The 72,089-nt window shown below is 34.8% G+C and overlaps 1 pseudogene across 1 annotated transcript; it reads left to right on the forward strand.

Annotated features, from left to right (window-relative positions):
* The first annotated feature begins 5,665 nt into the window (after positions 1–5,665).
* Positions 5,666–59,686, forward strand: LOC308617899 (large ribosomal subunit protein uL1m-like; annotated as a pseudogene). Its single transcript has 2 exons — positions 5,666–5,802; positions 58,947–59,686. The product of its transcript is annotated as a large ribosomal subunit protein uL1m-like (transcript).
* Positions 59,687–72,089: the final 12,403 nt, after the last annotated feature.

Here is a 72,089-nt window from a genome sequence, read left to right on the forward strand (position 1 = left end):
GTCCACAAGAGTCCTCAAAGCTCCACATAATATCAAATGGCGAAAATCTCCCAGAGATCTCCATCTCAACACCAGCACCCAGCTTCACTCAAGGACCAGCAAGCTACAGTGCTGGTGACCCTATGCTAAGCAACTAGCAAGACAAGAACACAACCCCCCTATAAGCAGAGAGGCTGCCTAAAAACATAATAAGGCCACAGACACCCCAAACACAGCACCAGACATGGACCTGTCCACCAGAAAGATAAAATCGAGCCTCATCCACCAGAACACAGGCACTAGTCCCCTCTACCAGGAAGTCTACACAACCCACTAAAACAACCTTAGACAATGGGGACAGATACCAAAAACAACGGGAACTACGAACCTGCAGCCTGCAAAAAGAAGACACAAAACACAGTAAGATAAGCAAAATGAGAAGACAGAGAAACACACAGCAGGTGAAGGAGCAAGATTAAAACCCAACAGACCTAACAAATGAGGAGGAAATAGGCAGTCTACCTGAAAAAGAATTCAGAAAAATGATAGTAAAGTTGATCCAAAGTCTTGGAAATAGAATAGACAAAATGCAAGACACAGTTAACAAAGACCTAGATGAAATAAAGCTGAATCAAGCAATGATAAGAAACACCATAAATGAAATTAAAAATACTCTACATGGGATCAATAGCAGAATAACTGAGGCAGAAAAACAGATAAGTGACGTGGAAGATAAAATAGTGGAAATAACTACTGCAGAGCAGAATAAAGAAAAAAGAATGAAAAGAACTAAGGACAGTCTCACAGACTTCTAGGACACCATTAAACACACCAACATTTGAATTATAGGGGTTCCAGAAGAAGAAGAGTAAAAGAAAGGGACTGAAAATATTTGAAGAGATTATAGTTGAAAACTTCCCGAATATGGGAAAGGAAATAGTTAATCAAGTCCAGGAGGCACAGAGAGTCCCATACAGATTAAATCCAAGGAGAAATACACCAAGACGCATATTAATCAAATGGTCAAAAATTAAACACAAAGAAAACATATTAAAAGCAGCAAGGGAAAAACAACAAATAAAACACAAGGGAATGCCCATAAGGTTAACAGCTGATCTTTCAGCAGAAACTCTGCAAGCCAGAAGGGAGTGGCAGGATATATTTAAAGTGATGAAAGAAGAAAAAAAACCTACAACTAAGTTTACTCTACGTAGCAAAGATCTCATTCAGATTCAAAGGAGAACCTACAGCCTTTACAGACAAGCAAAAGCTAAGAAATTCAGCACCACAAAATCAGCATTACAACAAATGCTAAAGGAACTACTCTAGGAAAGAAACACAACAGAATGAAAATACCTACAACAACGAACACCAAACAATTAAGAAAATGGGAATAGGAACATATATATCAATAATTACCTTAAATGTAAATAGACTAAATGCTCCCACAAAAAGACACAGATTGGCTGAATGGGTACAAAAGCAAGACCCATATATATGCTGTCTACAAGAGACCCACTTCAGACCTAGAGACACATACAGATTGAAAGTAAGGGGATGGAAAAAGATATTCCATGCAAATGGAAATCAAAAGAAAGCTAGAGTAGCAATTCTCATATCAGACAAAATAGACTGTAAAATAAAGACTACTAGAAGAGACAAAGAAGCACACTACATAATGATCAAGGGATCAATCCAAGAAGAAGATATAACAATTGTAAATATTTATGCACCCAATATAGGAGCACCTCAATACATAAGGCAAATACTAACAGCCATAAAAGGGGAAATCGACAGTAACACAGTCATAGTAAGGGACTTTAACACCCCACTTTCACCAATGGACAGATCATCCAAAATGAAAATAAATAAGGAAACACAAGCTTTAAATGATACATTAAACAAGATGGGATAAATTGATATTTATAGGACATTCCATCCAAAAACAACAGAATACACATTTCTCTCAAGAGCTCATGGAACATTCTCCAGGATAGATCATACCTTGGGTCACAAATCAAGCCTTGGTAAATTTAAGAAAACTGAAATTGTATCAAGTATCTTTTTAGACAACAATGCTATGAGACTAGATATCAATTACAGGAAAAGATCTGTAAAAAATAAAAACACATGGAAGCTAAAGAGAACACTACTTAGTAAACAAGAGATCACTGAAAAAATCAAAGACGAAATCAAAAATAGACCTAAAAACAAAAGACAGTGGAGACACGACGACCCAAAACCTATGGGACGCAGCAAAAGCAGTTCTAAGGGGCAAGTTTAGAGCAGTACAATCCCACCTTAAGAAACAGGAAACATCTCGAGTAAACAAACTGACCCTGCACCTAAAGCAATTAGAGAAAGAAGAACAAAAAAACCCCAAAGTTAACAGAAAGAAGAAAATCATAAAGATCAGATCAGAAATAAATGAAAAAGAAATGAAGGAAATGATAGCAAAGATCAATAAAAATAAAAGCTGTTTCTTTGAGAAGATAAACAAAATTGATAAACCATTATCCAGACACATCAAGAAAAAAAAGGGAGAAGATTCATATCAATAGGATTAGAAATGAAAAAGGAGAAGTAACAACTGACACTGCAGAAATACAAAAGATCATGAGAGATTACAGCAAGCAACTCTGTGCCAATAAAATGGACAACCTGGGAGAAATGGACAAATTCTTAGAAATGCACAACCTGCCAAGACTGAATCAGGAAGAAATAGAAACTATGAATAGACCAATCACAAGCACTGAAATTGAAACTGTGATTAAAATTCTTCTAACAAACAAAAGCCCAGTACCAGAAGGCTTCACAGGTGAATTCTATCAAACGTTTAGAGAAGAGCTAACACTTATCCTTCTCAAACTCTTCCAAAATATAGCAGACAGAGGAACACACCCAAACTCATTCTACATGGCCACCATCACCTTGATACAAAAACAAGGCAAGGATGTCACAAAGAAAGAAAACTACAGACTAATATCACTGATGAACATAGATGCAAAAATCCTCAACAAAATACTAGCAAACAGAATCCAACAGCATATTAAAAGGATCATACACCATGATCCAGTGGGGTTTATTCCAGGAATGCAAGGATTCTTCAATATATGAAAATCAATCAACGTGATACACCATATTACCAAATTCAAGGAGAAAAACCATACGATCATCTCAATAGATGCAGAGAAAGCTTTCGACAATATTCAACACCCATTTATGATAAAAACCCTGCAGAAAGTAGGCATAGAGGGAACTTTCCTCAACATAGTAAAGGCCATATCTGACAAACCCACAGCCAACATCGTCCTCAATGGTGAAAAAATGAAACCATTTCCACTGAGATCAGGAACAAGACAAGGCTGCCCACTCTCACCACTCTTATTCAGCATAGTTTTGGAAGTTTTAGCCACAGCAATCAGAGAAGAAAAGGAAATAAAAGAAATCCAAGTTGGAAAAAAAGAAGTAAAGCTGTCACTGTTTGCAGATGACATGATACTATACATAGAGAATCCTAAAGATGCTACCAGAAAACTACTAGAGCTAATCAATGAATTTGGTAAAGTAGCAGGATACAAAATTAATGCACAGAAATCTCTGGCATTCCTGTACACTAATGAAGAAAAATCTGAAAGTGAAATCAAGAAAACACTCCCATTTACCATTGCAACAAAAAATAAAATATCTAGGAATAAACCTACCTAAGGAGACAAAAGACCTGTATGCAGAAAATTATAAGTCACTGATGAAAGAAATTAAAGATGATACAAATACATGGAGAGATATACCATGTTCCTGGATTGGAAGAATCAATATTGTGAAAATGACTCTACTACCCAAAACAATCTACAGATTCAATGCAATCCATATCAAACTACCACTGACATTTTTCACAGAACTAGAAAAAAAAATTCAAAATTTCTTTGGAAAAACAAAAGACCCCGAATAGCCAAAGCAATCTGGAGAATGAAAAACGGAGCTGGAGGAATCAGGCTCCCTGACTTCAGACTATACTACAAAGCTACAGTAATCAAGACAGTGTGGTACTGGCACAAGGAGAGAAATATAGATAAATGTAACAGGATAGAAAGCCCAGAGGTAAACCCACACACATATGGTCACCTTATCTTTGATAAAGGATGCAAAAATATACAATGGAGAAAAGACAGCCTCTTCAATAAGTGTTGCTAAGAAAACTGGACAGGAACATGTGAAAGTATGAGATTAGATCACTCCCTAACACCATACACAAAAATAAGCTCAAAATGAATTAAAGACCTAAATGTAAGGCCAGAAACTATCAAACTCTTAGAGGAAAACATAAGCAGAACACTCTATGACATAAATCACAGCAAGATCCTTTTTGACCCAACTCCAAGAGAAATGGAAATAAAAACAAAAATAAACACATGAGACCTAATGAAACTTCAAAGCTTTTGCACAGCAAAGGAAACCATAAACAAGATGAAAAGACAACCCTCAGAATGGGAGAAAATATTTGCAAATAAAGCAACTGACAAAGGATTAATCTCCAAAATTTATAAGCAGCTCATGTAGCTGAATAGCAAAAAAATAGAAAACTAGCAAAAAAAAAAATACCAAAAATGGGCAGAAGCCCTAAATAGACATTTCTCCAAAGAAGATATACAGACTGCCAACAAACACATGAAACAATGCTCAACATCATTACTCATTAGAGAAATGCAAATCAAAACTACAGTGAGATACCATCGCACACCAGTCAGAATGGCCATCATCAAGAAATCTAGAAACAATAAATGCTGGAGAGGGTGTGGAGAAAAGGGGAACACTCTTGCACTGTTGGTGGGAATGTAAATGGGTACCGCCACTAAGGAGAACAGTATGGAGGTTCCTTAAAAAATTACAAATGGAACTACCATATGACCCAGCAATCCCACTACTAGGCATATACCCTGAGAAAACCATAATTCAAAAAGAGACATGTACCAAAATGTTCATTGCATCTCTATTCTCAATAGCTCAGAGATGGAAACAACCCAAGTGTCCATCATCAGATGAATGGATAAAGAAGATGTGGCATATATATACAGTGGAATATTACTCAGCCATAAAAAGAAATGAAAATGAGCTATTTGTAATGAGATGCATAGACCTAGATTCAGTGATACAGAGTGAAGTAAGTCAAAAAGAGAAAGACAAATACCATATGCTAACATATGTATATATGGAATTTAAGAAAAAAATATGTCATGAAGAACCTAGTGGTAAAACTGGAATAAAGACACAGACCTACTTGAGAATGTTCTTGAGGATATGGGGAGCTGGAAGGGTAAGCTGTGACAAAGCGAAAGAGAGGCATGGACATATATACACTACCAAACGTAAGGTAGATAGATAGTGGGAAGCAGCCGCATAGCACAGGGAGATCAGCTCAGTGCTTTGTGACCGCCTAGTGGGGTGGGATAGGGAGGGTGGGAAGGAGGGAGATGCAAGAGGGAAGGGATATGGGAACAGATGTTTATGTATAACTGATTCACTTTGTTATAAAGCAGAACCTAGTTAAAAAAAAAAAAAAAAAAAAAAAAAAAACTCCAACCATGAACACTGGGCCCATGCCCTCCCGAGAGCTCCATGAGCTGTGTTTGTAAAAGTTTAGGAGAGAGAAGTGGAGGACTAGGGGCTGTTGCAGGAACATACTGACATGGCCGGCAGCCCCCTGGTCATAGCAGAGGCAGCAGCACCTTTGACAGTCGGCTTCGACCGTGTGGTTTTGGAATCATTCCTGGGAGCTCAGCCCCGAATCTGTTTGAATCTGTTTTCCACCCTGCCAGTGAGTCTGTGAGCTACCTACACCACTAAATAAATCCTTTTGTGTTTAAGTGACAAAAAAAATATTGTTTCGTTTTGAAACAACTGATTATTTAATATTGTTATAAATGATAAGTGTTAAATGCTGAATAGCAGACTTATATACTTAAGGTCCCCTGAGATGAACCATCACTTACCATCATTTTGATGGTTATTTGTGATTACCCTAAGACCCCATCCTTTGCTGTAAGAATGAATTCAAGGAGATTTATTTGTTGAGTACTTAAATATATTTATCAAGATAAGCATCAATAAAAAATGAAGAAGTTTTATAAAAACATACTTCATCACAAGGTAAAAGTGAAATTCACTAACGAATTTGTTGATGAAAAGGTGATCTCACTTGTTCGGTTTAATGAAATCTGTAGACTATGTTAATAAAAGTAATGCATGTAAATTATAGCAATACTATGAATAAAAAAATATCTACCACTAGTGCAACTGAATGAAAAAAACTCATGAATATTATTGCTCAAAAAGAGTGGTGAATGGTTTGCCACTATGGGCTCCCGAGGCTATAAATCTGGAATTGAAATCAACTGAAACAATCTATTAGAAATCAACTACTCACTACCCGTATTGTGTTTTGCAATTCCAGCCTAACACTGCATTTAAAATAGGCAATCTAAACCTGTTCCTAGTGGATAAGAATAAGCCCCAGAGAACTACTTTTTAAAAAGTGTATTTCTTCTCAGTAACTGGGCTTCAAAAATATTCTGAAAACACCATAAACTTTCAAACTTCAGTGTCCTCAGAAGCCTCACATGGCTCCCACTGACATCAATCAGAATTTTATGTGGATGGACTGAGGGCAAAGAATAACCATTGATATGATCAACAATACATTTGATGACAAAAAATAATGTCTGAAATTCATTGTGCTAACTTTATACTCTGTGAGGACACAATGTCAAATGCTCACCAGCTGTCTATATATGGGGGGCAATACTTGTTTAATTTCAAAATTTAAAAACTTGAATGGAATTTTTTATTTGCAATTTGAAGGTCATAGCAAAATTAACTGAAACATCATAAATATTGATGGGACTTAATGTGGTGTGAATTTTTTTCTAAACAGATATTTCTATACAAAGCACTGTCTTATTAATATCATAATCCATATGCACACAAGCAAATATTGCATTATTTTTCCATTGAAGTAAGTATCAGTAATGAACAAGAGGAAATTTTCATCTAGTAAATAGGAAAAAACAATATTTCATTGTAATTACATTGACCAAATAAAATATCACGATGTATTTAAACTAATATCTCAAGTCCTATTAGCTGATTATACCTGGGATTAAACTTCATGTAGTTTGAATATCTTTAGCTCTCTGTGTTGTAGGTTTATGCTTATTCATTAGAAACTGTAAACTTCACAGGTTGATTTTTGTCTTCAATAAGAAATATTTTAGTGCTCTTCTATTCCCTTAAATAGTGTGGAGTTCAATACTTTCACATCAAATGATTATAGATAACTATAGAGCAGGTATCTTCTCAACTTTGCACTGTTGATATTTTGGGTTGGACAACTCCTCCTTGTGGGGATCCTGTACAGTGCATTGTAGGATGTTTAGTAGGGTCCCTTGACTCTAACCCCTAACTACACGTAGTATCCCCACCCGCATTTTGACAACCAAATATTTCTCCAGACATTGTCAAATGTGGTACTGCTGTAGAGGAATTAATATTCAGCATTGTCTTCATTGTTCATCTTGGATAAAATTCCATTTTCAGTAATTATTCAAAGGGCTTTTCAACCTTAAAGAATCTCTTCAAATGCAAGTATGATTGGGAAAAGCAAAACTGTGTTATTACCAGCTAACTCTTTAGTGAAAATTAATAGATCACAATGCTTTTTAACAAAATAATAGGGTATAATATAAGAAAAAGAACATAATACAAGACCAGGGGAATCAGGAAACTAATTGTGGGGAAAAGTTGGGAAAAGTGAAATAAGAGTCCATCAGATTTAAACTTCAGCTACCCACACTATCTGGGCCCTTTCTGTTATACCCAGTGTTACAGTTTATTATAGTACAAGGATACAGATTAAACTCAGCAAAGGTAAAATGTATGTAGAAGAGGTCCTAGAGAAAATAGTGGCAAGCTTCAATTTTCCTTTCCCAGTGGAGTTGTAAGGAAAGCACTTTCTGCCAACAACTCTGTGTCACAATCAGGGAAATTCACCAGGGTCTTGGTGTCCAGAGTTTTTATTAGGAGTTGGCATGTATGAAATGAGTGATCACATAACTAACCTCAGTTACTCAGTCTCCAGTTCCTCTCTAGGTCAAATCATACCACATAACCCAAGACCCCCATCATAAAACACATGGTTATCCTAGACTATTTGGCATGGCTCAAGGTCCGAGGTAAATGAAGACATTCTTCTCAGGGAGGATATTCCAAGAACTTAGAGGTTATCTCCCAAAAGCTGGTCAAGAGCCAAACCATTCTTTGGCATGTGTAGGCATTGGACAATGGAGGCCTGCTGAATAATCCTTTACTGTACATATATGTTTCCTCACACCATCCACCAGATCAGTGATACACAATCATAGGAATGCTAGGGAATTCACTAGCCCTTCAAGATTAGCTTTTTTTTTTCAATGTCATTATGTGTACATATATTACTATTAATTTAAATGATTATTATGTATGTTCACCTACATGTGTGATGCAAATAGGAAAAGCATCTTATATTGCACTAAAAAAGAAACTCAATGAGAACTAATAGATATTGTTTTCTGTGTGGCAAACAGTTTATGTAGTTAAATAATTTAAGTAGCTAAATAACTTAATTCTCACAACAACTCTATTCAGTGTTGTGTTGAGGGCTCTGCTACCTGTTTGCAAGGGCCAACTGTTAAATTTTCAGAAATTTTGTGAACATATTGACATCATATTGATAGCTTGATATTTGTCATGGTGGTAATATTTACATCATAGAAATTGGAAAATAGTACACATCAGTATTCTCCCCACCCCTCAAAATCCAAGAGTTATTTATTTATTTATTTTTTCATACAGACCTCTCACTGTTGTGGCCTCTCCAGTTGTGGAACACAGGCTCCGGACGCGAAGGTTCAGCGGCCATGGATCATGGGCCAAGCCACTCCATGGCATGTGGGATCTTCCCAGACCAGGGCATGAACCCATGTCCCCAGCATCAGCAGGCGGACTCTCAACCTCTGTGCCATCAGGGAAGCCACAAGAGTTAAATATTTTAACTAGCATATCACTGACTGTATTATTATATTATTTTACTTATAATATTTTTATGTCAAGTATTATTTTTAATGCAGAAAACAATTTTAGCAATAACAGTTTTTAAAGGATACATTTTTATCAACTGATGTAAAATAAGTATTTTGTCCTTTAGCAAATTGCCATAAGCATTGGTTCATTTCTATTTTGATCCATTGATCTCTTATTCCATTTCCATTGCTAGTTTGCCATACACTGTAGGTTTTCTTCTTTTTTTTTAAGAATTACCAGAGGGGAAGAGGAGCTTCAAGATGGCGGAAGAGTAAGATGTGGTGATCACCTTCTTCCCCACAAATACATCAGAAATACATCTACATGTGGAACAACTCCTACGGAACACCTATTGAAGGCTGGCAGAAGACCTCAGACCTCCCAAAAGGCAAGAAGTTCCCCACATACCTGGGTAGGGCAAAAGAAAAAAGAAAAAAAAACAGAGACAAAAGAATAGGGATGGGACCTGCACCTCTGTGAGGAGGCTGTGAAGGAGGAAAGGTATCCACACACTAGGAAGCCCTTTCGCAGGAAGAGACTGCGGGTGGCGGAGGGGGGAAGCTTCGGAGCCATGGAGGAGAGCGCAACAACAGGGGTGCAGAGGGCAAAACAGAGAGATTCCCGCACAGAGGTTTGGTGCCAACCAGCAGTCAACAGCCTGAGAGGCTTGTCTGCTCACCCGCCGGGACGGGTGGGGGCTGGGATCTGAGGCTCTGGCTTCGGTTGGATCACAGGGAGAGGACTGGGGTTGGCGGTGTGAACACAGCCTGAAGGGAACTAGTGCACCATGGCTACCTGGGAGGGAGTCCGGGAAAATGTCTGGAGCTGCCGAAGTGGCAAAAGACATTTTCTTGCCTCTTTGTTTCCTGGTGTGCAAGGAGAGGGGATTAAGAGCACCACTTAGGGCTTCCCTGGTGGCGCAGTGGTTGAGAGTCCGCCTGCTGATACAGGGGACACGGGTTCATGCCCAGGTCTGGGAAGATCCCACATGCTGCAGAATGGCTAGGCCCGTGAGCCATGCCGCTGAGCCTGCATGTCCGGAGACTGTGCTCTGCAATGGGAGAGACCACAACAGTGAGAGGCCCGCGTACCGCAAAAAAAAAAAAAAAAAAAAAAAGAGCACCACTTAGAGGAGCTACAGAGATGGGCGTGAGCCGCAGCTATCAGCGTGGAACCTAGAGACAACCATGAGATGTTAAGACTGCTGCGGCCACCACCAAGAAGCCTGTGTGTGAGCACAGGTCACTCTCCACACCTCCCTTCCAGGGAGCCTGTGCAGCCCGCCACTGCCAGGGTGCTGTGATCCAGGGATAACTTCCACGGGAGAATGCACGGCACACCTCAGGCTGGTGCAACGTCATGCTGGATTCTGCTGTCGCAGTCTCACCCCGCATCTGTCCCCTCCCTCCCCACCGGCCTGAGTGAGCCAGAGCCCCCGAATCAGCGTCTCCTTTAACCCCGTCCTGTCTGAGCGAAGAACAGATGCCCTCAGGCGACCTAAACACAGAAGCGACTCTAAATCCAAAGCTGAACCCCAGGAGCTGTGAAAGCAAGGAAGAGAAAGGGAAATTCCTCCCAGGAGTCTCAGAAGCAGTGGATTAAATCAACACAGTCAAGTGACGTACCCTGAATCTGTGGGATACCTGAAGAAACAACAAATCATCCCAACTTGAGGAGGTGGACTTTGGGAGAAATTATATATATATATATATTTTTGTTTGTTTGTTTCCATTTTTCTATTTTTGTGATTGTGTATGTGTATGATTCTGTGTGTGATTTTTTCTGTACAGCTTTGCTTTTACAATTTGGCCTAGGCTTCTTTCTGTCTTTTTTTTTTAACTACTTAATTTTTTTTCTTAATAATTACATTTTATTTTAATAACTTTATTTTATTTTATTTCATTTTATTTTATTTTATCTTCTTCTTTCATTCTTTCTATCTTTTCTCCGTTTTATTCTGAGCCATGTGGAGGACAGGCTCTTGGTGCTCCAGCCAGGTGTCAGAGCTGTACCACTGTGGTGGGAGAGACAAGTTCAGGACACTGGTCCACAAGAGACCTCCCAGCTCCATGTGATATCAAATGGTGAAAATCTCCCATAGATCTCCATCTCAATGCCAAAACCCAGCTCCACTCAATGACCAGCAAGCTAAAGTGCAGAATGTGCAATGCCAAACAACTAGGAAGACAGGAACACAACCCCATCCATTAGCACAGAGGCTGCCTAAAATCATAATAAGGTCACAGAAACCCCAAAACACACCGCCAGATGTGCACCTGCCCACCAGAAAGAAAAGATCCAGTCTCATCCACCAGAACACAGGCACCAGTACCCTCCACCAGGAAGGCTACACAACCCACTGAACCAACCATAGCCATTGGTGACAGACACCAAAAACAGTGGAAACTACAAACCTGCAGCCTGCAAAAAGGAGACCCCAAACACAATAAGTTAAGAAAAATGGGAAGACAGAGAAACACAGATCAGATGAAGGAACAAGGGAAATAAAAAAACCCAGACCTAAAAAATGAAGAGGAAATAGTCAGTCTACCTGAAAAAGAATTCAGAATAATGATAGTAAAGGTGATACAAAATCTTGGACATAGAATGGAGAAAATACAAGAAATGTTTAACAAGGACCTAGAAGAACTAAAGAGCAAACAAACAGTGATGAACAACACAAAAAATGAAATTGAAAATTCTCTAGAAGGAATCAATAGCAGAAAAACTGAGGCAGAAGAATGGATAAGTAACCTGGAGGATAAAATAGTGGAAATAACTACTGCAGAGCAGAATAAAGAAAAAACAATGAAAATAATTGAGGACAGTCTCAGAGACCTCTGGGACAATATTAAATGCACAAATATTTGAATTATAGGTGTCCCAGAAGAAGAAGAGGAACAGAAAGGGACTGATAAAATACTTGAAGAGATTATAGATGAAAACTTCTCTAATATGGGTAAGGAAATAGTTAATCAGGTCCAGGAAGCACAGAGAGTCCCATACAGGATAAATCCAAGGAGAAACACGCCAAGACACATATTAATCAAACTATAAAAAATTAAATACACAGAACAAATATTAAAAGCAGCAAGGGAAAAACAACTTTTAACACATAAGGGAATCCCCATAAGGTTAACAGCTGAACTTTCAGCAGAAACTCTGCAATCCAGAAGGTATTGGCTGGACATATTTAAAGTGAAGAAGGAGAAAAACTACAACATTGATTACTCTACCTAGCAAGGATCTCATTCAGATTTGGCAGATAAATTAAAAGCTATACAGAGAGGCAAAAGCTAATAGAATTCAGCACCACCAAACCAGCTTTATAACAAATGCTAAAGGAACTTCTCTAGGCAGGAAACACAAGAGAAGGAAAAGACCTACAAAAATAAACCCAAAACAATTAAGAAAATAGTAATAGGAACATACATATCCATAATTACCTTAAGTGTAAATGGATTAAATTCTCCAACCAAAAGACATAGACTGACTGAAAGGATACAAAAACAAAACATGTATATATGCTGTCTACAAGAGACCCACTTCAGATCTAGGGTCACATACAGACTTCAGGTGAGGGATGGAAAAAGATTTCCATGCAAATGGAACTCAGAAGAGAGCTGGATACTAATTCTCATATCAGACAAAATAGACTTTAAAACAAAGACTATTACAAGAGACAATGATGGACACTACATAATGATCAAGGGATCAACCCAAGAAGAAGATATAACAATTGTAAATATTTATGCACCCAATATAGGAGCACCTCAATACATAAGGAAAATACTAACAGCCATAAATGGGCAATTGACAGTGACACAATCATAGTATATGACTTTAAGACCCCACTTTCACCAATGGACAGATCATTCAAAATGAAAATAAACAAGGAAACACAAGCTTTAAATTATATATTAAACAAAATGGACTTAATTGATATTTATAGGACATTCCATCCAAAAATAAGAGAATACACATTCTTCTCAAGTGCTCATGGAACATTCTCCAGGATAGATCATATCTTGGGTCACAAATCAAGCTATGGTAAATTTAAGAAAATTGAAATCATATCAGGTATCTTTTCTGACCACAGTGTTATGAGATTAGATATCAATTCCAGGAAATAATCTATGAGAAATAAAAACACATGGAGGCTAAACAACACACTACTTAATGACCAAGAGATCACTGAAGAAATCAAAGAGGAAATAAAAAAATACCTGGAAACAAATGACAATGAAAACACAATGACCCAAAACCCATTGGATGCAGAAAAAGCCATTCTAAGAGGGAAATTTATAACTATACAAGCCTACCTTAAGAAACAAGAAACATCTCAAATAAACAACTTAACATTACACCTAAAGCACTTAGAAAAAGAACAGAAAAGAAACCTAAAGTTAGCAGAAGGAAAGAGATAATAAAGATCAGACCTGAAATAAATGAAAAAGAAATGAAAGAAATGATAACAAAGATCAATAAAACTAAAAGCTGGTTCTTTGAGAAGATAAACAAAATTGATAAACCATTAGCCAGACTTATAAAGAAAAAAAGGAAGAAGACTTAAATCAATAGAAGTAGAAATGAAAAAGGAGAAGTAACAACTTGCACTGCAGAAATACAAAGGATGATGAGTGATTACTACAAGGAACTATATGCCAATAAAATGGACAACTTGAAAGAAATGTACACATTCTTAGAAATGCACAACCTTTTGAGACTGAACCAGGAAGAAATAGCAAATATGAACAGGCCAATCACAAGCACTGAAATTGAAACTGTGATAAAAAATCTTCCAAAAAACAAAAGTCCATGACCAGATGGCTGCATAGGCAAATTCTATCAAATGATTAGAGAAGAGTTAACACCTATCCTTCTCACACTCTTCCAAAATATAGCAGAGGGAAGATCACTCCCAAACTCATTCTACGAGGCCACCATCACTCTGATACCAAAACCAGACAGGGATGTCACAAAGAAAGGAAACTACAGGCCAATATCACTGATGAACATAGATGCAAAAATCCTCAACAACATACTAGCAAACAGAATCCAAAAGCACATTAAAAGGATCATACACTATGATCAAGTGGGGTTTATCCCAGGAATGCAAGGATTCTTCAATATACACAAATCAATGAGCCTGATACACCATATTAATGAACTGAAGTAGGGAAACCATACGATCACCTCAAAAGGTTCAGAGAAATCTTTCGACAAAATTCAACACCGATTTATAATAAAAATGTTGCAGAAAGTAGGCATAGAGGGAACTTTCCTCAACATAATAAAAGCCATATATGACAAAGCCACAGCCAACATCATCCTCAATGGTGAAAAACTGAAACCATTTCCACTAAGATCAGGAACAACACAATGCTGTCCACTCTCACAATTATTATTAAACATAGTTTTGGAAGTTTTAGCCACAGCAATCAGATAAGAAGAAAAAACAAAAACATAAAAGTATCCAATTTGGAAAAGAAGAAGTAAAGCTGTCACTGTTTGCAGATGACATGATACTATACATAGAGTATCTTAAAGATGTTACCAGAAAACTACTAGAGCTAATCAATGAATTTGGTAAAGTAACAGGATACAAAATTAATGCACAGAAATCTTTTGTATTCCTATACAATAATGATGAAAAATCTGAAAGTGAAATTAGGAAAACACTCCCATTTACCATTGCAACAAAAAGACTAAAATATCTGGGAATAAATCTACCTAAGGGTACAAAAGACCTGTATGCAGAAAATTAAAAGACACTGATGAGAGAAATTAAAGATAATACAAATAGATGGAGAGATATACCATGTTCTTTGATTGGAAGAATCAACATTGTGAAAATGACTATACTACCAAAAGCAATGTACCAATTCAATGTAATCCCAGTCAAACTACCACTGACATATCTCACAGAACTAGAACAAAAAATTTCACAATTTGCATGGAAACACCAAAGAGCCCGAATAGCCCAGGCATTCTTGAGAAAGAAAAATGGAGCTGGAGGAATTATGCTCCCTGTCTTCAGACTATACTACAAACCTACAGTAATCAAGACAGTACAGTACTGGTACAAAAACAGAACTATAGACTAATGGAACAGGATAGAAAGCCCAGAGATAAACCCATGCACCTATGGTCAACTAATCTATGACAAAGGAGGCAAGGATATGCAATGGAGAAAAGAGAGCCTCTTGCATAAGGGGTGCCAGGAAAGCTGGACAGCTGCATGTAAAAGAAGGAAATTAGAACACTACCTAACACCACAGACAAAAATAAACTCAAAATGCATTAAAGACCTAAATATAAGTTCAGACACTTTAAAATTCTTAGATCAAAACATAGGTAGAACAGTCTATGATGTAAATCACAGCAAGATCCTTTTTGACCCACCTCCTAGAGAAATGGAAATAAAAACATAACAAACAAATGGGACCTAATGAACTTTAAAAGCTTTTGCACGGCAAAGGAATCCATAAACAAGATGAAAAGAACCCTCACAATGGGAGAAAATATTTGCAAATGAAGCAACAGACCATTGATTAATCTCCAAAACATACAAGCAACTCATGAGGCTCAATATCAAAAAAACAAGCAACCCAATCCAAAAATGGGCAGAACACTTAAATAGACATTTCTCCAAAGAAAATATACAGATTACCAACAAACATATGAAAGAATGCTCAAGGTCATTAACCATTAGGAAATGCAAATCAAAACTACAATGAGATATCATCTCACACCAGTCAGAATGGCCATCATCAAAAAATCTAGAAACAATAAATGCTAGATAGGGTGTGGAGAAAAGGGAACCCTCTTACACTGTTGGTGGGAATGTAAATTGATAACACCACCATGGAGAACAGTATGGAGGTTTCTTAAAAAACTAAAAATAGAACTACCATATGACCTAGGAATCCCACTACTGGACATATACCCTGAGAAAACCATAATTCTAAAAGAGTCATGTACCAAAATGTTCATTGCAGCTCTATTCACAATAGCCAGGATATGGAAGCAACCAAAATGTCCATCAACATATGAATGGATAAAGAAGATATTGGACATATATACAATGGAATATTACTCAGCCATAAAAAGGAATGAAACTGAGTTATTTATAGTGAGGTAGATGGACCTAGAGTCTGTCATACAGAGTGAAGTAAGTCAGAAAGAGAAAAACAAGTACTGTATACTAACACATATATATATATATATGGAATCTAAAAATGAAAAAAAGAAAAAGGTCAGAAGATCCTAGGTGCACACACACTAATAAAGATGCAGACCTACTAGAGAATGGACTTGAGGATATGGCGAGGGGGAAGGGTAAGCTGGGAAAAAGTGAGAGAGTGGCATGAACAATATACACACTACCAAACGTAAAACTGATAGCTCGTGGGAAACAGCCACATAGCACAGGGAGATCAGTCGGTGCTTTGTGACCTTCTAGAGGGTTGGGATAGGGAGGGTGGGAGGGAGGGAGATTCAAGAGGGAAGAGATATGGGGACATATGCATATGTGCAACTGATTCACTTTGTTATAAAGCAGAAAGTAACACACCATTGTAAAGCAATTATTATCTTATAAAGATGTTTAAAAAATAATTGTTACACATAGAAGAGGTAGGAAACAGAATGGAAGGATCAGGGATGGAGGCAATATTTATCTTAAGATACCTTGTTATAGTTTGACCAGGAGACATGTATTTCTTTTAACGCATTCAAACAATAAAATTAAGTCAAAATGAAAAAAATAAAAGAATTACCATAAGTATTACTTGAGATTTAATCTTCCAAATATATTTTAATCCATTTTGACAGATATCATTATTTGGTATGAAAGGATTTACATATTTGGTCCTGGATAATTACTATTTTGCCATTAAGGCCTTTTCCCATTCATAAACTGTGTGTTCTTTGACTTAACTGGATAATTTTTAATGTGCTACAATAAAATATTCTGATATTTTCTATAAGTAGATCACCTGAATATCTGGTCCCAAACTGTTTATCTAAGTCACATGCATTTGTCACTACAATGCTAACAGGTTACGTTGAAGGTCCTGATTCCAAGGACAACTGGGAATGGAGTATGTACAGTATCACTCTCAGTAGGACACTTCACTTTAACTGGTCTTAATAGTAAGCTGCCCCTGCCTATCTTTATTCTTGCAGTTAAAAGAGTAGAACCCCCTCCACAGGACTAATTTCTTGTTTGCTTTTGTTTTTACTTTCAAGGTCTTGTTTAACTGAATCATTTCTCTCTTTAATTTACTAATTTAATTCTTCATTTAATTCAATGCCTTTCCCTCCTTATATTCAATAGATTCCTCCATATAATCAATACTTCTCTCAGTAGTAACATCTCCTTAATAATCTGGTAGGATTGCCTTAACCTCCTTTTTATTGGGCCTCTTTTGGAAAATAATTTTAACCTGTAGTTCAGACAGAAGAGTATGGCATAAAAGTACAATTGTCCGTCAGTATCTGAGAATGATTGGGTTCAGGACACCTGCAAATACCAAAATCCATGGATGCTAAAGTTCCTTATATAAAGGGCATAGTATTTTCATATAACCTAGGCACTTTGTCCTTTACATCGTCACTAAATTTCTTATAATACCTAATACAATATAAGTAGTTGTTGGAGCATGGAAAATTCAAATTTTGTTTTTCGTTAATTTCTAGAAATTTAAAAAAAATTATTTGTGATCTGAGGTTAGTTGAATTCATGGATGCAGAATCTGAGATTATAGAGGGCCAACTTTATAGAGATGGGAGAGAGAAATGAGGAGAAAAAAAACAAGATCACTCTGCCATAGTTTTCATTAGTTCCTTTCCCCATAACTTCCAAGTTAAGTTAAGTTTCTAAGTTTTGGGGTCTCACTTATTAACAGTGTAAGTTAATAAACCTTGATTGTTTAGTTTAGTTGTATTGAACAGTAGTTGAAGAGCTTCTTACCTATAACAACTTGTCATATAGGACTCTTATTTTCAGTATGGTTAGTAACATAGGCCAAGCAAACACAATAGAAGAAATAATAGTTTAGCAAAATGATACTTAGAGGCTTCTTTATATTACTTTTTTCCCAGATCTATAGAGTTTTGAAATTCTGCCTCAATTCAGAGTTTAGTCTTCTACAGTGAATTGTTCTGAGAAGATTCAGTGCCACCAAAGTCCAGAATTCTTCTCAAGAGTAAAACATGTCAAAATTCATTTTGTTTTCTAGTGTGCCTCTTTCATTTTCAATCTGAAATCAAAAGAGTTTATCTCCTCCAAGGAAAAGGAATGACAGAAAATGATAACATATTCTGTGAAAAATATTAAAGAGAAAGAAACAATATATTTTCTGTGACCATTCAGAGTTTAAGTCTTAGAAGTCTGAGTCAGTAAACTATAGTGAATCTCTTAAATAGATCTATTTATATTAACCCTTTGAATGAAGTTGCAATGCATGACTGTACTATACCTAATATCATTTTAGTAAAATATCTATCTAACATAGAAACAACAAAAAATGTTCCTATTTTCTTCTACATATTAGCAGACTAATAAGCATAAGCATTCAATTATTTCAAAGGATATTTAGTTCTACTCAATAATGATGTAAAAAAATGTTATACTTCTACATAGTATTGCTCATTTTCTTGGGTAGGATTCATCTTCACTAAGTAAGCATTCTAAGAAAGTGATAAGAGGCAAAAAAAATCAGGTAATTTTGAAATTACTACTTACATGGTCAGACCTTAGAAGCTTATCCTTAAAAAAACTTTCCACAAAGATCTAACTCCTTTATATTAGGATTATGGTGAATCAGTCAATTTTCAATGAGATTTGTTAGAAGGATATGACCTAAGGAACTTGTGGGAGCTAGTTAAGCAGTCTTTCTAAGGAGGTTGTCTTCCTGTCTGATTGATGCTAAAACTTGAATAGCACAGTGCAAGCAGTTGAAATAGGCAAATAGATGCAAGGTTGGCAAGATCAAATGTAAGCTGGAACCTACAAGAAGAGCTGCAGCTCATAAAGATATACTAAAACACTTGTCAATTTTCATTGCCTCTGACCTTAGTAGAGTGAAGGCCCTGGGGAAACCAAGGCCCCTTATTACGGACCCACACACACACAAAAGTACACGTGTTCAATGAAGGATTTGGAGAAGCTGAAGAAGGATCCAGTACTTAAGGACTTAGAAATTAATGATAAAATCTGAACAGTCTCAGAATATATTTTAGCATATCTTTAGCAAATAATTTGAATGACTGAAATAAATGTCATCTTTCTCATTAGAAAAGGAGTTACTTAATGATTGACTTGGTATAATTATTTGTGTCACTGTCTTCCCACTTCCATTTAGGTAGCATCTCCTACGTTTTATTTATTTTTATATTTTAGTAACCCTCATTGGTATGCAAAGCAGTTTGAAATATTAGTATGGCAATCCCTGTGACATTTTTATTTAGAATTCCATTTTTCATCACCTATCAAAGGCAAAAGGAGGCATAAAAGCAGAGATTAGAAAACATGTTTTTTTTTTCCCTTTGGTATTGGTTTTCACATTCACTGCCTTTCAGTTCAGTGGAGTGTTTTACATTTTAATGGCTCAATTTATTGTTGCTACAAAGGACACAATCTATAAAGAAGTGAGAAGGTTTTGTTATTTTTTCCATCAACAGTTGATGTAAAGGGCTAGGGTGTAGTTTCTATGTTTACTATGATTTGTCTTGTTTACTTTTCTCTTTCATAAATGGTAGGCATGAAAGTCAAATTTTTAAGATTATGATAAGTACTTGTTTAGAATGTGTGTAGTAGAAGTAGTTAAAGCTGGGAAAATGTTTTACATGTGAATAAAAGGGAGAAATTCTGTAGTTGTCTGGATAGCTATCTGATTTTTTCCAACAGATTTTTTCCAACAATTGTAAGAAAGTTTGTATAGGATATGGAGAGGAGAGTGTTATGTTGGCAGAAATGGGAATTGTTTCATAAAACAGAAAAAGAAAGTGTATTTTCATTTTCTTTGGAAGTGATAAAGGAAAGTTTTTGTTTTTTCACTCTCCTCTCCATTTGCATCTAGAGATTTAAAGAATACTGGCATTCTCTATATACCATGAAATCTCTTTTCATTCTCACAATTAAATGAATAGATATTATCATCTTAAACATTTTAGAGATGAATTAAATGTACATCTAATAATTGTCAGAATTAAATTTAAATCTTAGGACTACAAAGTTTGTACTCTTTCCTACATAACACAGACTCTAAATATCAGTGGATAATGTAAGTAGATGCACATAGCATTATGTGATATGTCATAGGATTATTATTTTAATTCTATTTACAGCAGTACCAACATATAATAATTGGAGACACATTTAACAAAGGACATGAAAGATTTTTAAGCTGAAAACTACAGAACATTACTGATAGGAATTTTAAAAGATCTATATAAATAGTGGGAAAACCCTGTCCATTGTTTGGAGGACTTAATATGCCTAAAATGACAATTCCCACAAAAGTGGTGAATAGATTTTAGATACAGTACAATACCATTAAGACATTAGCAGGGTTTTTTTTTTGGGGGGGGGTATAAAATGACAAGCTACCAAAATATAAGAAAAGTTTTTCCAGCTTTACTGAGCTATGATAGACTTGATAGAATAATTTACTTGATATAAGTAAAAATTATATATATATATATATATATATATATATATATATATATATAGTGTAGAACTTGAGGTTTTGACATATATATATATATACATTGGGATATATAAAAAAACTACACAATCAAGCTAATTGACATATCCATCATCTTACATAGTTATCATTGTCTCTGAGCAACTTATAAAATGAAGAAACACATTGGAGGCTTTAAATTACTTGTAATAGTGTTCCAATGAGCAATATACGATAAGTATATAGAAGACAATACAGAATATAGGAATAGATTTACACATAAATGGCCAATTGATTTTCAACAAAGATACTGACTCAATTAAGGGGAAAGAAAATCTTTCTGACCAACATTATTGGAAAAAATCAATATCTATGTGAAATATATCTACGTGAGATATTAAGCATATTGACTTTCCTTCATACTGCACACAAAATTAACTTAAAACATATCATAAACCCTACTACAAAAGCTAGAAGAATATAAACTTCTAGACAAAACTAAAGAAAAAAAATATTTGTAATATTAGAGTAGGCAAATACATTTTAGTAAAAAAAAAGTCAGGTATACTAAACAAAATAAAAATAATAAACTGGATTTGATCAGAATAAAAACATAAGAAAATAAAAATGAAAATTACAGAATGGGAGAAATATTTGCAATATGCATATCTGAGAAAAGATTTACAGTCAGAGTATATAGAGGACTTTTATAACTCAATCATGAAATGGGAAACAACCAACTAAAAACAGGAAAACATTTGAAGAGGGACAAGACAAAATAAAACTAAAAAACTAGTCATTAAGCAATGAAAATATGCTCATCAAAACCAGAAATAAGTTGAATACAAATTAAACCAAAAAAATGAGATTCTACTAGATATCTTCTAGAATGACTAATGCTAAAATGACCAAGTATTTGGTGAGGCTTTGGAGTAACTGAAATTCTCCTACATTGCTAGGAGTATAAAACTGAACAACCGCTTTGGAAAACATTTTGTCTGTTTCTTAAAATAAATTAATATACTCCTCCTATAGGATCCAGCCTTTCCACTCCTAGATACTTAATCAAAAGAAATGAAAACATATATCCACACAAAGACATGTACATGAATATCCATAGCAGCAAAATTCACAATAGTCAAAACCTGACAACAGCCTGAATGTCCATAAACATATAAATGGATAAATGAAGTGCATTATATCTTTCAATGGAATACTTCTCAACAACAAAAGGAAACAAATTACCATAAACATAACTCCATGGATGAATCTCAAAATCATGCTGAATGAAGGAAGCCAGGAACAAAACAGAGCACATAAAATGAAAATTAGTCTGTAGAGAAGAGAAGCAGGTCAGCCATTGCTTAATCCAGGGGTGGAGGGAGGGATGGTTTGCCAAAAGGCATGAGAAATTGTGTGTTTCAGGGGAGGGGAGGTAGAAATATACTGGATTTTGATCATTATGGTGATTGCAGAAATTTATAGCACTGTCACAACTCATTGAACTGTACAGTTAAAATGGATGAAGTTTATTGTACATAAATCATTCCTCAATAAAATCAATGTGAAATCAGTAAAAATTATGACTAAAAATCCTCTTAGTGTGATGAGTAAGCAAAATCGAACTAGTGATGGGAATTCTTATAAATGTCCATAGTCCTAGTATTATTTTAACATGATTCATAAATGCATTTGATTGACCTGCAAGGAGGTATAGTAGCACTTAGCAAGAATCAGCAGAATTGCAAATTTTACTTACATTCCAAAGATTGCTTAAATGCTAAATTGATTTAGGAAGCATAAATGTACTGCAGTCCTTTTTAAATATCATTAGGAATAAAAGACGATGAATATAAATTGAAAAAAGTTCTTGGAAAATGGACTATAAAAAGCAACTTTGTACATTTAAATGGAAAGGAATCAATTTGAATTGTCTATTTCTCAGTGTTCCAAAGGTCTCAGAAATTTTGTAAAGGAAATAAAAAAATTTGCAAAAATCTCTCATGCAGACATGAGACATTTATGTTTTTAAAATAAAATGACTGCATTGCTGTCTATTATTTAGTATCCTATTTAATAAAATTTTTATACAACAACTATGTTTCCCTTTCCTTTCTTTTTATACTTTTGCCATTGCCAAAGTATCTATTGGAGATTTACTATGAGGACAAAAATAAATTAGTTGTCATAGTGGCAAAAAAAATAAGAGAAATGTTTCCTACTCTCAGTAATACTACTTATGAAACTGAAGTTAAATTAAGCATGCTTTGAATTTTAAATGGTATTAAAATTTCTAAAATTATTGACAAAATATGTTCATACAGTTAAACTGTTGATCATACAATAATAAAGAACTAAATAAATCTGCTGGATTCCAAAGTTAATCTTTGAATTTTAAAACCCTATATAAATCATAATATTTTAATAAGAAAAGGGAATTCAGAATGTCTACCCATTCTGAAGTAGCCATGAGCATATTAAAAACAATCTTTCTTTCTTTTGTTATAACGCAAGTGTCTTGCTTTGTAAGTGTGAATCTCACTAGCTTCTAAACTTTTCCCCTCAAATTTGTTTTATAATGTGTTTCTGGACAATTTAATGTTTTTAGGAGCACAACTACTGTTATTATAGCAAATGAGACTATGCTATTAAATGTAATACATATAATTATCTGTTGTAATATTACTTTCATGACTATTATGGCAAAGGAAACCACTCAAGCTTAAAACTTCCAATTAACCTGGGGAAAAAATTCTCTTTTGTAAACCAGGTTGTAAATGTTGCTTGTGGCATTTGAAGCTGATGACCTGAAATTTCATTGCTGTTAGGACTGCAAGTGGTAGTTATTATGACAAAACTTTAGCTGAGAAATAAACAAATATCTATCTCCTGTCAGCTCCTTGCATAGCCACAAACTGCAACAATATTTATCAGAGCCCTGGAGTTATATCTTAGATAAAAATAGAGCATCTTCAATCCTTACATTTTATGAGGTGACCATTTACAAAGTGACTTTTAGAAGTTTCATGGATAGCCTTTGAATGTCAGTAAATGTGGTTTCAATATTTTTCCAAGTTAATCTGAAAAGTGAGGAGATTACATGTGCTGTTTGTGTCACCTGGTCCTTGAACTGATCCTTTCACTGACCTTGTTTCAAACTAGTCAAGTCAGTGAGGAAAGAGGGAGCAGCAGGGAAAGAGAGAGAGAATGCTAATAAATTTGTTAGGGACTGGGGCAAGGGAAATTATGTTCCAGAAGAGACAATTCTGCTATTGCATGCATTTTCTTTAATTTGAGTTGTACTTCTAGCTAGTCAGGATGAATGTATTTGGCTATAGAATAAAAGTGGAAAGAACAAAATTGAAATGACAAATGAAAGAAAAAGTAAGAAATTTATTAATAGGTCTGTATTTCCTCTAAGCAAAAATCATATTGTGATTTAATTTAAAGTCCCCTTACTAACACTGAAAAAGTCATATTTTTGTATCTTAAATCCATATACTTCAGAATATTTCAAAGGCCCTGCAAGTTTAATGAAGTTTAAATTGATCTCTCAAGTAAAATTTATATTTTTGTCTTGTTAAAGCATTTGTGATTCAACTAGTTTCACATTTATAGTATTGATATGTCATTAGGGAAATAACATTTGCCACCATTTATGTAGAATATAATTTTATCATAGAATACATGGTTAAATTTGCCACTGGGAAACTGGTAGTGAATAAAATGTAACAGTTTTGAAAATAAAAAATGAAAAATATGTAATTCTTCATTAAAAAAATATTTTAAAGTTATTCTGACCATTTTGTCCTGGTCACATAAGGTATGCTGACAACAGGAATAAGTCAAACTTCATTTTGCTAGGAATCATAAATAACTTCAATTCTGAAATGCAATAACTAAAATTAATTGTGTTGTTATCAATATACCATTCTTAGACCATTGTTCCATTAGAGGGACACATAACAAGTGTTTATTTTAGAATAAAGAGCACATAAAGTTTGACTTAATTAATACAGTTCTTTGAAACAATGAATCTAGGAGGAACCATCTTTAGTTTTTATAGTGGAAACAAGATCTGAGAGAATATCTTTTGGTGAAAGTGCTTATCTACTATAAGATCTCTATAATTATTAATATTTCAGTCACTGGGATAGATAACATAGCAGGCTAAATCGCTAATCCCCAGAACTTCAAGAGGAAAAATATCTCACCTGTGAGGTTTTGGGAAAGATCAGTGACTTCTTGCTCCAAAAATTGATAATGATTGATTTATGTGCATGCTCTGTAACAGTACATTTCTAAAGATATATAAGTTGCTTTTGTGTTGCAGAAGGTAAGAAATAATGTTGAAGTCACAGAGTTAAAATAGTTCAGTTTTAATAAATACATTTTCAGCACTGTTGAAGTAGTAAGAAACATAAAGTTAAATATTTTGCCCTGTGGGGAATACAAAAAAGAAATAAAGTATCATTCTCTTCCATCACATGTGAGATACCATCTTCTGCCTTAAAATCTATCAATGTCAACCACACTATTAGTGATAAACACAAGCTGGAACTTTTATTTTAATACTTTTTATACTAAAATGTCTATTCTATCACTTCTTAAACATCAGCCCTTGACCTTTTACCAAATTAAATAGGTATAAAAAATAGAAAAAAATTAGAAAATGTTAGCACCCAAGATTTGACACAGAGCACATGAAGAATAGTGGGAATTTGGCTTTGGAATAGAGATGGTTATGCCATCAAGGTAGATATAACCTTCTTACAGCCAGTCGTCCTGAGAAAGGACCACTGTTGTTACAACATATCAATTTTGGTCTGAAGAGCACACCTTGATACAGAAACTTGTAGCTTTTCTTACCACTGGATCTACTGACCAACTTCAGTCAGGGCCTCAATCTCTGCCTCTTTCTTTGTTATTATGAATAATCTATCTCCATTTCTTAAAATTCTCTAATTTCTCAGTTTTGAATATCATCTCCTATTTTCCTTATCGAGGACCAAAGCCCTAGTTAAATTATTTTACCTCTTTCTTCGTTTTCCCAACAAGCTAAAAATAAGTTCTAGTTTGTCAAGTAGACAAATAAAGAAATTAAAAAAAAAATAAAACTGCTATATCCCTGCTGGCAATATTCTATATCTTCCCTCCTTTTCACAGTATATTATGTAAAGGAATGTCCACAATCACTGCTTCAATTTCCTTATTCTTATATTCTTCTTTTAAGCCACAGTCTATTGGAACTTCATCCTCACTATACCAGGAAGATTGCTGTTCAAGCTACCTGTGACCTCCACATTGTAGTGCATACTTTGTTTTGCTCAAATTCCTCTCCTGAACAGTAGCCTTAGACAGCATTGACCAAACTCCCTGTCTTGGTTTGCTCTCTTCTCTTGCATATCAGACCATCTCAGTCTCTTAAATTTTCCTCCATGTCACTGTCCAAATATCCCAAATCGTCTTCACTGGATGCTTTTTCTCCTTGCAGTTCTTATGTGTGAAGTGCTGAGGATTCATACCTCAATCCTATGTAATCATCTGCTGACATTATGTTTATCTACCTTCTGCTTGTCAGTGACACACATGTATACCTTTGACCCTTCTTACCTGAACCTCAGACTTTTATATCTTATAGAGCATCTCCACATGAGTGTTTGATAAACATCATAAAATATATATTCTCATAATAAGATGATGCTATTTACCAATAATCCCTATTTATTCTTTATTCTTCTGTATTTTACTCTTTTAATTTATATAAATATATAAAATATATATGAATGTGACATATTTATAATACAAATACAAAGAGATTTATTATGAAATATTGGCTCATACAATTACAGAGACTATGTCCCATGATTTGCCCTCTATAAGCTGCAGACGCAGGCAGGCCAGTGGCATAGTTTGAAGGCCTGAGAGCTGGAGACCTGGAAAGCCAAATGATGTAGATTCCAGGTGAAGTCTGAAGACCTGAGAACCAGGAATGCCCAAGGGCAGGAGAAGATGGAAGATCATTGTCTCTGTCCAGGCAGTCAGGCAAAAAGAGAGTGAATCTTCCCAGCCTCTACCTTTTGGTCAGGCCCTCAGGGGATTGGATAATGCCCATCCACATGGGGGAGAGCAATCAACGTTACTCATTCTACAGATTTAAATGCTAATCTCATCAGGAAACACTCTCACACACATGCTCAGAAATAATGTTTAACAATATATATGGGCAGCCTGTGATCCAGTCAAGTTGATACATAAAATTAACTACCACACACTCCTTATGCCTCTTCGTGCAAATATAGTCTTAATAGGTATCCTTCTCTTTCCTTCCATTTCCAGCACCCTGCCTCAAGCTACCATTATCTATCAGCAGACCAAAAACCATAGCCCAAAATGTATCCTCTCTGGCTCTTATTTTTGATGACCTCCCCCCTGCCCCAAATAATGATTTTTCACATAGCAATCATAAAGAAACAAAGAAAATACATTAAATAACCAAAATAAAACCACCTGGTGACTTTCAAAAGCATTTGTAATAAAATCCAAACACCTTATCCTGGCCTAAAAAGGCTAATATGGTTTGGCCCAGGTTTCCACAGCAATATTAGAGAGCTGTGATCTCTTCCGCTATATACACTGTTGTAACCTCCTTCAATGCTGAAAGACTACATGACACATGGTTATGCTCTCTGTACCTTAAGTGAATAAATGAGGAGTTTTTCTGATGGTTCTGATCATTTAGATGTATTCTGCTAGATTTGGAAATAAGTAGCTCAAATATTATTTTAATATTGAACCTAAAATTAAAGAACCTTCATGGCTGTATGCATTTCTAGCAGACATGGCAAAGGTCCAGGAATAAAATGAAATAAACATCATATAATTTATATGAATTATCTTCTTAAAATGTAAGGAATACCTTTACTTTTTCAACAAAATGATATGTGCTTCAAGTGCCATGTACCTGCATAGTGAGAAATTCAACCTCAATCATGATTTCTTTACCCTTTCCTAGATGCAGCTTGGCAGTAACCTTGTAAGTGTAAGGGTGTCTTGATTCTTCGTGCCTGATTGCCTTATTGGCTTTGCTTCGTCTATCTCACAATAGTTTAGCCTCTACAATTTGACACATAACTTTGATAAATCTAAGGTTGCACCTTACAAGGTTCCTCTCTTTGGAGTTCAGCTCAGAACCAAAAACTAAGTGATGGGAAATCTCAGTTCACTGGGTTTTTGTGGCTTTTCAACTGCAGCACAAAAACCATTTAAAAATTTGGCTTAAGTAGTTACTTCAGCATGTAAATACCGCTGCTTGGCTTTAAAAAAAAATATCTGGCAGCAGGAAAAGTTGAACCAAAATTACTACTATTAAGTGTTACAAATACAATTTATAAAGATTCTTATTTCAAAGACTCTAGAAAATACCAGATGAGCTGAAGGTACTCTGCAGTTTTTATTAGACTTGATCAACTTGGCAAGAATGATAATTTATCTTAGTTTAATTTATGCATTATTCTTTATTTGTAAAGCTGATTTTTCATTGGAAAATTACTTGGATTTAATGACCTCTGTAGAAGTTTCCTAGAATGTAGGGGTAACAAATTTTAACATAATAGTTGTGAAGAAGCATAATTATTCCATGAAGTTATATGAAGAAACCAAAAATCAATTCAAAGCCCCACTACCACATTGTTTTTCACTTTTAGCCCTTATAATTTTAATGTTTCATCCATTCACATATGTAAGTGTATACTAATTTTCACATCATTAGCTTACACATAAAGGTTGATGTTTTTCAAATATCCTTTGGTAATACATTTTTACCTTAATGACATTTCTAACGAATGAGAACCACTGGGTCTATCATAATTAGATCTACTTTTCACTTACTGTTTTCTCTTACTGCATAAAATTATGTCAGAATAATGACAGGAATAATAGGATTTCATGGAAGTATTAGTTAGAGAAAAGAAACACAAAGAAAAACATACTCTAAAATGAACAATCTGAAATAAAAATCACAGTATTTATTTAGATAATAGACAAAATAGTGAATAGTATACTATAATAAAACATGTATTTATCATAAGCTCATATTTTATCTTTATTCTTGTTTATTATTAAAGTAACAGAGAGTTGTCTTTTATGCTACTTGATCATGTGGGTCATCTCAGTTATTTCATCCTCATTCACAGCAGAAACCACATGATAGGATTTCTGGATCCTTGCCAGTCAGGAGGATTGAGAGAAAAAGAGCATGGCTCTTAGAGTTTCAGCCCAGAAGTGATCTGAATTATTTATGTTCATATTGATGTGTCAAAGTAGGTCATAAAGCCATTCCTGAGAGTGGAGAAGAAAAATTCTACTATATGCTGGGAAGGAGAGAGAGAGAGAAACAAATATTTTGAACTGTCTCTTTTAGTTTCCTGTGGCTACTCTAACAAATGATCACAAACAGTTCTAGAAGTTCTATTGTTACAGTTCTAGAAGTCAGAAGTTTTGAAATATTGACAGCATGCTGCCTTCCTTCTGAAGTCTCTAAGAGAGAATACACTTCTTTGCCTTTTCTACCTTCTAGGGGCTACTGTGCCCCTTGGTTGATGACTTCATTCTCCATATTCAAAGGCAGCAGTGTAGCATCTTCCAATCTCCCTCTCTGGCCCCCTGATTTTGTCATCATATCACCTTCCGTCTGAGTCTAAATCTGCTGTTTCCCCTCTTTCAAGGACCCTTGTGATTACATTGGGCTCACCTAGATAATCCAGGATAATCTCTCCATCTCAAAATCTTTAGTCACATTTTTACAGTTCTTTTTGCCATGACAGGCAACAAATGCATAGGTTCTGGGGATTATAATGTGAATATCTTTGGGGGGCTGCTAATCACTCTATCATACTGTTCTAGTGTGACAATAGGGAATTGTGGTATAAATGGACAGTGTGGCCCATTAAAAGTTTAAAGATCAACTTAGTTTTAATTAATAAGTATATTTTATTGCCAGTTTTATAAGAAGCTGTCTTTGAAACTCTATACCATCTTATTAAATGTTATAAGAAAGGAAAGCAAACCTTGTTTTGAGGTGGTAAAAATTGAAGTACAAAATGGAGAAATTAAAGGAAGAAACAACTAAATTTACTCTTTTACAGTGGTAAAATCTACAGATATATTTTTATTCCTTAATTATGATTACAAAAAAAAAGTTAAAGGTTTTGGAAGCCTTTCAACCAAACCTTACAAAATTAATATAACAGGCATACCTTCCAAATCATCCTGTGTGAAACATAAGTATCACAATTCTCATTTGGGGTAGCAAATCTAACTCACATACTTATTAGAATAGAATTAATGCAAGGAAAGAAAATAAAGGAATAAGAGAGTACCAAAAAGACACTACAGAAAATAAAAAGTTTCAAAAAACATGGGAGAAGAAAGTTAAAAATATGTATCAAAGTTGACATATAAAATTTTCACTTGCAGAACAAAGAATCTCAGATTTAAGGACTAATGTAAAGAAAATAAGAAATATATATACATATTTATGTAAAGTGATTTTCATTGTTCTATACAAGGGGTTAACAAATATTTTCTATACAAAATCAGATAGTACATGTTTTATCAAAACATGACATTTTATTGTCTCAATATGAACATCTAAAATATCATTGTACAGGTTCATTATTAAAATCAAAATCATGACAGGTGGAAGCAAGTATCCCATTCAATAAACTGAATGAGATTTAAAAATTACAATGATTTAGAATGAATATAAATTATTCTGAAAGCTATGCATTATTAGCACAAAATGTATATAATTACTTAAAGACAAATGAATTACTCAGAGTTGAGACTTGGGTGAAGTGAGTGAGGCAGTCAGCTCAGTCAGCTCAGGTACACAATGTGATGGTTACACAATGACCAAAAAACTCAGTAACCAAGAGGATATTTCAATTCAATATTTTTTAACATCTTTATTGGAGTATAATTGCTTTACAATGGTGTGTTAGTTTCTGCTTTATAACAAAGTGAATCAGCTGTACATATACATAACCCCATATCTCTTCCCTCTTGTGTCTCCCTCCCACTCACCCTACCCCACCCCTCTAGGTGGTCACAAAGCACCAAGCTGATCTCCCTGTGCTATGCGGCTGCTTCCCACTAGCTATCTATTTTACATTTGGTAATATATATAAGTCCACACACTCTCCCACTTCATTCCAGCTTACCCTTCCCCCTCCCCGTGTCCTCAAGTCCATTCTCTACATCTGTGTCTTTATTCCTGTCTTGTCCTTAGGTTCTTCAGAACCTTTTTTTTTTTTTTTTTAGATTCCATATATATGTGTTAGCATATGGTATTTGTTTTTCTCTTTCTGACTTACTTCATTCTGTATGACAGTCTCTAGGTCAATCCACCTCACTACAAATAATTGTTTCTTTTTATGGCTGAGTAATATTCCATTGTATATATGTGCCACATCTTCTTTATCCATTCTGTTGATGGACACTTAGGTTGCTTCCATGTCCTGGCTATTGTAAATAGAGCTGCAATGTACACTGTGGTACATGACTCTTTCAACTCAATATTAAAAAACAAATTATAAAACAATAGCCTAAAAGCTGGGTGCCTAATTTTGTGTATGCCATATTTTTGAAATCAGGGCCTGATTTGGGTGAAGCAAGTGAGAAGCACTCTGTAAGTGCAGGTTTAAATGATAACATTGTCTAAAATTTTGATATTTTGTTGATTGTAGATATTTTGTATTGATTTGTTTTTTTAATATTTTACTAAAATATTATATATCTTGATTACTGGGTTTTTGGTTTTGATATTTTATTATTGTTATCATTGCCTTACTAGCTTCACCCTAATTGCAACACTAGAAACAATGAATGTAACTTTAATATTAAGAAAACATATTGAAGTTTGCTTAAAATTTAATATTTAAATTTTTATTGAAACACACTATATAATAGCAAACTTTCCCTTGTTATTAGTTGTTTTTTCCTATTATAACAATATATCCATAGATAGCTGTTATGGCTCCATATAACTTCATGAAAATATTTATGGCTTAATTGGGTTACTCTTTAATCAGTAACCATCAGCAAGGGTTAAAGAATGGTGTTGTTTCTGAATTAAATATTAAGAAATAAAAAACACTGATGTCATTCTTATAGCTAATTTATTGTTAACACATGTTTCAAAACCTGGAAATGACTTTAAATAGTAAAAACAATATTTTATTTTAAAAGTATCACAATCATCACATATTAAAACAAGAGAAACATATCTTTTAAAAAAACATTCTAAAGTGTTTGTAGGGATAATGCATTTAATGTAACTAGAATTTTCTGGTGTATAAATGTAGTATGGATTAAACTGTGTCTAACTTTCCAAGAAAAATATATAAAATAATGATTCCTTTATTTGTTAAATAATTTTAAAGTAAATATAGTAAATTTACATTCACATGCACACATATCAGTATCAACTGTCCTGTATAAACAGAACTTCCTCTATTTTTTCTCTATTTATTGTCCACATTTTTTTTTTTTTTTTTAGTTTGGTGGAACATGCAAGTAACACGAAATTGATAAAAGTTATATTTGCAACATAATGAAACAGAAGATTTATGATTTCACCAGTTTAATATTTTGATGAGCAGTCCCATATTTTAATGTGGTCTAATATATCAATAGTTTTCTCCATGACACATTTTGTTCTTTTGTCTTATGTTCTTTTTTTTTTTTTTTTTTTTTTGCAAGAGAATAGGAATTATATTTACAATTATATAGTGATCTAGTATCCAGCAACATTAACAAACTCTCCTTTAATTCTTAAGACTTCTGGATTATTTCAGATTTTTTTCTCTGCACAATTATATGACATTCAAATAAAAATTTCACAAAGTTATAAATAAATACATACATAATTGCACAAGTAGCCTGACAACCCAGAGGAAAAGCCCAGAGAACATTATGATGTTTCCAATAGTCATAGTTTGCTTAGATTTAGACAAATATTGAGTAAGATCTCTAATTAACATGAAACTGAGAGATTTGTAAATATTCATTTAGATTTGTCTCCACTTGTTTCAGAGGAAGTACCTCAGAGGATTGTTCTTGTGAGACATAATTCTGAAATAATTTGTAGTAAGAACTGATCTGGCTTGCAAATGGATTTAGAAATCTCTGTCACAGCTTCCCAAGGAAAACAGTTGCATTTTTTGGGTTACCTGTAATATGATTTAATTTGCTCAGTTGCAGTTACTTCTTCTTATAACTCACTTCTCTCACCAGGTCTCATGTGGGTACAGACAACTGCTAGAATCTTGGATATATCGGAGCACCCTTGCCAAATGTGAACCATGAAAGAGGTTGACATATGCTTGGATAAATCCAAATTCCAGTATTTTCCAAGTGGCTCCTGGTAGAGGCCACATTCTACTCAAAAATAAGCATTTTGGGTTTTTTTTTTAGAAATTTGGGGTAAAAACATAAAAGTGTAATTGTAAACTAGATTAAACTAATGGCTAAAATATAATTCTGCCACATTTCTGAGGTAGAGGAAACTGAAAAGAACTCAAATCATATTTCACAAGGTTATGATGCCTCAGTGTATAAATAAAACCTGCAGGCAAAATCTGGCTTTCTTCCTATTGTTGCAAATACAGTGTAATTGGAAAATGGCCATGGCTAGTCCTCTATCATTTTTCTGGTGTTGCTTTCACTACAACAGCAGGCTTGAATGGTTGCAAAGAGACTGCAAATCTTAAAATATTATCTAGCCCTTTACAGAAAAAAAAAATTGACTAATTTCTGTTTGTTTAGGTAGCCTGCATAGATTTGTAGGTTTGCCACTGGAAAGGAAAAGATCCTAGAAATTTGGTTATAATTGCAAAGATATAGTGCATAGATAAAGGAAGGAGATTTTGAGTATATTTATTTCATGATTGGGATAATTGACTGAATGGTGACAGCTAATGGGTATGTGGCTGTGTAGCCTCATACTGGTAACAGGTTAAGGTGCTTTTATTTCTTCAATAATATTTGCAACCTGTTTTATGAATCTAACTGAAAGGTAACACCTCCTTTATCACATTAAGTAGGCAATTGGGAGATCAGTTTTTCAATGTTACAAGATGATTCTGTCCACTGAATTGAGAATGCCTTTGAGAGTGTTAGATAGGAATACACTTAAACCTGCTACAAAGATATTGTAATTTTTCAAGTGGCTCTGACTTTGAAAGGGAATAAATTATTTTAAAAAATAAGGAAGGAGATCCAGTTCAAACCTAAACTCAGATATAGCAAATTCTGGTATCCCTGACACCCAACAGATGCTTAGCAATTCTTCTGGAGCAAAGGGGTTCAAGTAGGAATCAGGGTTCCTCAAGGCCAATGGGGAGTCCTACCTAAGACACTGTTCTCCATGCTTTGAGAACAAAACTCACTAGGAGGAGACTGTATCTGGAAAGTTAGCATAAGAAAGTCACCTGGAATCTAGAATACAGAATCCCCAAAATGAGCCAAAAACTGCCACACTCTACTCTTTAGAAGAAAAAGAATTGGTCAATACTTGTTGATGCCATTAAATTCACATCTAATAGGCAACTCATATTTTCAATTACTTAGTGCAAGAATCCTTCTTTTTAAATCAGTGTTCGTCTTTTCTCTTGCTTTATCACAGTACCTCTTTTTGCTAAAAGGAATTTATAATCCTTTTTTTTTAATTTGGATTATTTTTTAATTTAAATTTTATTTATTTATTTATCTCTTTATCTATTTATTTATTCATTTATGTAGCCATGGGGCTTGCAGGATCTTAGTTCTCAGACCAGGGATCAAACCCGTGTCCTCTGCACTGGAAGTGCAGAGTCCTTAGCCACTGGACTGCCAGGGCATTCCCAGGATTTTATCTTTTTTAAAAAAAATTCTGCATGCATGAAAAACAAGGGGTCTCACACTGAGCGTGATATGATGTCACAGTTGCTTAACAATAGAAATTAGAGACTTTTACACATGGTTGTGGCACAAAGCACCCCTCAAACAATCATCTATAGGAAAAAGAATATGGAGGATCTTGCAATATTCAGGTGAAGCAGAGAGACTTATAACACAGAGAATACACATAATGTTGTGTTTCTTGAGGAAAGTGTTGTCATATGTAATGGTTTTCTCTTTCTTTAAGATTAATAATTTTTACTACCAGCTAAGAAGCCTTTTGTATTTGGCTACTATGAACTTCCTCAACTTTAAACTTGCATGAGGCCATATTCTCTTCTCCAACCACACTGGCTTCTTTCAGTTCCCCAAATGCATTGTGCTAGTAGTGCTGCTTTGTCCTACTCTAGCTTCCATGTACAAACCTTCACAACTTCTCCAACACATACTCACTCACATACCTCCCGAAATTAAATGTTGCCTTCTCATTCTTAAGTTTCCAGTTCAGTCTTCTTAAATCAGGCAGACATCCTGGCCACCAAACTAGGTCAAAGCCTCAGGAACCCTTCTCCATACACTTAGTGCTTTTGTAATGTGGCTGATACTTGATAGGTATTTAGTAAATATTTTACTGAATGAATAAATTATTGAAAGTTACATCTAACAATTTGTCTTTTGGAGACTACAAATGGAAAAACACAAAATGTGGTTTTAAACCAAGAATGAGTATATCCAGTGAGTTCCAATCTATGTTATTGTAACAGTTAACATTTTTGTGCTCCATCCATTGTCAGAGACTGACAGAGAATTGGAGGTAGGTAAAGCTAAAATTGCAAAGCTTCTGCCCTTATTCCTGAGCTATTTAACAAAGAGATGTGAATTCTATCTCTTTTATTTAGCAAAATCTTTGGATTGTTCATTCAACAAATACTTATTGAAAAACTACTCAGCACCAGACTCTGGTTCAGGCACTGTTGTTAGAGTGTTGGATAAGACTTGGGAAGCTTAATTGTGATACAGATATAAACCATCCACAGAGAGTATTTTCATCTCAGTTCTGAATTAATAATTAACTTTTATGCCAAAAAGACAAAAGGTTTGCTTTTACTTGGTGCTTTCTTTCCACTCTCACACTTATGCTACAACTATCAACAAAATCCTTTGTTTTCATAAGTTGTTATGCAGGAATAAAATCAAACTTCACACAATAGTAGTTTTTTTTTCTATTTACTAATTACTGCTATTGAAATTCTAGAGTTCAAAAAGCACAACCTAAGAAACGTACACATCATACACTGTATCATCTAATTCAGTTTTTATGTCTATGTATATTATTCCTAGTGCAAACACAATATAATTATACCCCATTGTAAAAATAATTATTAATAACAAAGCACCATGGCCGTATCTGTATGATAGGCATAACTAATACCTAAATTCTGTTATCCAGGAGCTTATAATCTAGTACAAGAGATAACACAGATACACAGTTAACAAGGACAATTATGTGTATATTTTTATACATGTATATGGTACAGTGTTATAAAGGAGAGGTTACAACTGTGAGGATAGTGATTGAAAAAAATATTTTAAGTCCTCTAAAGGAGAGGTGGTTTAGATTAATGTTGAAATTTTGATATTCTGTGAAAACATGTATTATTTGTTGAGAAGAAAAGTTACAATAAGAAATTAGAAAAAAATCATCTTTTGATATTTCCATCTGTAAAATTATTGCAAGTGATATGCTTATAAGTTATCCCCATACTGATCATTCAGTGAAGTAGCTACTAAATTACACTAAATTTACACTCTCGAAGAGTTTTTTTTTTGTTTTTGTTTTACATGCAGTGAAGGAATTTTCATCATTAAAAAGTTCAAGGTGTTTTTCAGTCTTGGACATACATACTTAGGAGGCTAAACTAATGCCATATTTCATTTTCCTTATTAAGCAGAATTTTCGGGATGCATGTTTGTCACATAGTATATATATATATATATATATATATATATATATATATATATATATATATATATATATATATATATATATATATATATATATATATATATATAAGAAACTCAAAAATTCTGGCATTTTATTCTCACCACAAGTGACTTTTTAACAGGCAAACACTGCCTTGAAGGGATCCTATATTTTGTGACATAACTCACCATACTAATTGGACAGAAACAAATCTATTCTCTTTATATTTTTTTGTACACCGTGGAAGAAGATCCTTTACACTTTTCAGGTTTAATGGCATTTTAAAATACCAACCTTAACAAGTGTAGTTAGCTAGGCATATTTGTCACATTCAGAAAATGAAATAAGCGTTAAAAGAAGACTTCCCTCTGAAGTCTGGGAGCATTCTAACTTTAGTGCTAGGACAAAAGAGTACAGAGTATGACACCAGCATGTGCCTCTCTGACTTCATGTTTGGATGAATAATCTTAAAAAGAAACTGAACATTAGAACCATATCTACTATGACCCAACCTCACTTCCCAGTCATGGGTGAATAGCATTCGTGAGATTGAGGTGATAACCTAGTAAAAAACTGAAGAAACAATAATAGAAGTCCTGAAAGCTATAATCAGAAATCTCCTCCTTCACTTTAAAGTTTCTTGCCTTTAAAGAAAGAAATATTGTGTTGTTTTGATTTCTGATTTAAGTACAGTACATAATCATTGTACAGAGCTTGAATAATATTGATAATATAAGGAAAACATAACATTCATCCATAAATCTATTATATGGTAAGTAACAATACATTCTGTTAATTTATTTCCTTCAGTTAAATCTATAGGTACTAAGTGTGGGCAAAAACTCTTCTAGTTTAAACGTATGTGAAAATGACATTCAAATCTCGTGTTCACTTTTTCTTTTGGTGGGAAACAGAAGAACTGAGATGGGTGGCAGGGTGTTAAATTGGGAATTTCTATTAAATAGCTGAGACAGCATAGATTACAAACTGTGATTATTTGTCAGATGGAGTAGGTAAAAGAGACGACTTGAGGGATAGAGACAGTCTGAGAAAGAATCGATACTGCCTTTGTAAATAACTCCAAATTTCTCCATAACCTGTAAAATAATCACAAAATTCAAGGACCACATACAGACCCAAGGCAGCATTGTTCCAGTACTTTAAAATGGGGTCTGCCTAAGAAGACCTGCTAGATAAAAACTGGATCAAAACAGTGGGAGTTTACAGTGGGTTACAATGTCTGCAAATCAGAGTTGAAAGGAGGGTAGGAAAAGCCCACTGAGGGCAAGGGACTGCCTGTGAATAGGAGTCATATATGGAAGGGCCCAGCTGGAAGGAGGTGATGAAGGCCTGAAAACACCCACGGGAGAATAATTGCATATTGTTAAAGCAGCGGTCAAAGAGGAACTTATCATAAATACAGAGAGTTCTAATATCAAAGCTATGGGAGAGGAAAGAGGTCAGGAGGAAAGAATGAAGAAGAGCTAGAGCAGGGGTCCCTGGCCCCAGGGGCTGCGGACTGGTACACGGCCTGTTAGGAATGGGGCAGCACAGCAGGAGGTGAGAGGCAGGGACACAAGAAAACTTCATCTGCCGCTCCCCATCGCTCCCCATCTCTCGCATTACCGCCTCAACCATTCGCCCCCACCAACAGTCTGTGGAAAATTGTCTTCCAGGAAACCGGTCCCTGGTGCCAACAATTTTTGGGACCGCTGGGCTAGAGAGTCCTCTACTGCCAGGCCCTTGAGTGTGGGGTGAGGGATGTCTTACTTTTCAATGAGGATTGAAATTCTGATAAACATAATTGGATGAGCATTCTAATTTCTGAACTCAGCTTTTGTTCCAAAGTTTAAAGCAACTGAGAGATTGTCTTACCTATCAGTGATCAGAAATATCTTGAGTCTGCTGGAATTTTCACTCAATTGCAGGAAAAATATAATACTCCATTGAATACTATCGTGAATTTGGGAGATGAAACTTAAACTATGATTTAATTATTTGCATTATTTGTACCATACTTACACCACATATTATTAACTATTTCTATAATAATTTGGCACTATAGCTTTGTTTAACTTAAATTGTTTTAATTTACAAAGAAGAGAGAAAATATTTTTATTTGTAATTATAATGATTAGAAGTTAACAATATCCCTGAAATACTTAATGACATTTTAAATTATTGTTTAATTTCTTCCTTGCTCTAACTTTTCAAATTCATCTAAGGACAATACCAATTGGACTCAGTTTTAAGCATGATTATGAATTGGGAGATTATATATATATATCTGTTCTGTATATAGAGTTGAAAAATGGCATTGTGGTAAAATAGAAAATCAATTGATACAATAAGGGAATATTAACATAAAAATATGCTTTTATATTAAATGTATTTATAACAGGGCTTTGGTTAATGACTAGTAGTGGAACTGCTTTATTAAAAATGTTTATGAAATAATAGGAGATATAGAGATAACATAGACCTTTTACATCTGAAATAAAGGAGGCAGAGCAAAACCTCCCAATGTTAAGACACCCACTGGGACTCTACAGTGTCCCCCCATTCAAGCTTCTTGTATGATTCCCTATATTCTGTAGAATTTTTAAACATAAGGTATTATAAAATATTACACCCTTACACATGGCTTTTTGGAAAGAGTGGGGGGTAAGAGAAATATATAGAGGTGAGTAGAATTTATAATATTTTTAAAGATTTTCAATGTGCTAGACGCTTGTATTTTAGTTTTCTATTGCTTCATAACAATTTACCACAAAATTATCAGCTTAAAACAACATGTTTATTCTGTCAAAATTTGCACGGGTCAGAATTTGTGAAGGCTTAGCTGGATCCTGTGCTCAGGGTCTCACAAAGTTGCAGTTAAGGTGTCAGTTGGGTCTGTGTTCTCATCTCAGGTTTGGGGTATTCTTCCCAACTTATGCAGTTGTTGGAAAATGCATTTCCTTGCAGTGGTAGAACTCGTGGAAGTGTGCTTCTTCAAAGTCAGCAAAAAAGCAGATGAGTAAGAGAGAGAAGAATGGGAAAAAGTGGAGAGAGAGTTTAGATCCTATTTTAAAGGGCTCACCTGATTAGGTTAGACCCCCCAAGTGTAATCTACTTTTTGATTGAGGACCTTAGTTACCTCTGCAAAGTCCTTTCATCATGCAATTAAGTGTAGTCATAGAAGTGATAAATCACGAACTCAGGGGTTCTGCTCACACTCAAGGGGGAAGAATTATATATGGTGTGTACATCAGGGACCAGAAATTCGGTAGCGATCTTAGAATTCTGTCTCCCAGAATCTGCTTCTTGTTTTCCAGCAGAGTTTAATGTTTTTACTTACAAAGATTGACAAAAAGCTAGTAATCTGTATCCTCTATGTTTTGCTTCTGAAAGTGAAGTTTATGTAACATCAAGGTGTACAATTCCTAATAAGGTGCTCGGACAACAATAAAATTGATACCTCTTATTTAAGTATAACTTTTGGAAGAAAACTGGGCAGCTGCTAACTATATATTAAGACAAAAAGTGGAATATGATAGCTTAAAACAATTTTCACATGAGTTGTAAGATATGAGGAGATTCTAAATCCTTTATGTCTACAAGAGATTAAATGATGCCCCTCTCCAAGTACCCCATGGCTGAACATTTATTGGTCTTTGCCTTTATATCTATCTTGATAGAGAAATGTTGGACACATTATACTATGTGGGTAGAATAATCATCGGAGAGATATGAGACTATGGTATCTGAAAATCATCAAATGACAAAGTTTAATTGGGAAGCATTTTTATTAGGGAAAATAACCATAAAATTATCTATAATCTTCAGGAAAACTAAAAAAAATAAAATCATTTGGGAAAACTTTTTCTAAAAACATTTAACAAGCAAATAAATAAAGAAAAGACAATTATGCTACAATAAGTAAATTTAAATCTTAAGAAAATAAAACAGCAAATAATAGCCATCTTTTTGTAACAAAAATTGATTTATTCAAAATTAAGAAATAAAAATTATAACTCTAATGCTCACTTCACTCTTAAGTCTCATGAGCCTTCCCCCTAGAGATGGATTCTCAGATATCATCAGGAGGCAAAGCAAAAATGTTCGAACCTGAGTCTTAAGCATTGTTATGTTCAATAATTCTGTTGATGGTATTCATATATATCCCTTCAAATATGAGTATTTACACAAGAAATACAATATGAAATAGTTTTATACCCAATGCTTATGTTTACAGGCAAGAGTAGTCGTGAAAAAAAAAATACTTTAAAAAAGTCTGAAATCTGCCTGCTGATTCCTGTCTCTGCAATCCATATGTGCTAAGTTGCTAGCTTTCTTAAGCTACACTATGACATCTGTGGTGCTCAGAGCTACAGTCAGTGCTTTTTTTTAATTAACAGATTTAGTTAGTTTGTTTGTTTAAATGCAGATCCACAATATGTCAAAAAATCCTATCAGGCAACTTCTGAATGAAAAGTTCACAGATAAATCCATGAGTTGAAATATATTGTTGGCTAAACACTATTGGAGAGCTGAACATAATCATTTATCAAAATTAACAACCCAAAGGAATAATCTAAACTTTTTAACATAAAAGATGATTCACTATTAGGATCCGAAGCTGTGTTTATTGGGAATTTAAGAAAATAAAGTTGAGAAAAGTAAAGTCATTTTTACTCCCACTAAACCAATATGACTATAACCTCAGACACATACCAATATCTAATATATTCCTTATGTAATCTCAAAATTTTATAAATGAACATATTTATAAACTTTGCAAATAAATATTACTATGAAATTAAAATATATATATTCTTCCTTTTAAATCACATTTTTATATTTCATTCTAAATAAAATTTTTAATCATGTTAATCATGTTTTAATCATGTTACATACATAATGATATGTTAGACACTGTCTAAAGGAAGGTAATTTATTAGTTCTTTCAGACTTAAAGCATTTATTATTAGTGTCCTTTTTTATCTGTAGTTAGTTTTTATCTATTATTCTAAATGAGTAGGGTTTCTTCCTATTTCTTTTTAATAATATAACTGAAAATTGGCTATATAATACGTTTAGCATTATCAAAATAAATGGCAGGATAAATGGAGAGTTATAGAGATGGATGGATGGATGGATGGATGGATGGATGTGATAGGGACAAAGTAAAGGGACAAAGTAAGTGATTAAATAGATAATCCCACTAAGGGACTGTAAGTAAAGAAAAAACTATGGGAGACCACTGTAAGTTAATGATCACTCAAGAAAGCAAGTTTGGGCTTCCCTGGTGGCACAGTGGTTGGGGGTCCGCCTGCCGATGCAGGGGACGCGGGTTCGTGCCCCGGTCCGGGAGGATGCCACATGTCGCGGAGTGGCAGGGCCCATGAGCCATGGCCGCTGAGACTGAACTTCCGGAGCCTGTGCTCCGGGTGGGCCACGACAGTGGGAGGCCCGCGTGCCGCAAGGAAAAAAAAAAAAAGGTTTTAAGGTAAGCAAAGTTACAAATGAAAGCTACAAACAAAGTCCCTTCTGTCTCTAGCAATGCCCAAATTTCTTATGCCAGGATGGGGTTGAGGATAACAAATAAAAGACCAATATCAGGCAGCATCTCTGCAAGCCTTATTCCATGGAGGAGCACTCAGGGGACCTAAAAAATTATTGGGGTTTAATTTTAAATGTAGCCAGATCAGGATACAATTAGCGGGATCATCCACACTAGATGCAGTGCTGACCTCTGTATGGAGTGATTAGTACTGCTGTTATTTCTCACTGTAACTTGGCCCCATGGACCTCATTCCGTTTGATCACCTGAACTTCCTAACTCCATACCTGTCTCCACCGGATATGAACTCTGCCATAGCTAGACCTGGAATTTTCATTCTTTTCTGCTCTGGGTCTTAATCTGTTTACAGAAATCAGAAAGAAGATACAAATAGATGTAAAAAGACACACACATAAAAAATTGTTAAGGGTAGAAGTGTTACCAAACGCAAGTCCATGTGCCTGACACACAGTGAGCTAAACCAATGCAGAAATGTTGGAGTTTGGAGCAGAGAAAGGGCCATGCATGGAGATATGGGTGGCTTGTGCTCAAAGAAACCGGAACTCCCTGAAGGGTTTCAGCAAAGTATTTTTAATGGTCAGGTGAGGGAGGGGGTCACAGGGTATGTGACCAGATCCTGCATAATTCTCTGATTGGTTGATGGCGAGGTAACAGGGTGGTTAACATCTTAGGTGCCAGAAGTTCTGGGGGCTACGTGTTCATGATCATAAAGTAGTTAATTTCTTCCATTTGGTGGTGGTTTTAGCACCTGAAAATCTCAGGAAATATGTATCAGATACTATTATCTCAGTACTTCAGAGAGGAGCTGCTGCAGAGGATATAGGGTGGCATCTGTCCCGGGAAGGCCCCATGGGGTCCTGCTTGGTTACAGGAGTAATGTGTTCAAACATAAATCAGAGATGACATGGGATAAATTCAAGGTAAATAGCAATAGTATGGTAATTTGGATTAACAATTTCTTCAGAACTAACAGCCGATCCTTTTTCACTCTTTCCACCCCCATCAACAAATTTGTGTTCCTGAGAACGGCATGAATACTGAAATTCTAATGTTTTGGCCCCTGAATGTTCACTGCTTCCTGGCTTACCAAACTCATCATGCTGCCCCTTCTGATTGTCCCTAAATATGTGGTCACTTAAATAATAGTCTAGGTTTATGTCAGTGTTCAAGAGGCAGGAAGCATTTCTATGCTGTTTCATTAGGGAGTAGTGAAGCACACATATATATTTTAAATATTTTCTTATTTTAAGAGCATTCTTAAATCATGTCAAAACTTTATTGAATGCCTTATGTATGTCAGACACTGTGAAAATTACTTTCACTTCCATTATCTTTTATTCCTTATAACAAACCTCTTACAAAGGTTTTTATTATCCTTGTTTTATGGATGAGGAAACAGAGAGGCATAGAAATTATTTAACACAGCAAGTATTTTACCTATAAACTCTGACTTTAAATACAATTTTTGAAGACATTATATCCATAATATGTCAGTGACATTCAATCATAATTTTATAGTACATAAAGTTTGTAACCTCTATTAAGCAAAATGAAAATTCAGACTCTTAGTGTTTTATTAAATTTTTTTCTGAGCCCCATGAAAATAATTTAGTTTGCCTTAATTTTTAAATTTTTTGGTGTTCAAGTTAATATTGCCATGTGATAAATAGATGAAGAATAATTCAAATTCCAATGATGATGATTATCCATTAGACCTTACCTGCATTGCTGTGGATACTTTTTATTATGTACAATTACAAAATTTTTAAACCTTTCCAATTTCCTTTCAAATGCATGAAATTTGTCCTTGCTTCAAATTTTGGTTTTCATTTTCATTGTTCCTATGACTAGAATTTTGATTATATTAACCTATTTGTAGTCTACAATTGAATGCAAACATTAAAATTAATGAGAAGAGGGCCTCCCTGGTGGCGCAGTGGTTGAGAGTCCGCCTGCCGATGCAGGGGATACGGGTTCGTGCCCCGGTCTGGGAGGATCCCATATGCCGCGGAGCGGCTGGGCCCGTGAGCCGTGGCCGCTGGGCCTGCGCGTCCGGAGCCTGTGCTCCGCAACGGGAGAGGCCACAACAGTGAGAGGCCCGCATACCACAAAAAGAAAAAAAAAAAAAAAAAAAAAAAAAAAAAAAAAAAAAAAAAAAAAATTAATGAGAAGAGTTTGAGAAAAATTAATGGTTATCAATGTGCCTGCCAACCAGCTTAAGAAATATAACGTTTCCAATCCACTGAATATTTTCTATATGGTCTCTATATATTTTCTATATATTCTATATTCATATACAGCCCTAATTTCCTAAATAGCCACTCCTCTGAATTTATGTTAACCTTAATTGCTTTTATTTATAATTTTTCCATACATATACATATTTCTATGTATATGGAAATATATGTTTATATTATATATAAATAATATATATGTACTACACACACATATACATACATACATACACACACACACACACACACACCAAGACAGTATTGAAAGTTTTATTACTCATAATGAGGTTTTCTGAAGAGAGCAAATAGGTCTGAAAATGACTTGAGGACACAAAGAGCAGTGAATGGTTTTAGTTATTATTATGGTTGGGGTGAAGCCAGGGTGAGAGTTCCTGTTCAGACGAGCAGCTTATATGATTTGAACCTCTTATCAGTGCTGAAGGAGGAAGCAATAGGTCTTTATTTTGGGGTTGCCCAAAAATAAGAAGTTTAAAAGTAAAACAAATGTGTGCCTTGGTCACGACCAATGATATCTTGAACTCCAAAGTAGATAAGGGGGTGTCTTGATGAAACCTTGTATTATGCCTTTAGTGTAGGCAGAGATATGTATGATTGTGCTTTATATTTTGGGTATGTGTGAAGTAAGATATTTCCAATGTTCTTTATTCCAGATAGGGAAACCCTGGATAAGGAATTGCCGTTTTGGCTATTGGCCAGATCAGATGGCCATACCATTGGAAATGGTCCAAGAGTCTGTAAATTTGTGCAGATGGGGCTGCTGTTGCTCCAGCCATCCATTACTAAGAATGGCTGTCCAAAGTTTGGTCAATTGTGCTGACCCATCTGTCTTGCTCTCAATCAGAAATACCATGGTTAATCAGAGGATGGCAGCAACTCCCCTTTTAGGGCCCTAGCACGTGTAATGGTGGTGCTACCATTCATAAATTATATGAATTCCCTTTGCTGTTCTGTCAGTTAATCCCAAAGGACTCTCATGTAGCCAAGAGATTTGGTAGAGGAATGACTTCATCCAGCATCATGGCATCTAAAAGGGACTAAGGATGGACAGGCCATCTCTCTTGTGTAGCGGATATACTAAAGGGCTCAGTGCTGGTTCTATCCTATTAACACTGCTTTCATTTAGCAAGAGGCCAAGCTTATGGAGTGTTTCTTCCATGACCTAAGTCATAATGGACAGCTGAATATAGAAGGTTCCATGTCTAGTGCCTGTGAAAACTTCTATTTCAATACGACCTACGTGTACGTCCAGCAATTATTGCCCTAAAGGCAGGTAACATGCAGCCAAGAACAGCAGTTTCTTTTTTTCTTTTTTTTTTTTTTTTTACCGTGGGCCTCTCAGTGTTGTGGCCTCTGCCGTTGCGGAGCACAAGCTTCAGACGCGCAGGCTCAGCGGCCATGGCTCACGGGCCCAGCCACTCTGCGGCATGTGGGATCTTCCCAGACCAGGGCATGAACTCGTGTCCCCTGCATTGGCAGGTGGACTCTCAACCACTGCACCACCAGGGAAGCCCAAGAGCAGTTTCTTGCATTAGGAAGCCCATAGATATTTTCTGGCCATCATAGGTGGCTCAAGGAGTCTAGGAAGTATGAAAGGAACTTCCTATACTCTGTAGGGTGAAGGAGTCTCTGGGGGGCACTATTTTGAGTATCTATTATATTGTAATTTGGACATACTCTAGAGTTTTTGTTGGGAGGAGGGTCAATCAAAGACAGTCAAATTATGAATAAGAGCATTTCTGGGCTTTAGCAAAATTTTAAATGAGGAATATGTTTCTTTTAAAATCCCAGAAGCCCTAAAAGATATTGAGTTCATTTCAATACTGTGGGTGCTAGTTCAGCAGTTATTTCTTAACAAGGTCAGGATGAAATGTCTCATCAACTGACCAAATGATGTCACAAAATTTATTGAAGTAGTGGGGACCAGTACATTATATGTGGCAGTAGCCTGTTCTTTTTTAGAGCTCATTTGTGAGTATTTGGATGTCCTGACTCTGTATGTCAAATGAGTGTACTCACAGAGAAATGTTACTGCTGTGATGATATATCTGTGTTCCTGGAGAAAGGTGGATGCAGTTGAGCCCTAGCCTGCAAATATTGTGTGTGATGGAACAGCTATTATACCCCATGGGTTGACAGATAAAGGTGTACCATGTCTTTTTGAAGGTGAAGGCACACTATACTTGAAAGGCATAGGTCCTGAATGGAATATAGCTGAATCTATGATGGCAAGGTATCCACCAGTTGCTGATTAAATTGAGTCAGTTATTGCTTTTTTTTAACATCTTTATTGAAGTATAACTGCTTTACAATGGTGTGTTAGTTTCTGCTGTATAACAAAGTTAATCAGCTATACATATACATATATCCCCATATCTCCTCCCTCTTGCATCTCCCTCACTCCCTCCCTATCCCACCCTTCTAGGTGGTCACAAAGCACCAAGCTGATCTCCCTGAGCTATGTGGCTGCTTCCCACTACCTATCTATTTTACATTTGGTAGCGTATATATGTCCATGCCACTCTCTCAATTCGTCCCAGCTTAGCCTTCCCCCTCCCTGTGTCCTCAAGTCCCTTCTGTACGTCTGCATCTGTATTCCTGTCCTGCCCCTGGGTTCTTCAGAACAATTTCTTTTTTTAATTAGATTCCATATATATGTATTAGCATACGGTATTTGTTTTTCTCTTTCTGACTTACTTCACTCTGTATGACAGTCTCTAGGTCCATCCACCTCATTACAAATAACTCCATTTCATTTATTTTATGGCTGAGTAATATTCCATTGTATATATGTGCCACATCTTCTTTATCCATTCATCTGTTGACAGACACATAGGTTGTTTCCATGTCCTGGATATTGTAAATAGACCTGCAATGAACATTGTAGTACATGACTCTTTTTGAATTATGGTTTTCTCAGGGTATATGCCCAGGAGTAGGAGTGATGGGTCATATGGTAGTTCTATTTTTAGTGTCCTGAGGAACCTCCATACTGTTCTCTGTAGTGGCTGTATCAATTTAAATTCCCACCAACAGTGCAAGAGGGTTCCCTTTTCTCCACACCCTCTCCAGCACTTATTGTTTGTAGACTTTTTGACGATGGCCATTCTGACCAGTGTGAGGTGATGCCTCATTGTAGTTTTGATTTGCATTTCAGTAATGATTAGTGATGTTGAGCATCTTTTCATGTGTTTGTTGGCAATCTGTATATCTTCTTTGGAGAATAGTCTATTTAGGTCTTCTGCTCATTTTTGGATAGGGTGGTTTGTTTTTTTGGATATTGAGCTGCATGAGCTGCTTGTATATTTTGGAGATTAATCCTTTGTCAGTTGCTTCCTTTGCAAATATTTTCTCCCATTCTGAGGGTTGTCTTTTGGTCTTGTTTATGGTTTCCTTTGTTGTGCAAAAGCTTTTAAGTTTCATTAGGTCCATTTGTTTATTTTTGTTTTTATTTCCATTTCCCTAGGAGGTGGGTCAAAAAGGATCTTGTGTTATTTGTGTCATGGAGTGTTCTGCTTATGCTTTCTTCTAAGAGTTTGATAGTGTCTGGCCTTACATTTAGGTCTTTAATCCATTTTGAGTTCATTTTTCTATATGGTGTTAGGGAGTGTTCTAATTTCATTCTTTTACATGTAGCTGTCCAGTTTTCCCAGCACCACTTATTTAAGAGGCTGTCTTTTCTCCACTGTATAATCTTGCTTCCTTTGTCAAAGATAAGGTGACCATATATGCGTGGGTTTATCTGTGGGATTTCTATCCTGTTCCATTGATCTATGTTTCTGTTTTTGTGCCAGTACCATACTGTCTTCATTATTGTAGCTTTGTAGTATAGTCAGAAGTCAGGGAGCCTGATTCTTCCAGCTCTGTTTTTCTTTCTCAAGATTGCTTTGGTTATTCTGGGTCTTTTGTGTTTCCATACAAATGGTGAACTTTTTCTTGTAGTTCTGTGAAAAATGCCCTTGGTAGTTTGATAGGGATTGCATTGAATCTGTAGATGGTTTTGGGTAGTATAGTCATTTTCACAATGCTGATTCTTCCAATCCAAGAAAATGGTATATCTCTCCATCTCTTTGTATAATCTTTAATTTCTTTCATCAATGTCTTAGAGTTTTCTGCATACAGGTCTTTTGTCTCCTTAGGTAGGTTTATTCCTAGGTATTTTATTCTTTTCGTTGCAATGGTAAATGGGAGTGTTTCCTTAATTTCTCTTTCAGATTTTTCATCATTAGTGTGTAGGAATGCAAGAGATTTCTGAGTATTAATTTTGTATCCTGCTACTTTACCAAATGCATTGATTAGCTCTAGTAGTTTTCTTATAGAATCTTTAGGGTTCTCTATGTATAGTATCATGTCATCTGCAAACAGTGACAGTTTTACTTCTTCTTCTCTAATTTGGACTCCATTTATTTCTTTTTCTTCTCTGAATGCCGTGGCTAAAACTTCCAAAACTTTGTTGAATAATAGTGGTGAGAGTGGGCAACCTTGTCTTGTTCCTGATCTTAGTGGAAATTGTTTCAATTTTTCACCATTGAGAATGATATTGGCTGTGGGTTTGTCATATATGGCCTTTTTAATGTTGAGGTAAGTTCTCTCTATGCCTACTTTTGGAGGGTTTTTATCATAAACCAGTGTTGAATTTTGTTGAAAGATTTTTCTGCATCTCTTGAGATTATCATGTCTTTTTCCTTCAGTTTGTTAATATGGTTTATCACATTGATTGATTTGCATATATTGAAGAATCCTTGCATTCCTGGGGTAAACCCCACTTAAGTATGGTATATGATCCTTTTAATGTGCTGTTGGGTTCTGTTTGCTAGTATTTTTTTTTTTTTTTTTTTTTTTTTGGTACGCTGGGCTTTCACTGCCACAGCCTCTCCCACTGTGGCACACAGGCTCAGGATGCGCAGGCCCAGAGGCCATGGCTCACGGGCCCAGCCGCTCCATGGCATGTGGGATCCTCCTAGACCAGGGCATGAACCCACCTCCCCTGCATTGGCAGGCTGACTCCCAACAACTGCACCACCAGGGAAGCCCTGTTTGCTGGTATTTTGTTGAACATTTTTGCATCTATGTTCATCAGTGATATTAGCCTGTAGTTTTCTTTCTTTGTGACATCTTGGTCTGGTTTTGGTATCAGGGTGATGGTGGCCTCATAGAACAGGTTTGGCAGTGTCCCTCTCTCTTCTATATTTTGGAAAAGTTTGAGAGGGATAGGTGTTATCTCTTCTCTAAATGTTTGATAGAATTCGCCTATGAAGCCATCTGGTCCTTGGCTTTTGTTTGTTGGAAGATTTTTTTTTTTTTTTTTTTTGTGGTATGCAAACCTCTCACTGTTGTGGCCTCTCCCATTGTGGAGTACAGTCTCCAGACACACAGGCTCAGTGGCCATGGCACACGGGCCCAGCCACTCTGCGGCATGTGGGATCCTACTGGACTGGGGCATGAACCCGTGTCCCCTGCATCGTCAGGCGGACTCTCAACCACTGCACCACCAGGGAAGCCCTGTTGGAAGATTTTTAATCACAGTTTCAATTTCAGTGCTTGTGATTGGTCTGTTTATATTTTCTATTTCTTCCTGGTTCAGTCTCAGATGGTTGTGTTTTTCTAAGAATCTGTCCATTTCTTCCAGGTTGTCCATTTTATTGTCATATAGTTGCTTGTAGTAATCTGTCATGATCCTTTGTATTTCTGCCATGTCATTGTTACTTCTCATTTTTCATTTCTAATTCTATTGATTTGAGTCTTCTCCATTTTCTTCTTGATGAGCCTGGCTAATGGTTTATCAATTTTGTTTATCTTCTCAAAGAACCCACTTTTAGTTTTATTGATTTTTGCTCTTGTTTCCTTCATTTATTTTTCATTTATTTCGGATCTGATCTCTATGATTTCTTTCTTTCTGCTAACTTTGGGGTTTTTTTGTGCCTCTTTCTCCAATTGCTTTAATTGTAAGGTAATTCTTAATTGTAATAAAGTTAATTTAATCTATTACTACTTAGTTACTCTTCATAACTGTTTGATTTAATTTTTTGTTTGTTGAGTTGGATTGCCTTTGTCTATGACAGAATATTTTATGACTATGATGAAATTGGGCAAGACAAGACTTCTCATGGTTTAGGTGGAGTATACCTGTTTTCCTCTATTTTATCTTTGGTAACTCCTCTCAGATTAAAGAGTATACTTTGTTTAAAACCATTGGGATTCAGGGACTTCCCTGTTGGCACAGTGGTTAAGAATCTGTCTGCCAATGCAGGGGACATGGGTTTGATCCCTGGTCCAGGAAGATCCCACATGCCATGGAGCAACTAAACTTGTGTGTCACACCTACTGAGCAACATGAGAAGCTGGCGCACTGTAATGAATACCCAATGCAGCCTAAAATAAATAAATAAATTTATTTATTTTTTAATATTTGGGATTCACAGAATAAACTATAATTTATGCCCTAGTATTGATTAAGGCCATGAAGTTTTGCAACCTGGTACATTTCAACACAGGTTAAAATTAATTCACAACCTATGTTTGTGAACTATGTTGTAGAGGCAGCAAAACCTTCAGTGCCATTTTATTTTTCTTTTTATTTAAATTCTTTTAGTAAATTTTGAATCTCTACTTCTCTCTCTCTCTCTCTTTTTTTTTTTGTAGTTTAATGAATTTTACTAAAAGTTCATGATTTGGCAGGTGAGAAAAATCCAAACTCACCATTAAGGGCCTACTGAAAACACACCTGCCTCATCCTTTCAGCAAAGGTGTATCATTATCACATGGCTCCTATGAAAATTTTGAACCTGGAGAGGGGTAATAAACTTATTAGTATATCAAAATCTTGAAGCCATTCAACGTTCTGGAATTAGAGACAAAATAAATCCTAAATAAGTTATTTAATACTTTTTTTACATGCACTATAAAATAGAAAATATATGACAGAATATCCTGGATAGACAGAAAAGTCTGTTTTATCTGAAAATTCAACAACATAAACATTCTGTAAAACATGAAAATAATATGAATTTGTTTTATTTATCTCTTGATTTATGCTGAGTTAATTGTAATCAACAAGTATTGTACTTTACATAGTTACAAATAAACATTTTGTTTCCTCTTCCTTAGAAAGAATGGAAGACTGTTTCAATTCCTTCATGGAAAGAGCATACAGACATTGCAGGCCGGTGTATGTTGATGTGCCTATAATGAAAGACATGGGATGACTTGTTCAGTCTTTTCATACATACAAGTTTTACTACCTCTATTAAGCTTTAGTTAGAGAATTTATGTACAAATATATGGCATATACATAATGCATATAATCATACCTATGTATTAAAATAAATGCACAACCTACTACATATGAGACTCTAGGATTAGTGTTTTAAATACTGTATTAAAAAGTCTAATCTGCATAGCAATCTAAGCAGTCTAAGATGAATGATCATATACCTTTGGTATATGTTTTCCAAAATGTCTCTAGAAGTTTGGACATGGTAGAAAATATCACAGGTATTAGACCAAAAACTTAATGAGAATCAAACCCAGGAATTTATGAGTTTGGTTTTATATTTTCCCTAGTATTATTTAGAATACCTATAGGTGTTATTGTTCTTTCTCATTGTCAATATCCTTAAGTGTTAAAATATGATTTTATCAGTTTATGAATAACATATAATTATAACCCCACTGTTTTAGATATTTAATGTACAGTCCAGCATTGAACAATTCATTCTGTCATTTGCTAAGAGGCTATTGTATTACAGGATTACAGCAAAAGAAAAATGTATGCATGTGTTCATATGTAATATATAATAAATATACATGATATAAAGATAAAGTCAAAAATTGTCTAGTCCAATAGTAAAATGCATGTAATCAATAAAATTACTACATGTATAACTTACATATAATGTGTCTCTCTCTATATATATCTATATATATATATATATGTCTTTAATAATTTTTTAAAAGAATATTGTTTAGCAGTTATAGAAAAATTTTGCTTGTCTGGAAATGTATTTTGGGGGAATAACTTTTGATGTTCTTTCAAAGTAGACCCTCCAAAACCTGACAAATTACTATAAAAATTCTGAGCTGTAAAGTTCATTTTACAATACTTTGCAATGTATCACCACGTATCTTCATGCCAAGTGACCATTTAGAAATTACAAGTTTCATTCTTTTTCTCCAAAATAAATAAATAGAATTATAGAACATTACATAGAATTATTCTACTTATTCAGATAAGTAGAAATTCATCAGAGTGGCAACTAAGCTTTTAAATGTATATACAAAATTATTCTACTGGGCTTACCGACATTGTCAATAGCTTTAAAAAATCCATTGAAAAATTAGTATTCAATAGAAATATTGACAAGAAAGAATAATATTTTTTAAATTTTATTTATTTATTTTTGGTTGTGTTGGGTCTTCATTGTTGCCCATGGGCTTTCTCTAATTGTGGCGAGCTGGGGCTACTCTTCATTGCGGTGCATGAGCTTCTCATTGCAGTGGCTTCTCTTGTTGTGGAGAACGGGCTGTAGGTGTGAGGGCTTCAGTAGTTGTGGCTTGCAGGCTCAGTGGTTGTGGCTCGTGGGCTTTAGAGCACAGGCTCAGTAGTTGTGGAACACAGGCTTAGTTGCTCTGTGGCATGTGGGTCTTCCTGGACCAGGGCTCGAACCCATGTCCCCTGTACTGGCAGGTGGATTCCTAACCACTGTGCCACCAAGGGAATCCCAAGAATAATTATTTTAAAGAGTATATTCATGAACATTTTGAATGTTATGAAACAAGGTAGAGAACTAAATAATGTAAAAACACTTCTGAAAGTCATTAAAATTAAGAGGTTTCCTAGTTAAATTTGTTGGAACCAAGATTGAGTAAAATTCTTAATGTAATTTATTTTCATTTTATTATTACAAAACATTAACTTGTTTTTTTGTCTACTAAAAATAATATTGGTCTCTAAACTACTGTTAAGAGATGACCTACCCTAACGTGATAACAGCTGAAGATTCATTAAAGCTCTGAAATTTCATAATTTAGAGAAAGATATATTTTTGTTGGGGTGAATAAGATATGACTATTTATATTTTCCCAAAACCTTTATAATACTGTTAATCTCAATAAAAAAAATAATACTATATATTTCATTTTAAAATGTTTTACATTAAAGTTAAATTTAGTACTAATCACAAGAAGAATCAAATATTTATACTAAAGAGAATTTAATATGGTAAAATAAATTGAATTTTAAATTGTATCCAGTTATAATATGGAACATTATTCATTTTTAGAGATTCTTATAAAAATCAATTAAGAAATGAAAATATAAAATGCTAATGCATTTAGATTTAATATCTCATTTCAACTCAAATATTTGACTTTGTGAATATTGTATACATACACACAAAATTTGTGTTTTCATTTTTCTGAGGGTATTGTAATCATGAAATTATACATATATATATATATATATATATATATATATTTATATATTACACACACGCAAATACACATATCCATGTGTGTATTTTAATATAAATATGTGTGTATAAATGTAACCACAGAAAAATTATCTTAATATATTATATACAGAATAGATGTGCAGATGAAATCCACATATAATTCTTAAATATTTTTATCTGTTGCTTTCAATTTTCTCTGCAAGTAAATTATAAAAAGTTATTTTATCTTTAATAATTACCACCATTTTATTACATTTATTATTATTATTTTATTATTGTTTATTATAAACAAGTTTATTCAAACTTCTTTGAATAAGACATCTCAAAACCCTTTCTTGAATGTGTGTATTCCTATGAGCAAAGAGCCACTTTTACATCACCACCAATAAGTTTCTGCTCATGTGGAATATTCAGACATCTCTCCAATTTTTTTTATGAGTTCCAAAATGGCAACTACTATAATCAAATTCCCCCAGACCCATTTGTCACCTGGCATATTATTTTTCTCTGCCTCAAGACTCCCCTTAGTCAATGCATCACTTTTAAAACTATGCAAAGGAACCTCACTATTGCTAAGGCTAGTAGACAATTTTCCCCGACACTTCTGATTTGAAATCACTAAGAACTTTCTTTCAAAACCCTGCAAGCAAAAGTTGGATAACTTGATATAAACATTAGAAAAATCACCACATCAGATTATGTATGGACAGTTTCAGTGACTACTATTTATGGGTCACTCATAAAATTCACTGTAATACCAGATGCCATTGTCAGACATTTGATCTGTAAACCAGGAAATTTATCAGATTGCCACTACTATCCTCAGTCCACCACCGAAAGATGCTTAGAGTCCAACATCTAAAAATTTTCTAGACTGACTGCCATCTGAACTAAAAACTGAGTTTGCTCCAACCATCAATTTTAATTTTTTCTTTTGTTTCCATAGAAAGGCCCCTCATTAAACGCCTGATTGGTAGCACCATAAAAAGGCCTAATTTAGATAACCTCACCCCACTTTCATTTCCAGCACTGCCCCTTGAAATAAGACACAACTGTTTAACTCAACTGACTTATTTTCAAGACTAAGACTGTTTCAGTGAGGTTTGGAACAATCCATCAACTCTGTTTCTGGACTGTGAAACTTCTTGGGGAAATTTCAAAAGTTGTGGGGGGCAGGGATGAAGGGTAGCAGAGTATGCCACCCTAAGAAATGCTACTTTGGCATGAAGATTATTTTGAGCTAAAGGTACATGAAAAACTGCAGATAAAAGAAGAATGCTTTGACCTCCCATTTCCTTTCTGAAAGCAGGAGACAAAACTCCCATGTGAAAGAAGTCTTCCCTATACCAGGAGGAAAGAAATATCCTTAGTATCAGAGATGGAAATCAAATCCCAGATAATTTTTGTGGTGAATGAGAAGCTAAGGTGAGCACAGGATAATCTATTATCATTTTCTGTACTGTAGGAAACTGTGAGCTTGATTATTGAAGTTGTTTATGAACTTCCATATGAAACATCCTTACAGTATCAATTTACTTACCTCCCTCCCGTTCTCTCTCTCTCTTTCTCACTATTTAAAAAAAAATAACTTATCTTAAGTTATCCATGTCAGTGTTGCATGATGAGATCATCAGTGGGAAATACCCAGACGTTTCTGTTTCCCAGCACCATCTAGTAGAATTTTTAAGGTTCATCCCTTCAGTGTTACAATCTAAAAACATCTTTTTGTCTGTAGGATCCTTGCTCCACTAATGACTGTGTGTCCCTCTCTTTTCCTCTATTAAAGCCTTTCATACTACAACAAATAGAGGTTCTATTTTCTTGTCTAATCCCTAATAAATACCCAAGGCCATTCAATTGTTTCAGTAAGAAATAAATGGCAGCTGAATGTATGGAAGCGATGCTAACTAAAATATAACAGCATAAATTTGAAGATAGAAAATTGAATTGACAAGAATTGCTGGTTTATTTCTATAACCAGACCACTTTCTTTGGGCCTACACTTGGTTTACCCATTTTTCTTCTTATGCAGTTAATGCATAACAAAACAGAGTTAATGGGACTATTTTTCTGCATTTTTAAAAATATGCTCAGAGGTTTAACGTTTTTTAAACTTACTGTCTCCTTTGACAATGCTCTAGTCATTCAAACTAATTGTTTTTAGGCTCTATGAATATTTTGACAATTGAATCAAACATGGAGTGGAGTTTGCCACTGAGAATTTCTTGGGTTTCCATTATCTACACTTTTTATTCCTTTTTCTCCTCTACTTCTTCTACACAAACCCCAAAAGAAAACTAAGGTAAAAAAATGTAAACAAAGAAAACAACACAACGCCCCCAAAACTAACACACCAAAAAAAATCAAAGGGATAACTCTCATGAATACTTAAATATTATTTACAGGGATAAGGATGTGGCTTAGTCCATCGAGGCTGCTATAACAAAATACCACAGACTGGGAATCTTATAAACAGCAGAAATTTATTTCTCCCAGTTCTGGAGACTGGAATTCCAAGAGTAGGATTCCAGCATGGTCTGATGAGGGCCTCTGTCCAGGTTGCAAATTTCTTGTTGTATTTTCATGTGGTAAAAAGGTCTAGGGAGCTCCCTCAGGCCTTTTGTAATCTCATTTATGAGGGCAGGGTCCTCATGACCTAATCACTTTCCAAAGGTTTCCCCTCCTAATGCCATTACATTGGGCATTAGTATTTCAATATGTGAATTTGAGACAAACATTCAGACCATAGTAGAACTAATCCTTGAACATCAGTGTTCTAAAGGAAAGTATGTGAATTGAGAAGTAAAGATAATCTATTTGGCACAGCAAAGATGCAGTTTTAACAGATACAACAATAATGGCAATGGGGAATATCTGAAACCATTCTTGCTTGTCATCACTGGGGGTATGAAGGTGTTACCGGTATCTATTGGGTAGAGGTCAGGGCTACTGCTAAACATTCTACAGTACACAGGACAGCTTCCACAACAACAAAAACAACAAAATTCTATCGTCCAAGATGTTGACTATAAATGTTGGGAAACCTGGCTTTAAACGAGGAAAAGCGAATAATAGAGGATGATCTATTTTGTTTGGGGGGCACTTCTACTATGGAGAATGTAGTTTTCTCATTGAGAGTTCCCTTATTTATAAAATAGAAAGGAGAATTCTAACCCTTGGATTAGAATTAAAAAAAAATACCTGTCTATGAAATCATACATTCTTTAACTGGACCAAGGAAAGTAAAAGAATCTCCTGGATACAGTGATTTTTTTCTTAAATTTTCAAGCCAACACACTTCACAAAAACCTCTAAAACAGTATTAGAAACAGGCTTAATGACATGCAGACTAGAAATCTGATAGGTGGATTTAAGAGACTTTTCCGTCTAGAAGAAAAGGTGTTTTATATGTTAAGGCATTTCTAGTGTTGTGAAAGCCATAAAAAGAGGCACCTCTGGGAACCTTCTCTACCTTTCAGCTGACAGTAATAACTATGTATGTACTGAATGCTTAGTCACCAGTGGCTTGATATTAATGACTGGAGTGCAGGTTTATTTGTGGCCTTAGCCATTACAGTGTGTATTCCCCTCATTCTAATCATCAAACACCAAAATGCAGTAAGTTTAATGGGGAAAAGACAAATTACCAGATCTTATTTTAACAATTTAAATGATTTTGCATTCCTGGTATGCTATTAAGTCAGTTAATTGTGCTTAGAGATACTACACAGAATTCTTGCTCATTGGTTTCTTGTTATTATGGTGGGAAGTTCCACTGATATGACCAGAATCAGTGTTAGTATGAACAATGAATTTAAATTCTACACTTAAATGGAGACAATGGTATATAACATAGAAAAGCAAAACAAAAAAATAAAATATATTTATAGGAAGCAAGATGATTTTTAATATATATGTGCAAAAGTTAAAATGTGAAACGGATTTGGGACAACCAAGAAGAATTTAATTGTTCATATGAGGTAACAAAGAGAAAGACCTTCTGTGAGCTGATCATTATAAATCCATTGTAAGTTAAAAGAGTAGAAAATATTAACTTAGGGATTTGTGGGGTCATTTCTCAAATAAAATTAGGAGAAAAGAAGGAAACTTCAATTTTAGCGTTGAATGAAACCAATAAATCCTTTAAAGAGAGGGTGTGTGTGTGTGTGTGTGTGTGTATGTGTGTACATATATAATTCCCCCCCCCCCGCCGAGAATCAGCTGTATGGTTTCATGCTTCACCAAAGACAACAACACATTTGAATATGTATATATTTGAATTTTAAACAGGTCAGGTACCAGATTATTTTCCAGTAATACATAGTATCCAATTAAATGTTATGTCCCCTTTTAGTGCACTCCACTCTCACCATCCTCTTTGCATTACACTAGTCTATTCCTTGCTTATTAAAATGTATCATATCAAACTCACAGACTATGAAGTTCAAGAAGAATTACAGTAGCAAGTGTAACATATAAAATAAAAGAAAACACCATTCCATGGCAATGTGAGAAAGAAGTCCAATTATTTTTCTGTTTTCTTGTAGAGTTTAGATGTCTACATAGTGTTGCTGATAGAGAGAACAGTAGCAGACTAACTAATATTAGCCATACTTTCTTTAGCCTCAAAATCTCCTTAAAGATGTGCTTCTAAGGATGGATAGAGAACTGAGAAAAATGGTGTCATTTCTGATACAAATTATTGGAATGGTCAAATTATGCAAAATTCATCAAATCAGCCACATCCTCATTCTATTTCATCAATATAAAGAGAAGAACATAAATTATTTTTAACCTGGAGTTGTTCATATAGCAATATCCCCATAATAATAGTAAAAAACCCTAAAAGTTAAAATTAGAATGTATAATAAAGTGATCTTTGCTTTGGCAAATTTGAAAATAAAAAGGTTATAGGTCAACATAATTTAAAATGGTCAACATGATGGCATCCTTATGACACCTCAGTAGAATCTTGATACATCATCAAAGCCATAGTCTTTTCAAAGATGGTTTATCAGTTATCTCTTTATTCTTGTCCTGTAAACATTCACATGCTCAACAGATATTGCATTGCTGCTATAAAGCCTGCAAAAATTTAAAATAAATAAATAAATAAAAATGGTGCCAAAGGAAAAGCATCAGATTGAAAAAAAGAAAAGAGGAGTTAAAAAAAAGTCATACAACTATATGAAAATAAATCCTGAGGGTATGCATTTAAAACACTTGTACAACCTTGCAAATATACAAGGTTAATAAAGCTATTCACTTACTTAAGAAAGTTCAAATTCTGGATTATATTAATCCAAAGCAAGGTGTTTATCTTGATTTGACACTGGATACAGCACATGAGGAAAACAACAAAAGTGGAGTCATTTGCCAGTGTTCTTTGTTTTCCATATCCATCGGTTTCAAAAATCAATAAAGTTGCTATATTTACAAGGGATGCATCAAAGATTAAAATAGCAGAAGAAAATGCAGCTGCATTTGCAGAAGGAGCTAATCTGATTCAGAAGAATTTGAATTATAAAATTCATGCAGATTTTTAAGTGGCTGTTCCTGAAGGAATGCCTGAGATTAATCCATTAAAGAAGAAACTGAAAAAAGGATTTCCCAAGCTTATTCAAAATTCCATTGGCCATTACATCCCCCAATACTTGAATTACTTAAAACTGGGCATCGGGCTTCCCTGGTGGCTCAGTGGTTGAGAGTCCATCTGCCGAAGCAGGGGACGCGGGTTCGTGCCCCAGTCTGGGAGGATCCCATATGCCGCGCAGCGGCTAGGTCCGTGAGCCATGGCCGCTGAGCCTATGCGTCCAGAGCCTGTGCTCCGCAACGGGAGAGGCCATAAGAGTGAGAGGCCGACGTACTGCAAAAAAAAAAAAAAAAAAGGAAGAGTTCTAAATATATGAAATAACTCTCCACCTTCCAAGATGATATCCCAGTGCATTACATTTTTATTATAGACTAATGCCAATGAATTGTAACTTCTTTTGTCTTAGAATATAAACTTTCTAGCAATGTCAAATTTTAGGTACAACTGGGAAATATTTAACTTGTTATTCCACTGAAATGGAAAATTTTATTAGGGGTTAGTTCTCTTTGACAGCAGAGAAGTATACAAATTATGCTGGAAAATATGGCAAGATTTTTCCCTCAGGACTGAATGAAATGAGACTGCTGTTGCAGAAAAGTACAATCCTGCTACAAACCTAGAAGGCGTTAGAGGCCCACATTTGATTTTCCCATCTTGCTAAGTAGTCTTCAAGTCATATATTAGTTTTCCCTGTCACTTATAATGAAGAAGAATGATGCTCATGATGACCTGAAGAAGTAAACTGACTCTGATGTTATATAAAAGGAATGTATATAAAACAACTGTTCATAGAGAAGCATCTGTTCTGGCAGATGAGACCTAGAGGAAACACTACCTTCTGTGCTGCTCTGAGAAGATAAATCGTGAACCAGCATTCTCAGGAGAATTTCCAGTTACTTCTTTTGAATCAAACACATCAACCCAGAAGTGGCTTCACAACTCACACCTTTGCTGGCCATACAGCCTCACTTCTCTTCCTCCTTTGTGTTGTCATTTTCCTAAGTAACACTCTACTTTTGCTGGGTTTTTCTTTCCCTTCACTGTATGCCCTCAGTAGAACAGGTAATGGGAACAGGACTGAAATCCAACTTTTACAGATGCTTTCATTGAAAACATAAGTGTCTTCCTTAGCTATGTGTCATATAAAATATATACTAACTCTAAAATAATTGTCAGAAAACTCCACCTTTCTATTAAGTGATATTTTCACAAAAAATATCAGATATCAATTTAAAAATAGTTTGACCTTTCTGCATGTACTTAGGTCACCCACTGAATAACTAATCATTGATTGTGAATATTTTTTCCCACTCGGAGCCTATTGCTAAAGTGACAGCTATCACCTCTCCCCTTGGAAATATGGATCTTCCCATAAAAAATACACAGCTGTCCAATCAAGAAATGCCATGTGCCTTGTGAAGAGGATTTTAGCTTTTTCCATATCTTTGTGTGTTTATATGTGTGTGTGTGTAAAAATGGATTTATTATTATTCATTATAGAGGTAAAAGTGGTAAAGATTTAAACATTTTTACATAAATTGAATTCATGTTTATGTGAGATTTTGAAATTGAAGGAATGTATAAAGAAAAACATAAAAAATCTTAAGTAGAGATACCCCTTTGGATATTTTCTCACCTATTTATCCATTCTCTCTGTGTTCTCTCTAGTCTCACTTCTGTTCATGTCAAATTTATGTTAAACATAAATATCTTATGTATTGATTATTCTTCTCAAATTTAATTTAAAGTCTACACATTCTGTACGGAATAACAAACAACTAAATTTTTTCAAGCCCTCAGTTTTAGACATTTTAAGGTTATTTTCATTGTAAAAATAATTTTTGAAGACAAATGACTAACAGTCACTCTGAATATGAACATAATCATTTTGTGTGTGCATGAACTCAGTATGTAGGAATCCAACTCCTCCCTGGCTGATAAAAAATGTTAATTCCAGTTAAGTATTTAAATAAAAGTCAGATTAAATATATCAGATTAAATAGATAAATTTAAATATGTAACATAACAATGCTAAATCTTATGCTAGTACTCTTTAGACTGAAGATATGCTAGGAAAATTAAAGTACCACAAGAAGGAATTATTTGCAATACTTCATGAAACGTAATTCAATTTGAGAGTACTATGTTTTATAATGAAATTTAAGTAATCGACTGCAAATCTTGCATTTCAATGAATTCGAAGGTAACCTACTTTAGTGAGACGAATACAAATTTTGTATTGTGACAGCAATGATCATGAGTTTCAGTACTATACTTTCCTTTGGGTAATTTGATCAAATTTCTTTGATTCTCTAAGGATCAGTTTCCTCATATGGATATCTAACTGAATACTTTTTATGAGAATAAAATTCAAAAAAAATCTGAACACTTAAAAAAGGATTTCTTCATTGACTGTATATTTGGTTTATTCACTCAAAGAAAATGATTCATGACACACAAGAAAACAAAACAACTCTAGTTCTTGTACCCTTTATTCATAGATATTTCAGATAATACACCTTTTTTATTGAATTATCCGGTTCAATCTCCCAAGACTTCCTTTCGGATTTATGTGTGTATGCTGATCTTTGTAGATGTATACTTTGAAAACATTTTATCATACTTGTTGATTCAAGAACTAATCAGTGTCATGAATAACACATGCATTTGCCATATTTTGCACTTGGATAAGTACATTTACTTTTCATTTGGCCTCAGATAGTGTTCTGTTTGTCTACCCCTGGGGAAACATTAGTGCCAGCTGCTTCTGTCTAAGAAAGGACAAGATATTGATAAATGGAAAGAAATAGAGTTCATAGTAAGTAGTTTTCATGTACCAAATTTTAGGAATTGATTTCTTCTGGTGTCTTTTAGTTATAATATCAGCAATAGTTTATGTACTTTAAATGTAATGCTAAATATAATTTTTAGAATAAATTAGTTTTTCTATTACAACGGTTGACGGGGGGGGCGTACTTCCACACTTAGACATAGGAAAAAACCCATTTCCAGTATTATAGTGATCTAAAGGTGCTGAAACTGATCTTATTAACATTGTGTTTCTGCCCTCTGTTATGCCATAAACTGAACATGAGTATACAAAATATAGACACCCTTGGGCCTCTGGACAACTACAGAAGTCACATATATATATACATATATATGTATATATATACAAATGTATATATGGTCTCTTCTGATTATTTGTGGTAGCAATGTTCTGTAGAGTCTTTATGAACACCGAATTACTGAATTGCTATTAATGGTAAACTTAAACATGTCAATATCCTACAATCCAGAAATGTTTCTCCTTAGTATTTCACTCAAGAACTCTTACACATTTATATAAAGTTCATTTATATAAAGTTCATAAACAAACAACATATATATATATATACACATATATATTTTATGTACATATATACATATACATTTCTTTTAGGAGCACATACATGTGTCAAAAGTTCGAAAAAGAGAAGAATAATGCTTAATAGATAATTCAGATTCAGAATAACATTTATCCTTGGGGGTACTAGAGTGGAGAAGGAAAAAGAAAGAACTGCTAGCGTAGAATGAGTTCTAAATGGGGCTTGAACTGTTATATATTTAATGTAAGTCGGTCTAGTTTAGTGCTTAGAAGGACTATCTGTGTTTGTGTCTTAGTCAGATTGGGCTGCTATAACAAAATACAATAGACTGGGTGGCTCATAAACAAAGAAATCTATTTCTCACAGTTCTAGACACTGGAAGTTCAAGATTAAGGCCCCAGCATGGATATTCTTGGTTTGCAACTGGCACCTTCTCTGTGTCCTTCAGAGTGTATGGGTTTAGGGATTTGTCTGTAGTCTCTTTTATAAGGTACTAATTCCATACATGAGGGCTCCACACTCATGACTTAAGAACTTCCCAAAGTTCTCACTTTTAATTCCATTACATCAGGCATTAGAATTTCAATATAGGAATTTTGAAGGACACAAACATTCAGACCATAGTAGTTTATATTTCAGCTTTGGTTCAATAAATGTTGGTTGTCAGAGTGATTATTTGTTACAGGTGTGAATCCAAAATATATCCTTGGGATGTATCTAATTTACAATCTTTTCCAATGTAAATATCTTGAAATGATAAGACAAATATTGATGAAATTAAGAGAATTTCAGCATATGATTTGTCGATAATTTTAGAGTGAGGGTGAATTTTTTTCCTTAAAAAATACTTAGGAGCAGATAAACTGCAGATTTTCTTTGCTATTCTTTAGATTCTATTGGAAACTCATTTAATGTAAGCTTGGGAAAAAAATGCAGTTAAAGGAAGAGTACTTGGGTATCATTTTGGCTTCAGATTTTTTTTTAACACTTAAATCAGTCTTTTATTTGTTTCCACACATGGTGAAATTCCCTGATGTCCCGTTTTCACAGACATGGAGGCATGGCTCACAGTGTTTTTAAGAACTTTACATTTTACTTATAGATACTATGTCAAAATAGACAAAGAAATTGCTTACACTTGTGTTCATAAGCAAATTATTTCAGTTTTAAAAATAAATTTTAAATGTATTTATTACAATAAAAATGGCATAGCAATCATTAATTGAAAGATTGCTCAAAACCCTTAATTTTTTATATAATATTTTTATCTGCACTGATAGAAATTTAACAATATCTAGCTCAAGGAAAGGACATGCAAATTCAAAAAGATAGACTAATATAAGCTATATTAGTCTTTAGCTTTATTATTATTATTTTTATTTTTATTAAGGACTATGGAAAGATTCATTTGGCATGGTAGAAAAAATATATATCATATCTTTCCTGAAGAAAGCTTAACACTTAATAATACATTGTTTTTACTTTGAGAGAGAAAGCATACATCACGCAATATTAGCTCTTCTCGAATTCATCCTTTTTCTGTGACGTTTTTGGATATATTATCTTTTTTGGTGGTTTCCATCAAAATTTATACATAAATCCATGATGATCCTTAAATTCTTATTCATAGCTATATGCCGGAGTCCAGCTCCAGTGACTCTAGGGATACCTGAGGGATGGATAGCGTCAGCGAAGGAAATAATTCTATTACACTTCTTAAAGTATCAGCATTGCATGTTTCTTTCTCTCATGTCTTTATTCTTGATTCTTCTTCTATTGTTTACAATCACAGGTTTATATACTGTAGTTGATTACATTACCAGGTACGTGGCCAAACAATCTTAGCACAATCAAACCTCAAAATGTTCTATAAAGATTTTTTAAAACAAATATCCCCTAGTTTTTAGATGTCCTAATAAAATATTTCCCCAAGTTCCCATTAATCACAGGTTGTTTCTTAGTAACCAAGCCAAGCAGTTATATGATTATTTCAATTGTAAAAGTTGGAGTTACTTGTTCCTATTTCTCTTCTTGCATGGGCAACCTTTTACAATGGTTCCATGAAAATATTTACAATGTACCTGCATGTTCTTTCTCGTTGTTTCCTTCAACTGAGACAGTGTTTTCTCCCTATCCTGGCAACGAATTCTGCTCTAGTCATTTGTTTTTCTATAATTAATCTTCCTTTATAATAGAACCATAAATTTCCTATGTCGTCATCAGGAACTCCGGCCCATGGCCATAACTCCATACTAGAGGGTGTTTTTCATAAAAACATCCCCTTAGTTCCAGGCTCTTAATTCTTTACCCATTTCCCCGGGGCTTTAGTGGATACTTCCTATTCTGTGGTAGTTTCAGGAGGGGGAGTCCTAGAGGAATTTTTCTTCCACGTGGAGCAACATCCCCCAAAATTGCCCCTGTATGTAAATTTATTATCATAAAACATAACAACGGAGCTGTAGTCCACCTTCCTGGCACGGCGCTGCCTTGCAGCTTCGCCTTCCGTTGCTCATGACTTTGTCATGGTGCAATGGCTCCAGGATGGCTTCTGACATCTCCCCCTTTTTTTTTTTTTAAAGTGCGGTATGCCTTCCATTACTCATGACTTTGTCATGGTGCAATGGCTCCAGGATGGCTTCCGACAGCTATATTATATGCTGTTCAGTGTTTTACTCCTTAAAATTTAGAATTGTAAGATTAAGTCTAAAAAAATGTAAAATTCTAAAATGTAAGATCTTGTTATTTAAAGCTGTGTCCCTGGGAGGTTCATATTGTACTGGATAAAACTGGATTCTCCTCTAACATGTAAATTCCTCATTCTTTGCATCAGGATTTTGTGATCTATGTCATGCTTTTCCTTCATCTCTTTTTTTTTTTATCTGTAATTTTTATTCATCCAAAATTCTCTCCTTTGTCAAAGAAATGAATGGGTTGTATATTGCAGAATGTCCCCTTTACAGGTTCAGACTCTTGTTCCCTTTTTCAATCTGCCTACTCATTACCAGCCCTAAGACTAAATGCCTTCCTTAAAAACTCAAACACAGATGGGGCATGGGGGCTTCTTTTTTCTCACATCCATAATTCAAAGGCTTGGGAAGAAAAGGCATTAGGATTTCTTTTTTAATCCTCATAGCTAGCCTTGAAATTATACAAGCCCACCTACTGTGCTAGATGTGAATGAGAACATCAATACATACATGATACCTTTCACCTCAAAGAGGATGTTTTAAAGTTGGAAGACAAAATAGAAGTATTAACAAAAATAAAGAGTGAGGCAAGATTTCCGTAGCAAGTTCAGAAACCTCCACACTCACATACGTATACGGTGGAAATAGTGTAGTAGTGAGGTGGCCATTCACAGGACACTGCAGTAACTTGAAGGTTTTATAATACTGAGCTGGGCTTTCAGGAAGAGGGAATGATAGATAAAGCAGTGAAAATATAAAGGGCATTTCAGGTGGGTTGAGTTTAGTGAATAAAATCCAAATAGGCGTGTCTGAGGCTATTCAAAAAATAAGCTGGGGATTTTAGATAGTTTTTTTTTTTTAATTTCTTGAAATCTTGTCATTTTTCCCTAGAGATTTGACTTATTGCCTAGTCCTCTCCACCAGAACATCCAGGCTGGACTGTCACTGATTCTTCCCTCCCTCTGCACTTCCTCCACTTTGGACAGAACTGCCTGGGTTTTCCCTGGGTGACAGAAAAGATGGTTGAGATCTTTCAGATCTTTTTTTCTATGGCAGCATCAAGTAAAGCATACACTTAAAAAATCAGACATTCATGGATCTGGATCTCAGTTCTTATAACTATTCCCTTACGTCATAACTCACCTACAGGACCTGAGCATCAGAGCCGCTCAAGAAACATCTGCTGAAATAATGAGTTTGCTCTAAGCTCCTTTCAATCATCTTTAGATTGAGGCTTTTTGATTAACAACACTGTGTAATATTTTCCAGGAATAATTTCAGATAATGGGCTCCAGGCTTTGATGTTTTTACCCTTTTCAACTCTATTGTCCCTGCCTTGCTGGGTTGAGCTCAGGGTATCTGCCATCCATCCCAGAATTTGGTTTGAGTCATTTGAAAAATAGTTACATCTCCTCCCAAATTATACACAAATATGTTTGTTTAACAAACTGTCCACCTAAAACATTATATCACTTTACTTTTTGAAAACCTTTAAGTCCTTATACCAATATTTAGCAGTAGAGAAATGTTTTAGGCATAGTTTTTCCAGTATTGATTTTTGTTTCAAAACGTATTATTTTGTGAAAAAGATGGTCAAGAAATACTTAGATTAGCTTTTAATTTTGTGATATTCAATTGAGAAAAAGTAAAGATGGTCAGTAAAGAATACCTCAAGCATCTCCCTGCCCCAATCCCCAAACTTGCCACATGATACATATTTATGTCTTGTGGAGACATAGAACTTCTCTGGATTTCTAAGTGCTCCTATAACAAGCTGTGGTTCCCTAAGACTCTTCTTATAGCATGATAATTATATCTGTAGTGATTTGTCTAGTTACTTGCTTTCATCCAAGTGGATAATAAAACATCTCTTATCTCTGAGAGGACCAAGTGGTTGCAGCCTGGACTAGGTCTCCAGGTGAAGCTACACATGCCTGGGAGACTTGTATGCTATCTGCCTGGGTTCTTACGTGTCAGGAAGGAAGACGCCCTAAAACTGGAAGACATCTCTACGTTGTAAAAGTCAAGACTTACAGAGCTATCTGGCTCCTGGAGAGATTTTCTTTACCTAAACAGGGTTTGAGGTAAGGAAGAAATCTTTTCAGGAAGGGAGAGGGATAGTTTCCTCTTTCTACTTTACAAGCAGAGGAAATCATTTTTTCTCGCTTCTCTTATGTGTGAGGTACCACTACTCAAAATCCAGCTTCCAACCTCTCTGGCTGGTGGTTTTCCTTATGTTACATGGTCTGAAGGGAAAGCCCTGAGGCAAAGAGGTTAGGGTATAGCACACTTATTATTTTGCTGCAAGGTAATTAGTAAGAAATTTGCTTCAGACTACCTCTGCACACATTCAGGATAAAACTAATAATGTGTAATATTAAATACTCAACACATACCTCTTCAAATACTGTCTTCAGTAAAGAATTTTCTGATCCATCTTATCTAAAATAATCCTTACCCATATTCATTTATCCTCAGTCCTCTTTTTCTCTTTCATTGTTTTAGCACTTATCTAAAATTACATCATTTATTTCTTTTTTCTTATTTTCTGTATTCCCCACAGAAGTGTAAACTCCATGACGACTAGGCCTTGTATTTTTAACTCTATCATTAGTACTAACAAAGCTGCCTTGTCTGGCAATACAGGGTTCAGACACTCTCTCAGATTTCCAGAAGTATTATCAACCCTATTCCAACTCACCTGAGCACACATTCAAATGGTTGATTTTGATTACATAGATATTTGTCAGAAAATATAATAACCAAATGTATCCGTATATACATTTGAAGAAATAATATTAAAGGAGGTTTTTGAAGGAGACAAAACTACATGATCCCTTTACTTATGCTAAATTATATATTTATACATGGAGAAGGGATTTTCTACAGACTGAACATTTGTCACCCCAAAATTTGTATACTGAAAACTATTTCCCAGTGTGATGGGATTTGGAACTGGAGCCTTCAAGAGGTGAATAGGTCATGAGGGTAGAATTCAAACTGCAAGTTTGCAATCGCTCTATTGAATGAATGAGATAGTTATGTGCTCCCACTATTGGGGCCTTTTGAGATTTATTTTAATTGACACACACTTTAGCAATGCATCATTAGCTCTTGGGGGAACATCTTGAGAAATCCAGCTATAAAACCCACCATTGTATTTAATTTAATGAAAACTACTGGACTTTGCCCAACATGTTTTCTTTGAGAAATCTCTCAGGCCACACTGTACGTTTAATTCTGATTAATAGGTGAATACTGGAAATCAGGTAATATAAAACTTTTTTTTTATATAGCTGTGGAGAGGTCATTATCAGTTATTTCAAGCACATAGGTAGAATAATTTTGTATATGTTTTCAACAGTAGCTTAAATTTATTACATCAGTGAGGTCCAGTTAAACATAGGAAATACTCTCTAAACATCTAAGATAATATTCTATTTTACTGAGATAACTGCCTACAACATATTGATGCATCCCTATAATGTATAAAGTCCACGGGCATCGTCTATATTCTTCACTGCTGCATTCCTAAGAACCAGAAGAGAACCTGTCATATGCTAAGTTCTCAGTAAATATTTGTTGAATGAATGAAAAAAAGTCTGTTGCATTATAACTTAAATGTCTAATGTGTTCTAAACATTGTTAAGAAACTTCCAAACAAATAGGTGATAAATAAACCTTCTAAAGGTATGGTAGCTCTCATCTTCTACACGAGGAAATTGAGATCCAAAAGTTATCTGGGGTCACACACTTCATACAATAGTGTACGTCTCAAAAATCTGTGAAATGCTCATTTTTCCATTATTCTATGTTGCCAAATGATGAATGATGTCATTATAATTATAATTTGTATACTATGTGTTTATGGAAGTGATTGCAACCATTTTAGATCTTTTCTGCACAGTAATATAAAATATGAAAAAGGGGGAGAACGAGAGAGAGAGAGATGGAAGGAAGGAAAGAAGGAAGGAAGGAAGGAAAGAAGGAAGGAAGGAAGGAGGGAAGGAAGGAAAGAAGGAAGGAGGGAAGGAAGGAAAGAAGGAAGGTGGGAAGGAAGGAAAGAAGGAAGGAAGGAAAAAGGAAGGAAAGAAGGAAGGAAGGGAAGGAGAGAGGGAAGGTGGGAAGAAGGAAGGAAAGGAGAAAGAAATCCCACCCATGTATCCAGAGTCACTCTCCATAGAGAGCACAAGCTCTGAGCAAAATAATAAAGCAAAAAAACAGTAGTTGGATGCCAGGATTCATGGTAATTAGAAATTGGACATTCGGGAAACACATAAAACTATGTATTTTACTTTTTGATAGTTCTTTCATTTTTATTAAGTTGACTAAATTCTCCAATTTATATAGGAAAAAAGTGTCCTGCAGAGCCTCTAATTGTTATTTCACATGCCCAGCAGTTTCTCTGTCTAGTATAGAATTCCTACTTAGAAACATAGAGGCTTAATATAATCTTCCTATAAAATTTCTAGATTACCAATATTAATATGAATGTCGAATTCTAACTATAATAAAATAGCTAATATAGTTTGGTTTCACAGTAAAGTAAGATTTTTAATATACACGAATATTTCTAAATAACAGGTGTCCTTAGAGTTACTGTAAACTTTTTTCCAATTATACAAGAAAACCAAAAGGCATTCTGTGATACACGTTCAGCAGAAAAAAATGACTACTGTTTCCTTTTTACTATTTATGTAGAAACATTTATAATTCATTAATTTAGTAAATGAAGTAAAACAGTATCATATATATATATATATATATATATATATATATATATATATATATAAATATAAAATCTATGATCTAACCAATTAGAGTAGCCCCTAGTAATGTAGTATATTTCCTTCTAAAACGATGCACATGCATATATTCACATGCACAGAGAATCATATTGTATATAAGGTGTATAATCCTCATATCATTCATGATTATAATCTGATCATTGCCTTGGGTAAAAGTACCTCTATAAAATATCCATTATTAAATATCTGCTGGTATAAAAGTTATTAACTATATAAAATAAATAATTGTAGAATACAAAATTGTTAATTTAATTATTGCTGCATTTGAGATATCTGAATCTGTGTTCATTTGTCATACAATCTTACAATATTAAAATAAACCCTTATATGAAAATATTTGTGAATGTCTATAATTATTTTACTAGAATCATTTCCAAAATTAGGAATGTACAGATAAATGTATGAACATTATAAAAACATTTGAATTTGTATAATTCAATATAATTTATAAATTTATCACTATGTACTCCAGAAACCTCCCACAGCTGAATGCTGTCCTGTCTATAATAAAGGATCTGACATAGTTTTTGATGCTTGACTGCTGGCAGCTTTCAAGATCCACCCCTCTCCGTTCCCTTTTGCCCCACGTCTGGATAAGCCAGTTTACTGCAAGCCCCTGAGCTCCCTCCATTGGTACCTTTGGGAAATTCAGATCATTCAAACTCAGGCCCAGAAAAGCTTCACCTTGGCTCCAACATCTAACCACAATAAAAGCCAGAGCCAACTGCTCGACCCCCAACTTTTGTTTTATTCAAACAAACAAACAAAAAAAAAGGTAGGTTCTTTTTGGGGAATCATTTTGCTATTTACTCTGTGAGTAAAAAACTTATTTCACATCCATTGGTGCCTGCGGGTCATTCTTCCTGACCTATTCCTGAGGAGGGGTGTAGGAGGCTGCATGATGTCCATCCAGGATGTCAGGCCCTCAAATAAAACATTTACATTAAGGACCTATTTTACTACAACTTTGTGAATTTGATGAGTGTAAATAGATTTTGATTATGTTAAATGGCTAAGGAAGTGTAATTTAAGACTGTAAGCTACCATGTAACATTTCAAATAAACTCACTTATTAGATGAGATGTAGACTGTTTTAAAATAAATGCACTGAAGAAGCAATCTATTTTCATAGTGTAATATGTGAGGGACATAGCCTTCAAGCTACCATTTCTACTCATACCAACTGCACTTATTTAATGAGAGTCTATTTGACCTGAATGATGTGGATAATTGCTTCAATCTCTCATTTCATTGTCATTTTGCAAGCACATTTTTAAAAAGACTAAATGAAAATGAATTGCCCTTATTTGGGAAAAAAATCGGGGCTTACTTTTTTCTTCAACCACACTCAATTTCAGCAACATTTTGCTTTCAGTATTCAATGTTTGTTTTAGGAAGAAGCACATATCCATTTCTGATATGCAAAATGCAACAGTTACCACATCCTCTCCAGCATTTATTGTTGTCTCATTTTTTTTTTCCACTACTGGGTATATACCCTGAGAAAACCATGATTCAAAAAGAGACATGTACCACAATGTTCACTGCAGCACTATTTACAATAACCAGGACATGGAAACAACTTAAATGTCCATCAACAGATGACTGGATAAAGAACATGTGGCACATATGTACAATAGAATATTACTTAT

This window comes from Mesoplodon bidens (assembly GCF_964165515.1).
Source record: "Mesoplodon bidens genome assembly, chromosome: 5".
Classification (NCBI taxonomy): domain Eukaryota; kingdom Metazoa; phylum Chordata; class Mammalia; order Artiodactyla; family Ziphiidae; genus Mesoplodon; species Mesoplodon bidens.